This window comes from Lycium barbarum, chromosome 1 (assembly GCF_019175385.1).
Source record: "Lycium barbarum isolate Lr01 chromosome 1, ASM1917538v2, whole genome shotgun sequence".
In the NCBI taxonomy this organism is placed as follows: domain Eukaryota; kingdom Viridiplantae; phylum Streptophyta; class Magnoliopsida; order Solanales; family Solanaceae; genus Lycium; species Lycium barbarum.
Genome location: NC_083337.1, coordinates 148713214 through 148785302, shown reverse-complemented (window position 1 = coordinate 148785302; position 72089 = coordinate 148713214). Strand labels below are relative to the sequence as shown.

At 36.0% G+C, this 72089-nt stretch overlaps 2 protein-coding genes across 2 annotated transcripts; both read right to left on the bottom strand.

Moving 5' to 3' along the window:
- Nucleotides 1-22720: 22720 nt before the first annotated feature.
- LOC132643056 (phosphoenolpyruvate carboxylase kinase 1-like) lies at nucleotides 22721-26652 on the bottom strand. The gene is made up of 3 exons (XM_060359902.1): nucleotides 26155-26652; nucleotides 24219-24657; nucleotides 22721-23033 (listed from the first exon to the last, which is right to left on the bottom strand). Exons 1-3 carry the CDS (start codon nucleotides 26500-26502, stop codon nucleotides 22999-23001), a joined length of 822 nt encoding a protein of 273 aa, XP_060215885.1. The 5' UTR covers nucleotides 26503-26652; the 3' UTR covers nucleotides 22721-22998.
- Nucleotides 26653-54356: 27704 nt separating this feature from the next.
- LOC132643040 (serine/threonine-protein phosphatase PP1 isozyme 2-like) lies at nucleotides 54357-61378 on the bottom strand. Its single transcript, XM_060359901.1, has 4 exons — nucleotides 61029-61378; nucleotides 56306-56865; nucleotides 55627-55848; nucleotides 54357-54692 (listed from the first exon to the last, which is right to left on the bottom strand). Exons 1-4 carry the CDS (start codon nucleotides 61201-61203, stop codon nucleotides 54669-54671), a joined length of 981 nt encoding a protein of 326 aa, XP_060215884.1. The 5' UTR covers nucleotides 61204-61378; the 3' UTR covers nucleotides 54357-54668.
- Nucleotides 61379-72089: the final 10711 nt, after the last annotated feature.

Here is a 72089-nt window from a genome sequence, read left to right as displayed (position 1 = left end):
TCCCCCGGGATGTTCCTTGATGCCTCCCTCTTATATGACTCCACCTGGAATGCATTCCGCTTACCTCGCTGCCATGGAACGATGTCCATCTCCAGAGACTCCTTCGTCAGAGGCCACTCGATCAGCCAGTCCACGCCTTTCTTCCCAACTTAAAATGTTGGATCGAGAAATTCTGAGGCATCTCCTAGCTGTTCTTCTACTCCGTCTTCAGTTGATGGTCCAAATCTTCCATCACCTGGAAAGTTAGATCATCTACGGAGGGTGTGCATCATCGCTGATGGAGAAGGGTAAGTTTATTCTTTATTACATTCTAATTCCTCTATTATTTTCTAATTATTGAGTTAACAATTTTAAATGTTTTAAAATTGTTGCTTTGCAGGTTTTATCCTTCTAGGCCAGCTACAAATGCAATCTCAACAGCAATACAAAAACTTTATAGTGGTGCCTTCGCGACGTGGGGTGAAGTGCCGTGTCATACGCAGCAGGCGATCCTTAATGAGTTTATGGTATGTATTTGGTAGAGTTGATAAAGAAAAATCACAGCAAAAGGGAAATCTTTCATGTTTAAACTGTGATCGAGTTTTCCAAACTAGACACTACTTCTATGTAAACAGATTGCTTATTAGAAAATCTGAACCCAGCAAGTTGCTGATGAACTTAGCAACAAGTATTAAGAGTTTGTTGTAGATTCTCATGTGCTGTGCTATCGACAAAGACTATCGGATTCGTGTCTGAATGAGAATTACACTGAACTTGGGAAAATAGAAAATGAACGTATCAGGTTACTGTGATTTTCATAGTGTTATCTACTCATCAAAATCAGATCAACCTGACAGGATGATCTTTAATACTTAATTACAGAGATCATACAGATTTCATCGTCTAATTTTGTGTTCTTAGTGTATGCACTTCCGGACATCTGTTTCTCTGATGTTTATTACATATTTGTTTGCAAAAAAAGTGTACATGGAACCCTGTCGAGGATAATGTTATTAGAAGTAATTTTACAAAGAAGGCGAGTTCTCGGTTGTCAAACATTTTTTTCGAAGCTCGGAAAAAAGGTCAAAAACCTGGCTGGCTTGGGACAGATTACTGGGAGGAGCTTAATCAATACTGGGCTACGCCGGAGTTTCAAAAGAAGAGCGCCCATACAAAGGCAGCTCGAAAGTATGAGAAGGGTGGCTCATTGCACACTTGTGGTTCAGTGTCCATGGGGACTGCTAGGAGGAAATTGGTAATTGTTTAACCATTTGGATGGTAGCAAATACAATTACAAATAATGACAAAAAACATTAACTTTGTTTATTTCATTTGCAGCAAGTTACTCTTGGTAGACCACCCAATCGTCATGAGGTATGGAAGAAGACACATACGAAAATTGAAGACGGAAAAGAAGTTTGGGTCGAGCCACGGGCAGAGGATACCTATTTAAGCTCTAAACTTATGTGAAATATATTTTACTAGTAATATTGTTTTTATGGTTATTGGTAAGACATAAGGCACCTGATCACTTAAATATTGCAAATAAAACATTTAATGCTTATTCATAATAATTCATAATGTGTTTCATTATGAATTATTATGGATTGTCAATGTCAATGTCAGTATGTAAGTTAAGAAAAACACTTAATGCCTGATATCATCGACAAAGCTTAGTCTTTTGTCAAATACACTAAAATATTCAAGTAATGTAAAATATGGTAGAGCTTTCTATTAGTTGTGTTTGTTGGAAGTATAGTTTAGTTTAGAAAGATAGTCGTAAGCATTTTATGTCTCATTTGTTAGTAGCAGCAGTTTTTGTTTTCCACTTTGGTTTATTCTATGGACACAAAATGGAGATCACTGCATTCAGGCTTATAAAATCAGAACTTCCTTAGAAGTCTGATATATTAGCAGTTAGACACAAGGCAATTTGAGTATTTTCACTGATATCTGTCTACTGCTATAATATTACACAGTAGTATTTTGTTGTTGCTAGACCTGTAACAGAGAAAAGTAGAGGTTAATCTTACCTATCACATTATTATTTATGTACTGGCCAAGGAGAGTTGTAAAACGTTATCTTCGGTAGCTTAACATGTAATATGCAAAACCATTTTCCATTTGATTAACGAGGAAGATTTGGGCAGTTGGTATTGGTGTGAATCTTATCTTGTATTTTTTGTTTTTCCCTTTTTAGAATTTATTTTATATTGTTTATTTTTTTTTTGTAAACGATGGAACCATTTTATTACCAAGAGCAATGAGGCGCAGAAAAAACTAATGCTTGGACAGAGTCCCAAGTTATCAGTGACAGCAACAGCAAACAATATGTCACGACCCGACTAGGGGCCGTGACGAGTACCCGATACTTGTACCGAGCACCCCTTATCTATCATATTACCTTTACCTCATGGCAAGCCGTGTAAACAGAGCCATATTTTTTTTCCTTTATGAACATTAATATTAGCAGCGTCACCATAAACATAAGTAGTAAGCTTTCCGCTATCGCGTTATACCGGGACGCGAACAATTCAAAAAAACAACACATCTAACTGTACATAGCTGACTGTGCATATCTGTCTACGAGCCTCTAGACATAGTACATTTATACATAGAAAGGGCCGAGTACTGTCGTGCCCGAATGTACATACACAAAATAGTACCGCTGGAGTGAGGCTCCGAAACAACTGGAGCGCTGTCAAGTGTGGCTGATAGAGCTTCTAAGGATCACGTCCACCTGTCTGCTGACCTGCGCGGCATGAAACGCAGCGTCCACAAGAAGGGACGTCAGTACGAATAGTGTACCGAGTATGTAAGGCATAAAAGATAATATAAACAGTAACATAGAGTACGATTAACAATATCATGGAGTCATAGGACATATACTGAGATAAGGAAGTAACCTGTACTTAGGGAGGCCCCTTTACTTTTAGAACACGGTGTCCTTTCTTCTCGTGTACGAAAAACAGTACAATTCAGTAAACGGTATCTTTTACTCACATTTACAGACGCTGAATACATCGGCTCTCCCAACCCCCCTCCCCAACGGTGTCCCAACACATCACATCATATATATCATACATCACATATATACAGACGCCGCGTACGGCTCCCCCATATCCCGCGTCCGGGCATCCCGCGTCCAGGATGAAATCCAGCTGAATCAGGTGGTGATATAACAATGGCCCTTCCCCTTTCCCCATATACATATACGTATACATCTACTTCTCTATTATACATATACATGTCTATACACATATCCCTGTATCATATAACCAGCATGCACGGGAGTCCACAGAAAGTTACGTCTATCGGAGTGACATAAAGTCGGTAACCTCCGATTACATTAGAGAATACTCGTGATCGCTTTGTCTCACCTTGAAGGAACGAGTATTTTAAGGTGAGACTATCAACGGAGAATAATATTAAAGTAAACGTAGAATGAAATCGTGGGCATCATAGATGACAGTTCATAGGCTTTGGGGTCTTTAGAAAGTAAAGTCATAGCTGGGAAATATAAATAGGATTCAAAAATTAGTTTATCATTTTCATGTTTACATAAGATACTTAGCTTAGTCATCTTAGTCATAGAGTCGTTCCGGTAGTACGTATCATAGGCATATCCTCTTATCTAACATCATTGTTATCATTATCGTCATGGAAGTGCCCTCGTTAGAGGAGTCATAGTACTTATCATTTGGTAACGAAATCGAGATCAAAAGATTCCCTTGGATTCAACCTCTAGTAAGTTCAACAAGACTATAAGGAAAATCCGAGAGCAACGGGCCCACCTCGGGCCGAATGAGGTAGCGTATACGATTTGCATGTGTTGCATGTCATGGCGTTGCTTGTGAGGGTTTTAGGGTAGTCGGGTCCCATCTATGCAAGTTCTAGGGATTTATAAGGTCTTTCCAACATTTTGCATATTTTCTAGTTCAATTCTACTAAAAGGAAAAAAAGGAAACTTTAGGTGCGGATTCCGGGGAATAGGGTTGTCCCCGAGGCTCGTACCCGACTTATTACATCTAAGACATGCCATAGAAAGAAGGGTGAAGCCTTACATACCTCTTTCTGCTCCTTTGGCTATCCCGAATTCAACTCGCAAATCCGCCAAAATCTACAAATTGGTCAAGTTTACCAAACATGATTAGTGCCTTTAGAATTGAATTCTTAAAATGATACTTGGCTACCGAAATTTCGGCAGCACTTCCTCTGTAAATATACCATCCTCAACCTTCAACTTAGTCAAATTCCAATCAATCACAATCCGGGAATTCAAACCCGGCCAAACTATCAACATAAACTCAACAACCACACTAGCGATTCACATATTCAATTCAAGATATATCCCTACATTTCAAGTAGCATTCTACTTCCTTCAAGACTTTCTAATTCCAATAAAACAACAACAACCTTATAATATATATATTACAACAACATCAATACCAAAATCTTGACCACAAAATCAATAATCCGTCTATATTCATTTCAAGGCAACTCAATTAAATTCATATGATACTCCAACAACTTAAGCAACATACTTCTTACCCAAAACCTTTTAACTTCAATGAAACAACAATAACACATACACTTAGCAATATTATCTCCACAATACAAAGACCATGCTAGCATTACACCAACTCTTCCCATAATCCACAACCAACACAAATTTCACTCCTTAACCATTAGATCCTTATTTTACATCATAGAACTTACCATAACAACAACTACAATGCTAAGTAAAATTAATTTCACCACCCTACACCATTCGGTCAACATAACACATAAAACAAGATTAGAATTCACCTTTCTTCTTCAACTTCTCACTTGGCTACAACTTGGCAACTTGTATGTTTGTGAGTTTTTCTTGCTCCAACAACAACTCCACCTTGTTAAGCACCCTTCACTTGGTAGGAATTGATTTTTGAGAGAATTTTTATCAATTTTTCCTTGGAATTTTACTATGGCCGAAATGCCTTAGGGTTTTCTCCTTCTTTCTTTTGTTCTTGTTTTTCTTGAAATTTCTAGAGCTTGTTGTGATAAAGATGACTTAGTCATCTTTTTATTGATCAAATTTTTATTCAATATGGGCTTGACCCATATGCATGGCCGGTTGGGCCTCAAATTTCCTTAAAAAAATATGTCAAGCCCACTTTATATTCTTAGCTAGTTCTTGTAATTTATGGAAACAATTTTTCCAACTTCCAAATTTGACCTTCGTCGTTCTCCATATTTCCACTTCTAGACTCTTCATAAGCAACTCATGTGCCAAACAAAATAAAATATTGCCTTGCTTGTTGTTTTCCCGCATTTGTCTTGAATTATCCGATTGCATAAAATGGGGATATAACACAATATTTCCTCTCTTGACACTATCTTACGGATAGAAATTTAACTGACTAAATCTAGCAGCTAGTTTCGGTTTCGGCCATCCTCTACACATAGTCTCATGTACTATTAATCTAATCAGCACTTCTGCTCTCCTTTGTTTCTGTTGGAATGCATGATGATTTCTCTCTTGCCAGATGAAATATATGGTCCCAGCCAGAACAATTATGAGCATTTCATCTTTTGCGCCCTTGCCATAAGCATAGCATGTTATCCACAGCTTTTCCTCAGTCCATGGTAAGACATTCCTATGATATCCTTGCCATTCCAGTAGCTTACTCCAAATAACTTTTTGAGTACAGACATTAGAAAAATAAATGGTCCATGATCTCATCAGTTACTTCACATAATGGGCAGGTCATATGATCAATCATACCCCAAATATGAAGCCTATCGCTTGTGTATATTTTTCCCTGTATTGCAATGTAAAGTATAAAGATCCATTTTGGCATACTGTTTATTTATATACTAAAGTTTACTTTTTATGTAGAATCGGTATAATCAAGCGATGGAGGAGCTCACTAGGAGTCAGTCGACCGATGATCAAGGCAATACAATCATGCCATCGGAGGAACAAACTATCTCCTATTGGTTGGACGTGGTCGGCGGCGTGAATAAGGGAAGAGCATACGACCTTTGCTCCGAGAAGAACTTTCACCGCCTCCAGTGTGGATTGCAAGGTATATGAAGTTCTGCCACTGTGTCAAATGAGCAGCTTGAGGAGATGCGACACGAACTTCGGGAACTTGCTAGGAATTATGAGGAGGAACGTAAGAAAAGGTTAGAGGAGGAGCGACGTAGGATAAATCTTGAGTCAGATGTCAAAGAACTCAAGAATCAGTTGTGTAACCTCATCAAGTTTCCTCGCTCTCCGCCCCCGAGCCCCGATCATGATGAAGGCGAGGATGTAGAGGATGAGGAGGATCAGGAGCATGGAGAGGCTGAAATGGAGTATTAGGTGTCCGTTGTTATTTTTGTTCTAACTTATGTTATTTTGGATTGTTTGAAGTCTAGTGGGATGCTTTTGATATATGTTTGGATAACGTTGATGTTGGTTGGATTAGTACATTTTTTGTTGGCTTAATTTTAATGTTTGAATTATTTTGATGTGTTTTTATTATTGTTTTGATGGCTGTTGTTGGATGCATTTCTGATTCTTATTGAATCAGCTACTGAAATGTTTTTTACAACAAGTGCTACAGTGAAAAATAGGCAATGCTTGCCAAAATATTACCAGAAATATTGAGGGACTTACCGATACAGTCCCTCGGTAACATGTGTAATTGTAAAGCTCAGATTTTCAGGTGACTGAGGGACGTCCCTCGTTATTTTTCAAATATCAAAGTGCTTTTCATTTAGCTTACCGATGGACATTCCTCAGTAAAATGAAAAATCTAATTGTTAAATATTTATATTTATCGAGGGTTGTCCCTCGGTGTATTTAAAAATTTAATTTGATTAAAATTAATATACCGATTGTTGTCCCTCAGTAAATGATATATCAATATTATATATATTTTTTAAGTATCGAGAGTCGTCCCTCGGTATATTTAATTTTGCTTGAATATGATGGAAGGGAAGTACCGAGGGATGTGTGAGGGTCTCCATCGGTATTTGCCGAGAGTGTCCCTCGGTATTATTTACCAAGGGTCAAATTCCCTACGAGCCTAGTACCGATGGTGTCCCTCGGTAAATCCTGTTTATCGATGGACGTCCCTCGGTAAATTCCCTAGGTAAATCAGGATTTTTTAGTAGTGATATATGCTATTGAACTTCTTGATTTTCTTATGTTAGATCAACTCTTTTCGATGATGCCAAAAGGGGCAAGAAAGAAAATAAAAAGACAAATGAATTGGGGGGAGAAATGCTGAACAAAGAGGGAAGAGATGCTGAGGGGAGAAATGCTGAACAAAAATTATGTACTGATAATGTGGATATCTGGTTGTCCAGTTGATTTTTTATTTTATTTTGCTAACATATTGCAGGTGCCTTGAAAATGATGGTCTGCTTCGCAGGGGGAACAAGTGGGAAGCTGGTTCTCAGGGGGAATATCGTCTATAAGTTTGTCATCATCAAAAAGGGGAAAACTGATAAGGTATACCCTATGATCCTATGTTTTGATAATTGACAAACTGATGGGGAACCGACAAGAGACCTGGTCTGCGATCTGTTTTAAATATACCACGCGTATTCAGTGGCACAGCTTTAAACAGCTGTAAAGCTGGACCATACAACAGCATGCCTCAGGTCAAACTTTGGATGAGAAGTCTCCATCACATCCCACATGTTCCCCAATATATAAAATATGGCCCAACATATTCGGAAACACTTGGAAAACCTAAAATCACTTTAAAAAGTGTAGCCGTCACAAGATTCTCAAGTGTTCAACTAACAAAGCTGAAAACAAACTGAAGGACCAGATGCTAACTCTAAAGATATCCAACTCTCTTAGTTTGTCTTAAGCTTTGTTTCATTTGTACTTAAATTGTAAACCTACTCCTCTTGTTTGAGAAACTGTTTGTAGGTATTTAAAAGTCTCAAAGTCTGCTTGTTGGAAGTGTGTTTCCACAAGCTCTTGAGCGGTACACTAGGCTAGAGTTAGTCTACGTGTATTAGTGGTCCTTAGCTAGAGTTAGCTAAGTGGAGTGGCTTGGAATCGGAGTATTACAAGTGTGGAGGGACTACAGAGGTTAGTTCCTAGGTTGCATAAGCATTATTGTAAGGGTGAGGGATTATGGGAGTTAGTTCCTAGCTTATGATAGAGTTGTAACCTGAAGTTGCTCGTGTAGTGGAGTTAAAATCCTACTGGGGTAGGTCGTGATTTTTAATCCCTTGAGCAAGGAGTTTTTCACAGTAAAATATTGTGTCCTTTACATACTGGATTGCATAAGGGAACTGTTACACAACCAGGTCCCTCCATACTGTTTGGTGAACGCACAACCTATATCACATATGAAAAATAGAAAGGAATAAAACGCAACTTGAAATATTTCAAAGTGTGGGGGTGTTTAGCAAAAGTACAAGTTCCTATACTAAAAGGGTCAAAATAGGACCAAAAACTATGGATTGTGTTTTCACCGGATATGCTAAAACAGTAAAGCATGTTGATTTTTGGTTCAAAAATCTAAAAATCCGGACATTCATGTTAATACTGTAATTGAATCAGATAATGCTGAATTTTTTTAAAACGTTATCCGCATAAAAATGAATGTAAGTTTTCGAGCCAAAGATCTAAACGACCACGGGAAGAACCAAAGGAAATTACACCAACTAAAGAGGATCCAAGGTGTAGCAAACGTTAAAGGACATCTACTTCCTTTGGACCGAATTTTGTGACGTTTTGCTTGATAATGAGCCTCAAAGATTTAAAGAAGCGATGTCTTCTTCGGATTCACCATTTTGTAAATAGGCATTCAATAGTGAGATTGAATCAATCTTGAACAACCATACATAGGAATTGGTTGATCTTCCTCCCGAAAATAAACCCTTAGCTTCGAATGGATCTTTAAAAGGAAAATGAAAGTTGATGGAACTATTGACATATATAAGGCAAGACTTGTTGTTAAAGGTTATAGAAAAAAGAAGGCCTTGATTATTTTAACATATAATCGTTGTTAACAAGGATAACATCCATTCGAGTGTTAATGGCACTAGTGGCCGTGTATGGTCTTGAAATCCACCATATGGATGTTCAGACAACTTTCTTAAATGGAGACTTAGAGGAAGAAATTTATATGGAACAACATGAGGGTTTCGTGGTTCATGATAAAGAGAGGAAAGTGTGCAAACTTGTTAAGTTGCTTTATGGACTAAAACAGGCACTCAAACAATGGCATGCAAAATTTGACCAAACAATGTTGGCAAATGGATTTAAGATCAATGAGTGTGACAAATGTGTTTACATTAAAATCACTCCAAATCATAAAGTCATTGTTTGTTTATATGTTGATGACATGTTGATAATGAGCAGAGATATTGCTGACATAAATGCTACTAAACGTATGCTGGCTAGTAAATTTGACATGAAAGACTTAGGAGTCGCCGATTTGATCTTAGGAATTAGGATCCATAAAACTCCACAAAGTCTAGCATTATCACAGAGTCATTATATTGAAAGGGTACTTGACAAGTTCAAGTATTTGAATTTCAATGTTGAAAAGACTCCAATTGATGTAAGTTTTGCACTTCAAAAGAATGAAGGTGAAAGTGATTCACAAGTGGACTATGCACGAGTATTGGGAATTTTGATTATATCGTGAATTGTACACGACCAGACATAGCATGTGTGATGTGCCGTGAAATTACGACACATTCGACGCCAACTACTTAGTCTTTTGTAAATCCCTAAGTACTTTTGATGTCGTTTCTCGTGTTTTTGTGTTAATTTGTAGAATAACATGTGCTGGAAGCGACTTGAGGCAAAATGAAGCAAAAATCAGCTGAAATGAACCAGGACATCACCTGCGAATCGCATGTACTGCATGCGAGTCGCAGGTGTTGCAGCATCTATTGACAGAGATGACGAAAGAAAGCAAGACAGTGGTACAACACATGCGAGTCGCATGTGGTACCTGCGAGTCGCATCCTATGCCGCAGATGCTGCACCACAGCTAATTGAAGATGCAGCACCTGCGATGATTTGGTGCAACCTGCGACTCGCAGGTTGCACATGCGACACCAAGTGAGATTCGCACCAGATGCGCAGGGGTATTTTTGTCTGAAAATTGTTCCCGTTTTGGACATTCTATAAATAGATTTTCTAGGGTTTTGGACTCATTATTCTACAGATTTTTAGGCTAGATTTTTGTGGAGCTCATTTATTATTGGTTGGTGAAGTCTTTAAGAGATTCTTTTTGCTTTTGTCATCTTCTCCACTCAATACTTTTGTAAGCTTTATGAATATACTTTATTTTATTGCTTTACCTTTAATGAATATTAGTAGCTAATCTTTTTAGCTAAGGTTGTGGGACCAAATGTGTTAGTTATGTGATTGAGTTTCATACTCATACTTCATTTATATGCTAATGGTGTTTTCTATTAACTCTTCAAGCATTAATGTCTTGTGATGGTGTACAACATCACTTGTGCCTTAATACCATTACTTTGCTTGGAAAAGAAAGTAGAGGTTAGGAAAAGAGTTAATAGCAACAATTTGGGTCATTAAATCCATCTAATAGCTTGAGCTAGGAATAGGAAAGCTAGTTGAGGCTACATGGGTGTTCTCTATAAAACATTCTAGGGCTTGGAAAAGCCTAGGAAGAAATTTGCTAATTTGGTTAGAAAACTTTTGGCAAGATTCGCGTGACTCTTGGTTTAATGCATCTAGGCATATAAATAAGTTGAATTGATACCCAAGCGCATTACTTTCCATTGGAACCACAACCTTGGTCCCATTTACCAATAGTTTACATCTTATAACCATTCTTAGTCTTTAATGAACAAAGAACAATCAAACTACTATTATATTCCCCTCTCCCTTGAAATATAGACTAATAGTCGGGTGTTACACTTAACAAGTATATTTCTTCATTGTATTATCTGTGGAATTCGACCCCAACCTCGTTGGGTTCTATATTTGACAACGACCGCTTACTCCTGATATTAAAGGTGTAATTTGGGCGTATCAATGTGCTATTAGTAAGCTGAGTTGGTTCACAAGTCAAACTCATTCGATGGCAATGAAACGAGTTTTGGGGTATTTAAAACACCCAAAACTATGCTTTGCAATGTAATAAATATCCCATAGTAAATGAGGGATATAGTGATGCAAATTGGATCACCGGATCATATGAAGTTAAATCCACAAGTGGATGTGTTTTCACCGTTGGTAGAGGAGCAATGTCTGGAAATCATCTAAACAGACATGCATCGCTCGCTCTACAATGGAACCTGAATTTATAGCTTTGAACAAGGCAGGTGAAGAAGCTCAATGGCTCCAGAATTTTTTGGAAGATATTCCATTTTGGCCCAAACCCTTAGCATCTATATGCATACATTGTGATAGCCAAGCGGCAATAGGTAAGGCAGGGAGCGTTATGTATAACGAGAAATCTCGTTACATAAGACGGAGACACAATACCGTTAGACAAGTATTATCTAGTAGAGTTATCACTATTGACTACGCAAAGTTGAGAGATAACGTGTTGGATCCACTTACAAAAGGCCTAAATAGAGAGGCAGTTGAAAGATCATCAAGGGGAATAGGTTTAAGGCCTAGGACAAGTCATCATGGCGGTACTCTACCTAGTAGACTGGAGATCCCAAAAACAAGGTTCAAAGAGATCAAATAAAGTTATGAATGACGGTTCAACATTGTCAACTAACTCAACCCATTCTCGTGATGAAGACAATATTTAGCAATATGGATAAAACGTTAAGGCTTTTTAATAAGTTAATAAAGTATTAAAGTTTTTTAATGGTTTCTGAGTTTGGCAGGATATGACCGAATAGTGTATCTATAGGATTACACATTTAGAAATCACCTATGTGAGTGTGAAGTGTAAGCCGTTTCAAGGAGAATGAGAGTAAAGGCCCATTTTCTATGCACTCATGAAACCAGGCGGTGTTCATGGTTGAAACGAACACAACCGTGAGAACCATAGACGATTAATGGTTAATTGTGTAACTTATGTTGTAGAGGTATACACCAAAGCTCAACGGTTCAAAGATATCATAGCTGCCGATTAACTGAGTATATCCGATATAAGTTCACTACGGAAAGTTCAAAGGGAAACCTACTTATCCAGATGTAATTAATCTTTACTTGTAAATCACACACTTGTTCGTGCATTCCTTTATCTTATAGCCATTCCCATTCATGTGGAAGATTGTTGGGTTTAATGAAAGGTGAATGGGAAATGGAGGGAAGAAATATGGAGGAAAAATGAAATTTTTGAATTGTTCCTTTTTGCTTTATGGATGAAGCATTTCTACCACAATGGTGGTGGAAAGGAAAGTTCTTGTGCTTATATAGACAAGAACTTCTTCTAGCTCATAAAGAGTTCAGAAGAAGGTCCTTTCTCGCGCCGTCGTCGCTCAGCTCAGCTTCGGCTTCGGATTTAGATTTGGTCAAATGATCTGACTGATTGATAATATTTTTGGACCAAATACGTTTATTAATTCTTAACTATTTAATCCTTAATAAGTTTCCAAATCTGACCATTAATTTTCGCGGAATTATTTAAACTTTTATTTTCTCGAAATTAATTAATCTTCCATTTCTGAAAGGTTGCAACTTTTGAGTTGCACCTGTTCACTAAATTCAACCAATGACTATATAAACCTGGCTAGTCCATCAGATTTTCCTTACGAATTTTCTGATTTTCTCTCTTCTTTTTCTTGCACATAAAATTCTAGTGTGATCTACTGCCGTCAAGTGAGTTCGCCGTCACCGGAATTTGTTGTACCGCTACAACGGTGAGTAAATCGTTCTATCCTAGGAGGATATATTCCACAACCTTGGGTACATTGAGGGGAATAATTTTCTTAAGAACACACTGTGTATTCTGTGGACTCGATTTAATTCCTACATATATTTTCGGATATTGTTCTTCTGATATTTTTCCAGATTCTATTTTTCGTTTCTATTTTTTTTTTCTAATTTTTTTGATTCTATTTAAGTATATTTTCGGATACAGATTAATAACAATAACTAATCCGGCTAGTCAAATTATAATTCACCGACTAACTATTGAGTTCTCTTTTATTATCGACGCCATGGAACTGCATAAATTAAAGCGCAAATGATGAACATTAAAAAATTAGTTTGACATCCCAAGTGACGTTAGTAACAAGTAATTTAGATAATCTTAGCTTTACAATTTGGAAATATTTACTCTTTATTCACACGACAATCTAGAATTAAGTTCACCAGTCGAAAAGACTTGTAATGTAATGTATGATGTATCATTGAAATAATTGTTCATACGAAATGATAATGTTGAAATAAATTATTATATAAATCCTCCTATGACAGACCGGCGTCTTAACGTGCCTTCATTGTCTTGGACTTTTAAGTCCACAGTCCCTCTTTTTCCTTGGTCCAAGTCATATTCCACTAAGAACAGACTTTAATTTTCTTAAATTCAATTAGTCGTCATCAATCATTGTTAATGACTTATAAAATTAAACACTAATTTTCTTCGTAGCAATCATAAAAGAAACAGTAGTTAATCATCTCACTGGGGTAGCTTAAGTAGCACTAGTTTCTTTTTTTCTTTCTTTTTTATTTTATTTAAAGATGGCTACCATTCAATTGTATTGTTCACACTTCACGACAAACGGATAGAATTTATGAGTTTAATCCAATAATCCATCCCAACTTTATGAATCTTGCTAGGAATAATCAATTAAGGTAGTGTTAGATTTATCCTTCATGTGTCTTAGCGTATTCGTGTTTAGCGAGTGTGACGCTACAGATTGCGTACACATAGAGGGAAAAACTTGTTCTGACTCCATGCATACGCTAAGAAAATGTATATTGCAGATTATAAATTTCGTCGTTGAATTTTAAAGCTAGATAATGTGCATAACCTCTAGATATAAACGTAGGGATCTAGTAGCTCAGTTGGTTGGTTACCTCACGTAGGAATTTTTTGTACGAAGTGTCGACATTTAAAGAAGAGAACAGATGAACAAATTAGAGGGAAGAATGATAGTTAGAGTTTTAAGTTTAGCTTGGCTAATCCAGTTCAAATTATTGAATGTCAAAGACAATTAAGGAAAAGCTAACCTTGGTTGATCGGTTGATTTGATCCTTAGGGCCTAGGGGTAAGATTTCGGGAGATTCGAGATATACTAAGAGCATGATATATTTTAACAATTACAAAAAGTTTTTAAAAAAGAACCTAATTCCCTGCTTCGAGATTCGAACTCCGGGTGATCTTTACATTAGAGACACGACTAACCAATAGGCCACGGTGCAGTTTGTGCTAAGCAACGTCACTTTAAATAAATATAAGGGTGTTCTGTTTTTTCAGACTCTATATATACATAAATATTAATTAAAATTTCCAATGAAGCAGGATGACAACCCCTTGCTATAAGATGCGTCCGCCACTGATTTTATCCTGGGAGGTGGGATAAAATAATCCCAAGTTTGATGGGATAAGGCGGGATATACAGGATTAAGTCTCTTCTTGCCTAATCTTTAGTCCAGTTCACAAATCGTCTAGTTAAGTATGAAAAAAAAAAAAAAAAAAACAAGCAAACAAGCTATCTATCATCCACTAAAAGGATAAAATGCATATAATTTGTGATATTCCAAAATAGAATATGCCTGATCCATATACACTCCACTCAAACGAATTCATTTGATTATTTGTAATCACAAAAATCTACTCGAACAATCAAGGAATCTCATGGACCAATGTTTTGCGGATCAAAATTTAGTTAAATGGTTTTCCACCTCGGCCCACCCCTCGATCCTATACTTTCATCAAAGTCCAATGTGGCATAACACACCCAAAAGACACAACTAGCCTAAAAGCCCCTATTTCTTTCAGTTTAATAGTAGGCCCAATTAATTTGACCTAAACCCAAATGTATTCGAGACCCGATTACACGTCTTAACACAATTCTACTTTGGTGACTTAAAAACGAAACAGTTCATTTCATTTCTTGAGACAATTTCTCATATATTTATATGTTTAATTGTGGCGTGTCTTATCTTGATGACTAATTACTTTTGCTCATTGAGACCCTTCTCTTTTTTGGTGTTCACCCTTTATTTCTCGGCCAAAGATCCGTTTATGTTTTCTCATATATACTATATAATAGTCTCTACGAACGTTTTTTTGACGTTATTCTCTGAAAATTGTTATCAAGTAAAATTGGATTATAAGAATATCTTTAAATTTTAATGATAGTTAGTTATTTATTAAATAAATTTAAGTTGATCATAAAAGTAAAATAATATATATATATATATATATCATGTCCTCTCGTCGTCATAAAGTTTTCTAACTTTATGGTAATTTCACGATGAAATATTTATACGAAGAAACAATTTTAACTATTTTATTTTCTTTAACCATAAAATTTATATCTTCCGACTTGGAAGATAATCAATTAATTTTATGATGATAGCTATTCATGTTCTCCCCGTCCTCCTATTTTATTTAAGTATATCTGTATTGATTCCCACAAAGATATCCTAACCGATCGTCATTCAACTTTGAGTTTATCACACAAAAGTCACTATTTATTTTTTGTTACATAAGAGTCATCCAATTTAAAGTTTTTCACACAAAAGCATTTTTTGTATTTTTTTGTTACGTAAAAGTCATCCAACTTAAAGTGCCATATCATATTTTTAGTAGAAAATATAATGGTTCAAGTGAGATTACCTTTTTGTTAGCTTGGCCAAAATTGGGTGATTTTTATGTAACAAAAAAATAGAAAAAATGACTTTTATGTGTAAAAGTTTTCAAGACTGTAATTTTATCCAACATTTATTATGCTCATTATCTTAAAATAAATACGGCACTTTACTTTAATGAACTCTTATTCTAGCTTTTAAGACCAAACATATGAGGTAATCTAAAGATACCTAGACCTATTAAAATATGATCTAATAAAAACCTAATCATTGTCTGATTATATATTAATTAATCTATTGATTTCCCAAACAATTTATTAAATCTAAAGAATCAATTATTATATAGAATAAAGATAATTATTGTTTACAAAGCAGATGGGTGTTCCAAGGAAACATACCACAAAATTTTAAAAGAAAACATTAACGGCAAACATAAAACAAAAATCAAGAAATATTACCAATTTGATTCCTTATTGCTCACCACTTTTTCTGATATAAATGATAAACACACAGTCTTCTCCAAAACCAATTCCTTTTTCATTCTTAACTCTTCTTCTTCCACAGTTAAATTTCTATGCTAATACAACTCTTTATTTTAACGTGTTAAATTTCCACTTGAGTCCCTTTCTTATGACTTCTTGTAAAAGTAAATAATTAAGGGTATAAAAGTCGTTCAATATTTAAAGCATATTTTAGTCAACCAACATTTATATTCATGCTTTTAAAATAACTAGTTTCCATAAACGTGTAGTTGCACGTTATTCTCAAACAATCTCAATCATAGTGAAAAATATTGGATAATATTATTTGTAAATATATATATATATATATATACATATATATTTTAGGATAAAGGTGAAAATATACTCCTCAACTTTGTGATTTCTAGCAGATATACCTCTCGTTAAAAAAGTTGTGCATAATACACGCCCGGCGTTATACAAATGGGGCAAATATACCCGTTTCGCCGACGGATTTTTTAAAAAAATCATTTAGCTTAATTTTTTAATTAAAAAATGTCATGTGGCTTTAAAAAAGAAGTCTACCCATTTTTTTAATAGACTTATTCTTTTAAAACCACATGACAATTTTTTCCTAGTGGGTTGTGTGGTTCGTTTAAAAAGATATCTACGTGGCTTTAAAAAATAATTCTACCCATTTTTTTAAACGAACCAGACCCGACCAACCAGGAAAAAGTTACCACATGGTAGAAAATCACGTGGCATTTTTTTAGTGTCCGCTTCTAAGTATATACAAAATCATCTACATTGCATAAACATTGGTGAGGACACTATTAAAATTAAATTTACTATGGCAGGTACTTCGCGTTATCTTAGGATTTACTCCACAATAATATAAGTAATTTTTACACCATTAGATCATTTTTATCTGTTGTAATACCTAACATATTTATTTTTCAAAATTAATCTCACATTTTAAAGATATTTACTTGTAAATATCTTTTAAATGACCCGGTAATGTAAAGAATTATTCACTGATGTTGCATAAAATTTACACTATTTTAAAAAATATGAATGTAGCCTAATTTAATTTGTACAAGTATTTAGGAAAAGTCACACAAATACAACTTTTAAAAATGGTAATTAATAAGATTACAACTACTTTCTAAAAATTACATAAATACAATTTATTCAAAATTTTAAATTTTTAATTACAAGAATACAACTTTTACCTTCCTAAAATATCTATAATACTTAATTTTAGGAGTTACTACCATTAATGCATATTCACTTTTTTCTTTCAAAATCATCCAATGTAATTACCCAAATAAACAAAACAAAATCAACTTCACATCCCATATTCCATATTCCATCTACCGTTTTAAAAAGATTTTTTTTTTCTTTCGTTTCCTCCTCTTTATTCTTCTTTTTTATTTTCGCTTGGCGACTGATGCAATTTTTTTCTTGTGACTAAAAGAAATTATTTGAATTTATTAATATTAAGAAAACTACATCAAAAGATATGGTCTAAGAGAAGTACATGAAATATACCTAAAAAGTATAAAGTATAGAACAAATCATATTATATGTATATATAGTATATAACAGCGCAATATACATAAAATATAAGTACAATAATATATATACTTATTCAAAGAATTGTAGTATAATATATATCATATATAAATAATATACTTGTTTATTGATTAGAATTAGAATGCTAGTTGAGTATGTTGAAGATTTTTAGAAAAGTATTTAATGTGTTTTGATATATATTTAATTTCGCTATCATTAATTCTTGAACTCCTCAGTTTTAGCCTTTTATTAATAGCAATATTTTTTTATTTATGGTATAATATCATAGGGTTTGAGATAATGTTTCCTTAATAATAGGTAGGTAAGGAGAACTTGAAGGGACAAATTAAGGGGAAAAAATAACCTATATAATTTATTATCATATTTATACGAAATTGATCACATCTAAAGATTTTTCCTTTCACCATTTATAGAGTAGATTTTGTAGATTTTGTAAATTAAAAAATATTTATAGGTTCTGTAAATAGTTCTATATTTACTAGTATTTGTGTAAATTCCCGAAGTATTTATATGTTCGAATCACAGGAAAGATCTAAAATTATAGTTGGAAGTCATTCCAATTATTCCTTCGTCCAAGTGAGACTACTATTTAAATAAGCCGAATGAGGCCACTGGTGATATTTCCTTATTTAAACGTGATAGCATAATTAGATTGGTTATCAAATTTCAGAAGTATTATTCGTTTAAGATTCTATTTTCAAACGTGTATTTTTTTTTTAATTTATTACAGTAGCAAATAGAAATATGATAAAGTTAGACTAAAAGGGTATAAAAGTCGATTAATATTTGAAGGATATTTTGGTCAACCAACATTTATATACATGCTTTAAAATAATATAGACTGATGGAAAATATTTTATTTATAAACACTTTGAATCTCTGAATGCTCTCTATAATCTCCACAATATAAAATAAATAGCAGCAACCCTATTTATAATAATATAAAACCTATTTTAACTCAAAACAGGAAAACATATTCTTATACTAATTTGACTATAAATACATGAATTAAAATATCAAATTCTTAACCGGCAAAATACATCAAAACACCCCTAAACTATACCCAAAATGTCGATATCACACCTAAACTATACGAGCGACCTATTACACACCTTAACATCTTAAAAGTGATATTTTTTACCCCTCCAGAGCTGATGTGGCATAAATAAAATTTATAATTCAAAAATAGGCAAATGAAGTCAAAATTAAAATAATTTTTTTAAAAAAATTATTCCTCCACCACCACTGCCCCCCCCCCCCCCCAACCCCACCCCACGCCAGCCCCATCTCTTCCAGCTTCGAATCACTGCCACCGCCACTGCCACCCCGCCCTCCCTTCTCCTCCGCCTTCATGCCACCCTATACCCCCAAACCCTTTTTCTTCATTTCACCAACACCACCCTCCCCCTACCTCCCCACCGTCGTTCTCCTCCCCCTCCCCGGTCAAACTCCACCACCAAAGCAACAATCCTCCATTGGTATACTTGTGAAATTTCGATTGATGTAACGTTGATAGCAAATTTGTTTCCATCTAACGTTGATAGCAGCAATAGCAGTAACGTTGATAGCAGCAGTAGCACCAATTTATTACTCCTTGCCATTCTCTTTCCGGTCACCAAATTTGCATCTAATCTACCTATAAAATAAAATGGGAAATATTGAAGAAATTTGCATCAAATGGGAAATTTTCTTCATTGTTGTTAAACAACAATGAAGAAATTGCACGAACTGCCCTTCAAATGGGCAATGAAGAAATTGCACGCACTGCCCTTCAAATGGGAAACAATGAAGAAATTGCACGAACTGCCCTTTGGGGGTGGTGGGAAGGTGGAGGAGAAGGGGGTGGGGTTGGGGTGGCGGGAATGTGGAGGAGAAGGGGAGGGGTTGTGGGGATGGTTGAATAAAGAAGAGGAAGTTGCAAAAAAAAAAAAATTGTCATAAAATAAATTATCTCACTTTTAATGGTAAAGTGTATTCTAGAGGGGGTAAATTGCACATTACTTGCTTGAATCTTGGTGTTCCATTTTGTAAGGGGATACTGACGCAGAAGAAATAAAATCAATAAAGGTCATGTAATGGTAAGGGGGGATGGAGGAGAGGGGGGATGGGGGAGGAGGGGAAAGGAAAAAAATATAAAATTAAAAATTAGATGATTTTTTGTCGTGGCGCTGATGTGGATTGACGTGGAGCTGATGTGGGGAGAGAGTGTGTACACTCTCCCCTAGTGCAACTGGTCATATTATATGAGCGAGTAAAAAATATCACTTTTTCATATATTAGGTGTGTAATGGGTCGCCAAGATAGTTTAAGTGTGATATCGACATTTTGGGTATAGTTTAGGGGTGTTTTGATGTATTTTGCCAATTCTAACCAATTTTGATTTCCTACCATTTTGAATTATTATTTCCAACATTCTTCTGTAATTCAAAATTGTATATCTAATTCTTGATCCACTTGTCACAATCTTCAAATTGTTGAAGCACGTGTTTCCAACCCATCAATTGTTGAAGCACTTTCTCTTCAACCGTCACTCCCCATCTTCCCATTTGTTGAAGCACTTTCTCTTCAACGGTCACAATCGTTGGAGCACTCTCTCCAACATTCTAGTTTGTTGATGCACTTTCTCACAGAGGCGGATGGAGCACTACAACTTGGGGTTCAATTGAACCCCAAACTTTCAATGCGTGATATAAATTTATGTGTAAAAATTTACTAAAATTACAATAAATAGTAGATGTGAACCCATAACTTTAGAAATATAATGGTTTAGTGCTAAAAATTTAAAATGTTGAATCCCTAGAATTTAAATCCTAGATCCGCTTCTGCTTTCTCACCAACCTTCAATTGTTCAAGCACTTTCTCTTCAACCTTCACAATCGTTGGAGCACTTTCTCTCCAACATTCCAATTTGTTGATGCACTTTCTCACCAACCTTCAATTGTTGAAGCACTTGCTCTTCAACCTTCATAATCGTAGGAGCACTTTCTCTCCAACATTCCAATTTTGTTGATGCACTTTCTCATCAATTCACAATCGTTGGAGCACTTTCTCTCCAACATTTCAATTTGTTGATGCACTTTCTCATCAACCTTCGATTGTTGAAGCACTTTCTCTTCAACCTTCACTCGTTGGAGCACTTTATCTCCAACATTCCAATTTGTTTATGCACTTTCTCACTGACCTTTTTTTTTTTTTTTAATTCACTTCTCCAATTTTTAGAGAAGATCGTTCCTTCCTCTTGTGCAAATTTGTTTGCACCTTTTGAAACCTGCAATGTTTTTTTTTTTCCAATCATTCTCAACAGGACTGTTTTTCACATGCATACTATTGGCCCCGCGTGTGCTAACAAAATCATTGGCCTAACAGGCGGCATATATGGATTATAGCCGCCCGCCGGCAGCGGAAGCTCTTTAATTCTTTACCAGGATTGTAGAAGCTCTGATACCAATTTGATGGAAAATATTTTATTTATAAACTCTTTGAAACTCTGAATGCTCTCTACAATCTCCACAAAATAAAATAAATAACAGCAGCCCTATTTATAATAGTATAAATCCTATTTTAACTCAAAACAAAAAAACCTATTCCTATACTAATTTGACTATAAATCCTAATTAGACAAGAATTAAAATATCAAATCCTAACCAATTTTGATTTCCTACAATTTTGAATTATTATTTCCAACATAGACTAGTCTCTACCACGTTATTCCCTTCAATTATCGCCAAAAATAAATTAGATAATATTACTTGTAATTATATTATAGTTGTTTTATGAGGTACAAAAATGTTATTATTTTAATAGCTAGATAAAAGATGTTTGAAAATTTAACATTCCCAATTTTATAACTACCAAAATCATTTGTCTCCAAGTAGCAAAATCAATGTTGAATTCAAAGTTTCATATATTAGTTCATCCATTAATGCTTTTATGATCTTATGCAACAAAATCCGTAGTCTAATTTTAGGCCTCAATATCTCATTGGTGTTAATCTTATAGGTATATTCTAACTCGGGAGTCCGTTGGCCGTAATTGAGTAGTATTAGTATTCGAGTTTCATGCAAAATTCATATTAGGAAGAGGTTTTAAAAGTTACCATATTGTCCAATCGATAATTATTTTTAAGAATATTTTAGCTTTGAAAGGGTATCAAAAGTCGATTAATATTTTATATCTGGCTATTTTGGTCAACCAACATTTATATTCATGCTTTTATAATAATGTAGATAGATGTAGATATCGATATAGATACATCCCAAATTATTTTTGGAAAACATTTAAAAAACCTGCTCCATTTATACGGGAAAAGCATTTGAGTTTTTTTTTTTCTTTTCAAAAACTGAAATTACTGTTGTTGTTGCAAAAGAAAGGTTGAGTTTTCACAAAATATAAAAGGCTAGTTTCCCGAAAGCTCAATCAAAACAAAAGTTGAGCATCCAAATTATGATTTGTTTTGGAAAATTGAATTTGAGATGGCTTCCATATTTCGAAACAAAAACAATTAGATACCCCGAAATAATTTAGTTTTCAGTTGGTTTCTGTTTTTCGAGAATGTTCTCCAATTTTCTAAAGCCAAACACAATAAGGTACTTATTTGTTTTGAAAATATTTTCCAAAAAATAATTAAAATGAAACATCACCAAATTTAAGAAAATGACATAGTTCATTATGATGTTTGCTTAGTACCTACCAAATTTGGATAAGATCACAAAAAGACAATCATTGCTTGAAAAAAAAAAAAGAGGATTTCTTCAGCTAGTTTATCCAAAATATTAGCTAATGGTACTTGTTTATAAACATTGTCCCCATGCATCTTGCCCCATTTAGGTACATAAAAAATGTGATAAAAAGGAAGATCAGAAAAGGATATAAATTGGCTATCTTCCTGAAAAAAGAGAAGGAAAAATCTTCATTCCACGTTAACTTTTAGATGAGCATACTAAAGTCTTGATCAAAAAGAAAAAAATAAGGTAGGTGGAACATAATAGAAGATTGCATTAAAACATCGCAAAACAATGGGAAATTAATGCAGCTGCCATTAGTACCTCTACACACCAAATTGTGCTTCAGCAAATCAATTTAGGTCTGGGTATGTTGGTGCCTATACAGTATCTGACTAACATACTATATCTACTTCTAGAAGAACATATTGCTAACATATGCAATCGCTGATCATTTCGTACCAAAAATCTGATAATTTGATTTTTTCTCGGCAGACGCAAATATCCTCGAAACTAAAATAGCGCAACAGTTCTAGTTTCTCCCTTTGCTAGTCATCCATGGGTACCCTGTTTATCAAGACCGCATTAATTAACACAATATAGTAACCAGTAACTACAATAAAATGATCAATCGATATCTTAAAACAAAGAAAATAGTTTAACCACAAAATATAAATTCACTCGATATAAGGTGATTAAATTATATTGCCTCCATATCAAAATAAGTGGTGTTTTACCTTTTTCATTTTATTTAACAAAAGGTGGCGTTTCACATAATCAAAAAGGCATTAAAAATAAATTAGTAAAAATACATACTTCCTCTGTCCCAGTTTATGTGATGTATTTTTCTTTATAATCTGTCTAAAAAAAATGATACATTTATATATTTAAAATAATTTAACTTAAAACTTTCAATTTTACCTTAATGAAATATAAAATGATTTACTTATTTTAGACCACACAAATATATATACTTATTTTAGAGCACAAGTTTTAAAAGTCTTCCTTTCTTTCTTAACTCTGTGTCCAGTCAAACTATATCATATAAATTGAGACGGAGTAGTATTCATAGGAATGAGTAGCTTCTTTAAGTGGTGTGCGGCTAAAGTCACCACTTATTTTGAAATGGAGGAAGCACTAATCTAAAAAATAATACTTCCTCCGTCTTAAAATAAGTATCACCTTAGACTCACGATTATAAGGAATCATTAAATACAATGTGAAGTTTACTAAACTATCCCTATTTATTAGATTTTTTTTTTAAAATTGAGCATAATTGGTACTTATCAATTTTGTCTTGAATTCCTAAGATGACGCTTATTCTGTGATAATTTTCTCTTTTTTGCTAACATAACCCTTATTTTGGACAGGAGTAGTACTAATAAATATTCCCTCCGGATAAAAAAAGAGTGTCCACTTAATCTTTTTTTATTGATTAAAAAAAAGTATTCACTTATCAAATCAAGAAAAAATTAACCTTATTTTTCATATTTGCCCTATTAAGTGTTATGTGATCAAATTTTAATACCTATTTAATCAGGGACAGTTTACTCAAATTCTCTTTTTTTGTCTAGAAATTGATATTTTCTGGAAAGAGGTATGAAAATGGCTAAGCGGCCACTCTTTTTTATCCGCACGAGCTAATTTTTTTTTTTTTTTTTTTTTTTTTGAGAATTTGGTCAGTAGTCAAACTGACAGTCAAGTGAAAGAGGAAAAAACATCATAAAAGACAGATGAGATGATGCTACTTACTAAGGACTTGTTGAGCAGAGTATCTTGTAGAAACGTCTTTACACAGCATTCTCCTCAGCAAATCCTTAGCCGCCGGCGACACTGAATGAAACATCCTAGTCGGAAACCTAAGATTCCCTCTCATCACAGCCTCAAAGATCTCCGTAGCTGAATCACCATAAAAAGGCGGAACCCCAGCAAGCATTATATACAAAATAACACCAGCACTCCAAATATCAACCTTCTCACTGTAGTTTCTTCCAGCTAACACTTCCGGTGCCACGTAATACGGTGTTCCAACAACACCGCTCATTAGCTGGCCCTCATGGAAACACTCAGCTGAGCCGAAGTCGGCTAGTTTGAGCTCGTTTGAGTCGTTGAATAATATGTTGTCTGGTTTGATGTCCCTGTGGGATATGCCGTGACGGTGACAGTGTGCTATTGCCTTCATTAGTGGCACCTAGACATACATTATGCAGAAAAATCACCACACATGATGAAAAATCTAAAATAAAAACCCATTATAAATTCTACTCCCTGTGACCCAATTTACGTAGCACAGTTATGATTTCAAGAGTCAAGTTACTTAATTTTGACCACAAATTCGGATGTAGAACTTTTACCCCCTATTTGGATGGTGATTTCTCGTGTTTCATTAACGTTTGATTTTCTATGAAAACATGTTTATTTTCATTGTTTTTTAAATTATGTGGTATAGTGTTGTAAATCCGTGGTTCATTCCATGGTATTATAACTATGAAAAGTCCTCATTTTTTAAACCACGAATTTAATAATTTTTCTGTGGTTACGTATTTCATTTCTCCATTATACCCACCCTCTATCATCCACCCCACCCCCACCCTACCACTCACCCCCACCCCATCTCTGCCCCACCCTCCACCATCCACCCCACCCCTACCCTACCCTACCACTCACCCCTGCCTCACCCTACCACCCACCCCTACCTCCACCCCCAACTACCCCACTCCTCTACCACCCACCCCCACCACCCTAACAACCACCCACTACCTCTCACCACCGCCCAACCCCACCCCACAACAACTCACCCCCACTCTCATCCCACACCACCCACCTCACACCATCCACCCCTTCATCACCCCCACCACTACCCCTCACCACCACCTAACCCCACCCTCACAACCACTCACCCCACCCTACCACCCACCACCCATCCCTCCACCACCCCCGCTCACTACCTACTTATTTTTTAAAGTTCCTATTTTATTCTTTACCTGAGTTTTATTAATATATATAAATTAATTTCTAATTAAGAGTTAAGGGTATTTTAGAAAACTTAAAAGTTATTATACAGTACCATACAGTCAAACCAAACAATACAAATGTTATTAAACCACAACAAATGATACAGTCTATCCAAACATTGTGTTCATTAATACAGTACAATACAATACAATACAACACCATACTGTACCATATCATAATGTACATTAATGAACCACGGGAAACAACCATCCAAACAGAGGGTTAAGGTTTTTTAAAATAAAATTTACATAGGTACCAGCAAATTTCATAAACTACCTTCGAAAAGATGGATGTAGATTTTCTTGGATAAGACGTAATAAACAAGGAAAAATTTGTTTCACAAGCACGCGTATAAATTATATAAAATCTTAAAACTAAGATAAGCTATTAGCTGATAACTAAATGAAAAGTAAGTCTGAAACTGATAAATGATACTGATGCTAAAACATATGAAAAACTCATTTGACTCTTGAAATTCGAAATGTGACATGTAAATCGGGACGGAAGGAGTAGTTCGCTTAGCTTTACAATTTACGTTGTCCTCCAATTTTCGTAAATTCAACAATGTGCTGCTTCGTAGATCGTTCCTGATTCAAGCCATTTATAGGAAGCAAAACTAAAATTTCCCCAATTTTGATCAGTCTCGGGAGATTTTGGTAATCTGGAAGAGTACCATGACATCAACAGCTTCAGACTCGGAGAAAACCGATTGGCTGCTACTGATACGTTGAAACAAATCACCGTTGTTGCAAAGCTCAAGAACCATATCAAGATGAACATCATCCTCGTAAACATCGAATATACGAACAACGTACGGGTTCGGTGAAAGCAATTGCATGATTTTCGCTTCGTTGTACAGGCAATGTCGATCGATGACGTCATCGACGATGAGGCGTTTGTTGATAGATTTGACGGCAAATTGGTCACCGGTTAACGGTGAGTAACACTTGTAAACGGTGCCGAATTGTCCCTTTCCTAACTCCTCGCATACACGGTAGTTTTGTTTGAGTGATTCGCTCATGTTCAGTTTGTTTTGTTATTCTTGGAGTGGTGTTTTTTGGTTCCCAAGGGTTGGTTTTACAGAGGGGAGTAGTAGAAGTAGAGAGGGAGTAGGAATTTTATGGAAGAATATTCGGTGGAGGGGGTTGGCCAATGGTGTATAGCCATTTGGAGATATTAAAGGTTTTGGTAGACGGCGTTACCTATCAAGGAAAAGATTATAATCTTGTAACGGAAGATTATAGTATATCATTGATTTCCACCTTTTTTCGGCAAATTGTTAACAACTTGCTACTCTTCATTATCAATTGATACTTGATAATGTATCATAATGTATTAGCACTTTGGTTAATCTCAAACATTTATTTACAATAATTTCTAGGACAAACTCATAAGCCCCCCCTAAACTTGTCCTGAGATTCCTCATGGCCACCTAATTAAACTGACGCTTATTTCAATTTGGCACCTAAACCATTTCGAAATTAAACCACTTTAACACTTTTTGCTGAGGTGGCAAAAATGTATGTAATGCGTGTAGTACACTCGTCGGTGACATGGCAAAGTGACGAATTAAATAATGACACGTGGCATTTGAATCCATTTTTTTTAAAGTAACTTTATTTAGCTAAATAAAAAAATACATTTAAAAATCTTTTTTTTTTAATTAACCCAAACACCACCCCCAAAACTCTTCTTCCCCACCGAACCCCACTCCCCACTCCCCCTCCACCGACTGCCACCCCCCCCCCCCCCCATTTACCTTCTTCCCAACTAGTAACCATTTTCCCCATCCCATTTCCCACAATTACGAGGAGCAAGAACGGACTTTCACCCGAAAAAAATAATTAATTCGTGTCAATCTTGCCAGAAAAAATGGAGCTTCGCCGAAATATTTTGAGACCTAAATCTGATACGATTTCTAATGAACAAAATACAAAGAAACTACAAAAAAAAAAAAAAAAAAAAAAAAAAAGATAGAAGAAGGCGAATTGCAGAGAGAGATGCGGGAATTGGGGGGGGGGGGGGGGGTGGGAGAAATTAGTTGGATGGAAGAATTGAGGAGGAAGACCAATCCAGTCGTCTTCCTCCTTTTTTATTAGTTAATTGATATTTTTATATAATTATTTAGATTATATTATTAGGTGTATAAGCTGGAAAAAATAATATTATTTGGATTCGTTCCACGCGCTTAAAGAGGGTAAAGAACACGTTTTTGGCCATGTCAGCAAAAAGTGTTAAAGTGGTTCAAATTCGGAATGGTTTAGGTGTCAAATTGAAACAAGCTTTAGTTTAGGTGGCCACGAGGAATCTCAAGACAAGTTTAGGGGGCCGCTTATGACTTTCGCCTAATTTCTATGATAATGATTTTACAGATCTGATGCATTAGAGATGAACAATTGTGATGAACTCTAGAGAGAGAAATTGGGGCAACGATATTTTCATATTCAGTTGACTTGAAATGAAATGATTAAAGCTCACACCGATATATTCGCATAGCACCAACCTATTCAATTAACTAACCACCACAACCTATCAATGACTGACACCTGTCCTAACTAAAATTTATTCAGTTAGCTAACCACCACAACCTATCAATGATTGACACATGTCCTAACTAACTTAAGTTGTTACAATAAGCTTTACATTAGCTGGATCCAACTAAGCATGCTACTCTAACTGAATTAAGTAACTAAGTAACTAAGTGACTCAATTATTCTCAATACTTCTCCTCAAACTAGGTGCACTGAAGACATTCAGTACTCCAAGTTTGGAAAGCAAAAACTCATGCTGAATCCTGCCCAATGCTTTGGTTAATAAATCTGCCATCTGATCCTTTGTGGAAATGTAAATGGTTTGAATCAGGCCTTTTTGAACTTTTTCTCGGATGAAGTGGCAATCAATCTTGATATGTTTTGTTCTCTCATGGAACACGGGGTTAGCAACAATTTGTATTGCTGTTTTACTGTCACAAAAGATGGAAACTGGCCACTCCACCTGAATTTCTAATTCCTTAAACAGTTTTGTCACCCACAAAACCTCAGCAGTCAAGCATGCTAAGCTCATGTACTCAACCTCTGCAGAGCTCCTAGAAACTGTGGCCTGCTTTTTTGACTTCCAACCAATCAGTTAATCTCCCAGCTTCAAAAGATATCCAGTCACAGATCTTCTTGTATTTGGACATGCAGCCTAGCCTGCACCACAAAAACCTGTCAACTTCATATTCTTTTAAGAAGACATCAGTAACCCTAATACTGGGTGGTTCTTGATGTATTTGAACGCCTTAATGCTCCATTCCAATGCTGCATCCTAGGTTTTTGCAGGAATTGGCTTAGAGACTGGACAATGCAATATCCGGCCTAGTGTTGGTCAAGTATAATATATTCCCAATTAACCTCCGATATTGATGAATGTTTGCAAACTACTCCTCCTTACGGTCACCAATAGCAGTAGCATGATCAACTGTAGTGAGTTTCATGTTGCATTCTAAAGGTGTCCAAGTTGTTTTTCCACTAGTCATACAAGTTTCTGAGAGCAATTCCAGTGCATACTTCCTCTGATTCATGAGGATTCCCTTATTGGATCTACTAAACTCAATTCCAACAAAGAATTTTAGTTCTCCTAAATCTTTGATCTTGAAACAACTATGCAGCACTTCTTTGGTTTCCTGAATCAGTCCAGCATTATTATCGGTGATGAGTAAATCATCCACATACACTAGGATGATCACCAAACTGCAACCTTGTCTCTTGGTGAAGAGAGAATAGTCTAGATGACTTTGTTTATAGCCTGAACTCAACAATGCTTCAGTCAGCTTATAATTCCACTGTCTAGAAGCTTGTTTGAATCCATAAAGGGACTTAACAAGATTGCAAACCATGTGTTGTTTGCCCTGAACTTGTAAACCCTTAGGCAAGTCCATAAACACCTCTTCAAATAGGTCTCATTGCAAAAAAGCATTATAGACATCCATTTGATAAATCTTCTTGTTCTCTGCTGTAGCTAATGCAATAATGGTTCTTGCTGTCACCATTTTCACAATAGGTGACAATGTTTCTTGATAATCAATACCTACTGTTTGATTGTATCTTTTGGCAACCAATCTTGCCTTGTATCTTTCAACTTCTCCATTGGCTTTGTATTTAATCTTGAACACCCATTTGCATCTTATGGCAGATTTGCCATTAAGTAATTCCACTAACTTCCAGGTTCCAATATCTTCCAGTGCTTGAAGTTCTTGCTGCATTGCTGTTATCCACTTCTCATTCTAGATTGCCTCTTCATAGGACTGAGGTTCTAGTTCAGCTGCAATTTTCCCCAAGTAGGCTCTATAAGATGGTGAAACATCCTGGTAGTTAATATAGTTGGCCATAGAATAAGGTTGTTTGGTTCTGCTTGAAGTGATCACATAGTGCTGATGCCAAGCTGGAGTAATCATTGCCCTACTTGATTTTCTTATTGCACCAGATGGCACTGGTGGATGTAATGGGGTTGTATCCATGACACCAACATCAACAATAGCAGGAGGTATTTGATCATGACCATCTGGAGCATCTGGAACAATTATGGGACTAGTGCCATTTTGATCATGTGAAACATCTGAGGCGTCAGGTGGCATATGTGCAGGCTCTGCTTCCTTCATAGGTACAAGAGCTAGTGATGCAAGTGGTACTGGGATCTGAAGAGGTGATTTCAAGGTGGAAGGAATCAGATCATCTTCATAAGTAAGAGGGGAATCTAGAAAAACTGGCATATTTATTTCCTGTGCCCTTTGGAAAGGGAATACCTCTTCTTTGAAAACCACATCCCTACCAACTAATAATTTCTTGTCAATGAGATCAAACACCAAATATACCTTTTTTGTCATAGAGTATCCCATCAAGACACAAGTAGACGCCCTTGGCGAAAACTTGTCACCTTTGACCACCTTGGTTGCATAACGTAACATAGACAACCAATAGTTCTTAGATGATCCAGTTTAGGCTTATGCTTATAAAACATTATTTACACCTAATTTTTGACCTCCCGTAATTTTATTTAATTGCCCAAAATTTTTTAAGTTCAAATAGAGTGGAATATGCACTTAAAAATCAAAATGAATTTACAAATTAATTCTATAATATTTTGACATTTTACTGGTCAAGATAACCATCAAATATATATATGGTAAATCATTTTAAATTTATTGCCATATTTTGTTAAAATATTCGTCAAGATTAAATCTGAAAATGAATCAAAAACAATTATTAAATTAATTGTTTAAATTATCAAGTGTCCAACTGACCAGTACTTTTTCTTCGTTTAATTTGAGAAATTTGATTAATTAAAATAATTATTTTTACCCCTCAACCTTTAAGTTTTTGCATAATCAACTTGCATTTGGAATTTTTAAATTAATCATGATTAATTAGATGTTTAATTGTGGCTATATTTTGGAAATTACTTATTATGTGTTTAATTATGGATACAATTGAAATAATCAATTGATTCGTCAATTAAGGCCATAATTGAAATAGCCAATTTCATGATTTATTCCAATTGAGGCCATATTTGCAAATTTAGTCTCTTTATGCAGTTAGTCTTGTCTTTAATTTGATTGATTAGTTAATTTTGGCCATAATTGAAATGTTTAATTGAATAGGCACTATCAATTTTGGATATTTATTAAATGGTTACATTTTTTTCCCCATCCGTATACACGTGTATACATGAATATACACAAGTATACGAATATACTCATGTATATCATGTATATAAATGAAAGGCAGGCCATTTCCTTTTATTTTTAAACCGGCCGAGCCCAGTCCATTAGGACTTGACCCGGCCCAATAACGAAGAACATATATACATATGACCAAGCAACCAAACAGACCTTTGGTCTTTTAGCTTCAGCAAACAAGGGTTCTATGGAAACCCTAGGCGCCACCAAGGGGCGATTTGCCTCTCTCATGCATCACCACGCCATTTTTGGCAAAAAGGCAGATGTGTGATGCTTTTCTCAGTCCTTGCATAGCCAGATCGAGCAAATCATTAATGCTCTGTTCTCTTTCATTCAAAACTACAACCAAACAAGGTATTATTTGCTTTTTTCTTTCACTTTTCTACAAATAAACTATCGAACTAGTACGTTTTCTTAATAGTTTTTGTCTTGAGGTGATTTTGAATCCTCAAACCTCATTGGTTCGATTGTAACTGTGAGGATCTGTTGGGGTTGATTGAGATCAGGTCTTTTATTTGTTGTTTGCTCTTAATCTGAGCCACACAATGTTGGATTGTGAGGAACAAGTTTGAATTTTTGACTTGTCCCACATTGAATTTAATTAGGGTTTCTCTGATTTTTGGGGTTCTATAAATGGAACTCCTAATCCTTCACAAGACACATAAAATATCACCATATTCACAAACACACTCGAATTATCTAAGTTTTGACACTTTTGCTTTGAAACTTTAATTATTCGGGTCAAGTCTAGAATTTTAAGTATTTTCTTTGATTTTGTGGCTGAGTTTGAGGCTTGAGGAGCAAAGAAATCTCCAAGTTCTATTCTCGACCAAGGTTGCACTCAAAAGAGGTAATAATTCTCCCTTTTAGTTTAATTTTTTAGCTTATGTGTGTTAGGTTGATTAGCCCTTTGAGCATGTTTAGTATTAGGTGTTTGTCCTGGTTTTAGTTTAAAGTAATGTTATGTTAGTTTGTAGTCATTGTATGGTTATTTGATGTAGTTCAAATGTTGAGTGTAGTTTTAAATTAGTTAAATGTTAGATAATCTTGTTATCAGCCTATTAAGTATGATTAGTCCAATAGTTTCATGTATGTTTCAGATTAGTCCTCATGTTTAGCCTAATCACTTGTTATACAAATACATCATCTTCTACTGTAGAATAGCATCATATAGCCTGATTATCTGTTCAAACAATTTAATTACTTATTTGTGGGTTGTCTGTTTTGTTTAGTTTGCTTATCTTAGCCCTCTGAATAGGTGTTCACCATAATGTATTAATCATGTTTAATTCATATAAACATTTTGTATATGTTAGGTGCAAAAATGATAGTTTGAATGATTGGTGTTAGGTCAAATGACATCATATTAGCTATATGTTGCTGCTTTCACTGAGAATAAGGTCCAATTATTAGTATAAGCACTCCTATTTATTTATTCAGCTCAAGTTAGTTGTGATAGCCTGTACACCTGTTAGATATACATGAAGTAGAACATCTTGTTTCCCTTCAAATGTTAATGACATTAGTTAATTAGTCTAATAAACATGGATTTCAAGATGTTAATAGTTACTTGTTCAAATAGGGCTCAGATTTAGCTTTTTCCCTTTTTGTGCTTTGTTTATATTTATTGGAATGTGCCTAAGTTGATTAAGAAGGAACTCTACGTTGAAAAATGAATTTGGACTCTGTATGTATCAATCCCTTCATCAATTATTTTTTCTCTTGTTCTGTGTTGACATGTATGTTCAGTATATTTTAGATATACGAGGTATACATTACTTGTATACACTCTGATGTATACAAGAAAGGTATATCGCGTATATCAGTGAAATTAAGTTGTGTATTTAGCCTTGCACTTTCTGTAGCTTAAACTATGGGCCCAAATCTCCCTATGTGACCACTTGTTGGGCCTGCTCCCATTGTTCATGATCTGAATGCTTTGTTTCTTCATCTGATTTGGGCAATTGGCATGAATGCCCTTACTTTGGGGTGGTCTTTAATTTTTACCCCTCAAATTTGAAATCTTTAACTTTTGACCTTCGCTAAAAATTTCTTGGTTTCGGGTTCGAATCGCCGCTCAGTAAAAAAAAATTGCAAGGTAGAGTTTGGATTCGTAAGACAGAATTTTGCCTTCAAAACTCTGCCTTATATGCAAAACTCTGTCTGCAGGTAGAGTTTTGCATGCAAAATCCTGCCTTGCGAAATTCCTTTTTTTTTTTTACTTAGCTGGGGTTCGGACCCAGAATCTTAGGGTATTAGGCAAAGGGAAAAAGTTAAAGACCAGTGCTTTTGAAGGGCAATCCATGTAAAAAGAAAAATTTGTTTTCATACATGGGCCTTCCCCTTTATTTCTTATTACTGAACTAGGTTGCTCTTTCATGTTTGTTGCCTCTGGGCTTGTGTATTTTGAATTTCCTGTCTTTGGGTCTTCAGTTCTAGTTCGCTTTTTTTGGTTGAAAGTCTAAGTATACTATTCCACACTTATACGCATGCATATATGTGTTTGCAATGTGATTATATTTCTTCCTTAAGTACTTGTTAATTATTTTATTAAGTATAGATACCCTGTAACCGTATTTCCTTCTTACCTCTTTGTTGCATGAGACTTCTTTACGAGCCACTTGGGCCATCTTCTATTGAACAAAATTGTTGGGCCATTCTTTCTTGATCGAGTCCGAGGAAAATATGAAAGGGAAGCTAATATATTGAAGGCCCAAGCATGGGTGAAAATTGTCAATGAAGAACTAACAATTGGTGAAAATTGTCAATAGTTATGTAGATGGGTTTGGTAAACCCATCAACCATTTCCTCTCTTCTTTTTTCATATGCTATATGTATGTGTAAAACATACTTGTGAAATATCGAAACTCTTATGAATGCTTAGAACTTAGGAAAACGTTAGTATTATTAGGAAGTCGCTCAAATGATTTTCCAAATTCGGCTAATTCTTAAATACAAGCATGAAATTGGTATCTATTTTTTCAAAATGTTTTCCTTAAGTTTAAAATCGATTTTTGACAAGTATGGACTAAGATTGATTTGAAACTAAGTTATAAAGTTTTGGGCTTCCCCCTTTTGCAAAATCTGGAAACAAACGGATAAGAAAGAAAAATCAGCTTTTGGGCCTTTGGCCTATTTATGGACTCTCTTCAAAATTGCATAAGGGAATTGCCCTTTTTTTGGGGTGGTATTTAAATTTTGCCCCTCATATTTGTGGTCTTTAAATTTTTCCCTTCGGCTAAAACCCATAGGTTCGGGGTTCGAACCCCTGCTCGGTGAATTTTTTTAAAAAAAATTGCAAAGCAGAGTTTAAATTTCGCTATGCCCCCTCCGGCAGACTTTTAGTCATGTTTAACTAAAAGTCTGCCGGAGGGGGCAGACTTTGCCTTGAAGCATATATATGTATTTTTTTTAACTTTTCAAGGTAAACTTTTAGTAATGCCTTAACTAAAAGTGTGCCCCATAAAACATAACTAAAAGTATGCCCCATAAGGCGTAAGTTTTCCTTAAGGCATAACTAAAAGTTTGTCTTATAAGGTAAAGTTTAAATTTTGTTATGCCCCCTCCGGCAGACTTTTAGTTGTGTTTAACTAGAAGTCTGCCGGAGGGGGCAGACTTTTAGTTGTGTTTAACTAGAAGTCTGCCGGAGGGGGAAGACTTTTAGTTGTGTTTAACTAAAAGTCTGCCCCCTCCGGCAGACTTTGCCTTGAAGCATATACATATATATATATATATATATTATTATTATTATTTTTTTACTTTTCAAGGTAAACTTTTAGTTATGCCTTAACTAAAAAGTGTGCCCCAAAGACATAACTAAAAGTATGCCCATAAGGTGGAACTTTTCCTTAAGGCATAACTTAAACTTTGCCTTATAAGGCAAAGTTTATGCCTTAAGAAAAGTTCTTGCCTTATGGGGCATAATTTTGTTATGCCTTAACTAAAATTCTGCCCCATAAGGCATAACTAAACTATGTCTTAGGAAAAATTTTGCCTTATTGGGCAGACTTTTAGTTATGCCGGATCCGGCATAACTTTAGCTTTTCCTTAAAGATTTTATGCTGGATCCGGCATACACTCCCCCAGTCCTGCCTTGCGAAATTATTTTTTTATTTTATGCCTGAGCGGGGGTTCGAACCCAGAACTTCATGTATTCGCCCACCTTTCCAAGCAAAGGGCAAAACTTAAAGACCACAAATATGAGGGGCAAAATTTAAAGACCACAAATTTGAAGGGCAAAATTTAAAGACCACCCCAAAAGAAGGGCAATCCGCGCAAAAAATGATTGCATAATTGGTTTTGCCCTTTAGGCTTTAATATTAAATTGGACCGAAAATTGGACTGAAAAGATGATTTGGGCCTAGGACTTATTTATAAAAAGGGAACAATTTGGAGTATGATTTAGAAACTAAGTTTCAGATTTTAGCCAACTTCAAGGAATCTTGTAACAATGTTTGTTTGGACTTAAAGAATAACTTTAAAAAAAAAAGGTTTTGGGGCCAAAATCCCAACATAAGGGACGGAAATAAGAGGAATTATACTTGGACCAAATTTTGAATAAGATGGGTTTGGCACGAATGTGACTTGACCTATTTGAGCCTCAATAAAATAAAAATGGACTTAATAAACTTTATACTTTCCTACTACATAATTATACTAAAAAATAGGAGATATACTCCATATTTTCTTATATATGTTTAACTAAAACCTATAAGAACTAAATTCATTTTATTAGGACCAAAATAGTAGTGAATCTACTTAGGAGAAATCCCGAGTGTATCTTGGTCCGACAATAAAGTGAGTTGAACACTTATACAGACTTTGAAACCAAAAACCCCTTTTTGGGGGGACATTTTGTCGAAATTTTGAATTTATGATAAAGAATGACATTTTTTGCGATAAAGTATGCTTCCTTAAGCAAATAATTGCACTAATTACACATTGAAGCTAGTAGGTCAACTGTATTCTACGGATCCTTAATACTAGGGTGCTTAAAACCTTTCCTAGGGGATCACTAGAACCCTTACCTCGAACTCTGGTCTAAAAAGATTTTTTCTCTTGTTTGAATAAACCTTTTAACCTGATTTTCCTAATTTCCCTTAAATAAATTAGGTGGCGACTCTAAAAATACTAAAATCCAATTAGAGCGCCAACAACCTCTTAGTAGCTTCAATGCACCCACATAAAAGTGACCCGTAACAAATATTTCATAGGGTGATTTCCCCTTAAGCACTGGTGTAGGTAGTATGTTTATTAAGTAACTGCTAAGATAACACACTCCCCCCAAAATCTAATTGGTATGCTTCCTTGAAATCTAATTGCTCTAGCTACCTCTTAAATATGCCTATGCTTCCTTTCCACCACTCCATTTTATTATGGAGTGTGCAGACAACTACTTTGGTGTATGATACCCAGTGACTCAAACAATTCATTATGTTCTCTGTTAAAAAACTCACTACCGTTGTCAGATCTAATAGTTTTAACACAGCAATAAAATTGAGTTTTCACCATTGAGAGAAATTTCTTCAACACAATAGTGACATCTCTTTTCAATCTGATCAAGTACAACCAGGTCATCCTTGTACAATCATCAACTAGTGGTAAAAAATACTTAAGACTATTGTGTGTGCTTATTCTGTAAAGGGCCCCACACATCTATGTAGGGGTGTTCAAATGAGACCGAAAAACTGATCCGAACTGTTAAACCGAGTCAAACCGACTTAATAAACCGAAAACCAGTTTGGTTTGACTTGATTTGATTTTAAATTTTAAAAAACCGATAACATTTGGTTTGGTTTGGTTTGGTGTTAAACAAAAAAAAAGCCCGAACCAAAATCGAACCAAATTGATAGATACATACATATATATATATATATATATATATATATATATATATATATATATATATATATATATATATATATATATATATATATATGTATCTTCTTCAAAATTTTAGCTCGGACCAAGTCCAATATAAATTCAAATAATTAGAAAGAAAAGTGTAGCCCATTTAAGTTTAAGGTAAAATAATTTTTCCCCCTTATCCAGTTTTACGGTTCCCTCTTTTACATGCCATCTGAATTACTACTAATAAACTAGTATTTTATCCGTAACAAATTAAAGGGAAGAAAATGGCAATTGGAATTTAAAAAGATTTGGTAGATAACTTTGTCTTTTTGTTTATCATTTTTCGTTTTAACTTCTGTGCTTTCTTCTCAATGCTTCATAAACACAATGAGTCTAGTCTCTAGATAACAAAAATTTCGGAGGACTGCGTAATATCAAAAGGCTATATGTAGGAAGGTAACTAGAATTATGAAAAGTAGATGTTATGTTTCTGTAATTCCTATACCATAGCCATAGGCCTATACCAAAATAAAGTTAATGAATTAATAAAGAAGATTCTTAGATTTGAATGGATCACGTCAAAGTCGTATTTAGTTACCATTTAATTCAAAGGTTCTTTGTATTAATACATTCTTAAAATTCGAAAAAACCGCAAAAACCGAACCAACCCGATAAAACCAACAAAACCGAAAAAATCGAAACCGATAGAATTTATACTATAATGGTTTGGTTTGAATATTAAAAAATACCGACTTAATTGGTTTGGTTTAGTTTTAACAAAAAATCGAGTCAAACCGGACCATGAACACCCCTACATCTATGTGAACTAGGTCAAACATATGAATACTCCTACTAGAACTCAAAGTAAAAGACAATCTTGTCTGGTTTTCTAGGGGGCAAACAGTACATTTATTAGTTACACAATTAGACTGTCTATCATTTTGCCAAAGACATTTTCCTGAGAACAGTGATTGAAGGGTGCCCAAGTCTCCTGTGCCACATCAGTTCCTCCACTCTATCTGTCTCTACTGTCATCAGTTGTGTTGCTTCAGTAGTGTGTCCAGCTTTACCAGGTGTTGATGAATGATTCAATAACAAATAGAGTCCTCCATTTTCTCTACCAATCCCCCTCATTCTCCCAGTAATGAGGTCCTAAAATTTACAAAAAACGTTTATTGAGCACCTTAACTGCTTAGTCACTTGTGATACTGACATTAAATCATACTTAAATCAGGTACCACTGAGACATCTTTCAACATATCCTTACTATTGAACTTATAGTTGCCAATGTGTGTGATAAATGTAGTTTGCCCATTAGGTAAGTGTACTTGCCTCCTACTTTCATCTTGTACTTTTGCTAGATCAAATAATGCACCTAAATCTGATGTTATATGCTGTGTTGTGCCTGAGTCAACTATCCATCTTTTTAATTTTTTATAACAATCACTGTTAATGAAACAAGCCTTGTCAATACATGTCATGTTTGCTACTGGCTCATCAGATTGTTCCTTGCTTAGCATTCTGAGAATCTGGCCATATTGTTCTTGTGTGAAAGGTGGTTGTGCATGGATCTGTAGGTCCTGGTTCCTCACTATTGCTGCAAAAAGATCATCCATTTCAATTGCATTAGCCATCCTTGCACCATTGTTGTGACCATTGTTTTGACCTAACTTCTTTTTGAACTTAAAGTTTGGTGGATACCCAACAACTCTATAACAAGTCTCCTTAGTATGCCCCTTCAATTTACAGACTGTAGTTCTTTTTCTGCTTGTGAAATGGTGGTCCTTTTCCTGTATACAATGCTGAGGATACACCAACCTCAGCCCCAGAGTAGTTACTAGTCTGCTTGTAGAATGAAGAACCTTTTCCTGCATATGATGCAGTTGACTCACCAAATGAGGGTCCTTTTCCGGCATACAATGCAGATGACTCACCAATATTCCCACCAGAGTAATTACCAACAGTCATTTTTTGGCTTTCATCAGAAATTATTATTGAGTATGCTTTGTTAACCGGCGACAGGGGAATCATCATCAATATCTAGCTACGTGGCTGATTATATGATTCATTCAGTCCCATCAAAAAGGTAACAATTTCATATATTGCAAGGGGCTCATATATTTCTTGTATTTTGGAAAACCACAGGATGGAGAAGCCACAAGAGCATCAAACTCATCCCACAATAGGCGTAATTTAGTGAAATAAGCTGATATAGATGAAGTACCTTGCGAAATTGTGCAAATCTCTCTATGTAACTGATATCCCCTAGATCTATCAACCTTATCGAATATTTCCTTTAGATCTGCCCAGACTACTGAGGAGTCTATTGCGTAAGAAATTCCACTCATTAACTCCTTTGAAACTAAACCCATAATCCGTGATAAGACAACCGCATTGCATTTGTCCCATTGTTCTTCTAAATCGGAACTATAACCATTCTTTTTACAAGTGTATGTACAAAACCTGCTTTACTCTTAACTCGGAGTGTTAGAAGCATAGATCGACTCCATAACGAGTAATTCTCCATGCCTGTGAGTTGGATTGTAGTCAACACTGATCTCGGAACGTCCGATTGATGAAGATGAAGGGGATGCATTTTTTCTACATCATCGATAGTGTCGGTGCTCACCATTGTTCTTTAATTGATTTGAACAATCGAGCAAAATTTCTTCAATTAAAGGAGATCGAATACTGGTTCTTCAATTAATTTCGAACAGTCGAACAGAATAGAACCGAACAATTGTTCTTCAATTGATTTTGAACATTCGAAAAAAAACGCAACACAAAAACAGAGATCAAATTGAGAGAAATAAGGATCGAATTGAAACGAACTTGAATCAATTATCGATTGATAGCTCTGATACCATAGTGATTTTACAGATCTGATGCATTAGAGATGATCAATTGTGATGAACTCTAGAGAGAGAGAGAGAGAGAGATTAGGGAAAAGATATTTTCATATTCAATTGACTTGAAATGAAATGATTATAGCACATACAGATATATACACATAACACCGACCTATTCAATTAACTAACCATCACAACCTATTAATGTATGGCACCTGTCCTAACTAACTTAAGTTTTTACAATAAGCTTTACATTAGCTGGATCCAACTAAGCATGCTACTCTAACTGAATTAAGTAACTAAGTAACTAATTGACTCCATTATTCTCAATATATGATTTTTAAATATTTCTTGAAACAAAATTTTATTAGCCACAAATGGCAATTTAACTTAATTCAAAAGTCCACACTGAAATTTTTTATTAATTCACTTTGTTTTATTTGCTCATAAATTTTTATAATCTGGCCATACACGATAAGAGAATTACATAGAAAAATAGGTTAACGGTCGGTAGTGGTCGTTAGCTGAATTGCAACAAATTATAGAGGGAAAGTAGGAAAAAATCAGGTGAAAAAGAAAAGCCCTACGAATTTGGCGATAATCACGGAATTGCCACATTTGAAATTCCGTACAAATTGGGGTTGGACTTCTATTACGGTCCATTAGTCCCATCGTAAGGATTAATACAATTAAGGTAAATCAAAAGGACTATTGTGTCAACCTCCTTGTGCTTACTTGTTTATTGAGGAAATGATTCAATATAACTTTTTATAATTTGAATGGGAGAAGACGAACATAAAAATTTATTGAACTTCCTTTTAATTTATTACGTACGTATTAAGAAATTGAGATATTTGATATACAATCAAAAAAGATTATAATGATTTGCAAAATCAATTAACTCCTATTTTACGTGGCATTATTATTATTTAAAACACAAAATAAATTTTTTGTTATTGTGATTTTAGAAATAAGTTTTAAATATTTTAATTTGCTATTGTTGGGACTTATAACATTGCTTGTATTAATTTAGATGTATATAAAGTTCACAAGGTGGTACCTTTTTAGAAAAATATACTTCAATTTTCTTAAACACCATCAGTGATTCTTCCCTTTTTTTTTACATGATATTAGGGGTGTCAAATGGGCGGGTTGGGCTGAAATTGGCCCAATCAAAATGGGCTGAGGTAATAAATGGGTTGGGCTAACATTGGCCCAAAAGTTACTTGGGCTGAAATGGGTTGGACTGAATTGGGCTAAAAATGGGCTGGGTCATGACCCGCCCAACTTGACCCAGTTGTTTTGAAGGGTCTATTTTCTAGAAAAATATTTTTCTTGAAAATTATTTTTCGCGAAAAATATTTTTCTTGAAAATTATTTTCGCGGATTTTTTTGGTGAAAAATATTTTTGAGGAAATCATTTTCCGTGATAAATATTTTCGAGAAAAACATTTTTCGTAAAAAATATTTCCCATCATATTAAACATATTTTCGTGAAAATATTTCCCTTCATATTAAATATACCACAAACTTGTAAGATACATGATACAAGAAAAGTGTATACATGAAAAAAAAAAAAAAAAAGTAAATCTCAAGCAATAAACCCAAATTTAAGTAAATCTTAAAAATGAGCTAGAATTGGGCTAGTATTGGACTAAGATGGAGATCACTTTAAAATGGGTTATGTTGGGTTGGGCTAAAATCAGCCCAATATGAAATTATCTTGAGCCCAACCCATAAAATTTTGGGCGGGTTGGGCGGGCCATCACCTTTTGGGTCAAATTTGACACCCCTACATGATATCATTGATTCTTGTATTTCAAATCTTGCACGGAAAACCTTGCCTTACGTTTTCACCTTTTTTTGAGCTGAGGGTCTATACTTTATCGGAAACAGTCTTGTATGAGTAAGGTCTGCATACGCTCTCCCCTCCCCAAATTCCGATCACTTTGGATTGTTGTTGTTATTATTGTTAATTAAGTTGGTCAAAATATTTTGAGATAATTGCACTCATTGTCAGTTGCAACTGCAACTTTTTGAAGTGGGCTCATTAAGGCCTGCTTGTGGTCCACGTGAAGTGTGATGGACTGTCTTATGTGGCCCACTTGTCCGAACCCTTTGAGTAGTTATAAAGCCAAAATCTGATTCTCGTTAGCCTTTGATTGCTCTCAACGGTTAGCAAAATGAGGTGTTTTGGATGCTATTGGGGAATAGAGTTGCTTTTTCTCTTCAATATGTTTTGGTAGTGAAATGTGATTTGGTTCCCCACAAACCTAAAGTGACAACAATTATTAATTTAGTTTATTTCTTATTGAGTAACTAATTCAAATTTATACTGTGTGCGTAGCTCAATAAAAATAGAAAAGCTCTTTACTAAAGATTTTTCATTCTCAAAGCTCAAAATAAGACCTAAGAATTGAAGGATCTCATTCATATTGCATACTTCTTGGTGATTTAATTTAGTTAATTGAAATTATTTGACTGGAGATGAAGTCTAATAGTATTAATTTTGATATTTGAAGGTATTATCATAATAGTTAAAAAGTCAGTTTGATAAAGAAATATGAAAAAGTTGAAACTGTAAACAATTAGATGAGTGTGAATTACTGATAGATATGATAATTATACAAAAAGAAAATTACTAGTGGAATAGTGTAAAGCATTTTGAGCGTTTCTAAATGGAAAGAATATCACATAAATTATGGCCACATTAATCAACTTTTAAGAGTTATATAATAACTTTAAATTAAAGAGTCTTGATAAATTTTACCAAGCTATTAATGGAAAAACTAACAAGTATTACAATATTACCCATCACACACACAAAGGTAAAGATATCAAATATGCTAAACTATCTGCATATCGCTAAAATCTAAAATTATATTCAGAATATATATGTAAGAATTTACTCGCACCTAATGTTTTCGATAAGGGGAGTATCATCACGTATTATTCCTATCCTACACGATTGGGTTTGTTGTGGGGGGAGAGGGGGGGAGGGGATCAAAAGAAGCATTGTTGAAAGCGAAAGTTCCCCTTTTTTCTTCTTCGTGCTTCCTTTTGTTCATTGTGACTAGTTGAAAGAGCACTTATCACCTTCTTGTGTATATGGACAAGTGCATATGGAATGTTTCCAACTTACAAAACCAAGGCCATAATGTTTTTCTGAGAATAATATGAAGAAAAAAAACCTTCTTCTACTAGTCCATCATTTAACTGCTCGTTTTATATGGTATGTTACGATGGTCATTACTTAAAAGAAAAGGAATTAGCGACACAAAATCTATAGCTAAATAGAAAAATCCGTCGCTAATCCTATGAAGAGACGCATTAATAGCAACAGATTACTGATGAAGAATGTAGCTAATTATAGTTTTGGCTAATGAAATGTTAAACTATAAACCCAAATATTGAATTTGTTCATTAGTGTCGTTCCTATTTAGGAGATACAAGGATAAAATATTTTGACTCAAAATTATTAAAATACAGATTATAAATTTTTGTTTCACGGAAACATAATACGAAAAGAAAATATGGAATAGCCATGAAAATACTTAAATATTTGATTAGTTGTCGAATACTAATGAAGGGGTTAGACTATTTTCGACCTCATAATCAGTGATAGATCCAAGATTTTCACTCAAGGGGGTTCGGAAAAAACAACAAAAGCTAAACATAAAAAATTATGTCTAGAACGCAAGAGACAATTTTGAACACCCTGGACCACTTGAGCTAATCATATACATTTGTTCAGGGTATTCAAAAGTTAATATATGTACATAAACACAGAAAATCTACCCTATATATACACTGTAATTTTTTGTTGAGGGTGTTTGGGTGAACACTCTCGGCACCCTCTAAATACGCCCCCGCTCATAACATATACTCAGGGGCGGATCTACTTGGGGGCCAGGGTGTTCAGCCGAACACCCTCGGCAAAAAATTACAATGTATATATAGGGTAAATTTTCTGTGTTTATATGCATATATTGACTTTTGAACACCCTCGGCAAAAAATTACAATGTACATTTAGCTTTTTTTTTTTTTTCCGAACACCCTGAATGAACCTGGATCTGCCACTGCATACTAGTAAGAAATTGGCTATATATGTGTGTGTGTATGTATATATACACACCAGAGGCAACTGATAAGTTATTGTACTAATATTTGTATGGCTCCTTGACTCTACAACATGAAATCTCTTCAAATGGAAAAAAAGGGGACCATTTCAGGAAGTGTAAAAAGTGTCATCCAAAAAACTTTTGTTTTCATTGGATATTTACATATGGGGAAAGTTCTTTTGAGTGCCTTTTGGGGTAAGCAAAGAGTAGCAAATGTTTGGCTAATTTTCACCTTAAAAAAAATCAAAAAATATAAAAAGGTTGAAAGACGAAGTGAGGTACAAAGCAAGGACAATGACGCAGATATTGACAAATTTTGGCTGAGCAAAGAAAATATTGTCTTGATACCCACCTTGAACACTTATGCAAAGAAAATATTGTCTTGATACCCACCTTGAACACTTATGCAAAGAAAATATTGTCTTGATACCCACCTTGAACACTTAAAGGAATCGCTTGGTAGCCCGATAGGAGATAAGTCATTCATGTATTAATTTTTAAGAAGTATATAATATTTATTAATTTTTAATATAACAAACCAACATTCAAAGAAATAATTTTTGCATAACTAAACCTTGCATAACTAAACCCTGCATAACTAATAACTACATTATTAATACCTGCATAACTAATACCTGCATAACCCTAACCATATTTTCTTGTTGTATATTCTATTCTTTTCATTTTAAACTGTGATATTTGACTGTGCAAAGAAAGAAATTTTAGCTAGTCAGCTAAAGATAATTTTACCTGTCTAATCATAGTAGTTTATAGTCGTCGTGATTGTAACACTCCGTACCTTTAACCTAAGCTTTGACCATAATCCTAGACTTAGAAAACCAGATAAAGAATGTGGGAATTTGAAATTTCCTCTTCAGTTGTAAGATGGGGGTTTACGCCCATGAACAGTGACCGTATTTTAGTATACGGCCTGTATTTCAAGTCGTAAATTGGTATCAAGGATTTCTGAGCATTCTAGAATTTGGCATTTGGATGTTACATTGTTAAATACGGACCGTATTTCAAAATACGGCCCTTATTTCAAAACACATTTGGAATTTGGGAAAACTTCCTTGATGAAAGTTGTAGAGCTTTGAAAAACCTTTCCAACGGTATATTATGGGGGTCAAACGGACATCTGTGCAAAGAGTTATGACCATTTTACTGAAAAGACGCAGTGTAGTCCACACGGAATACGAACCGTATTTCAAAATACGGCCAGTATTTTGCTGGACGTAAAATTCAATTTTCCAGAACAGTATATATTCGTCCATATCAGTTCAAATCATTATTTTTCATTCCTTCAAGCCCTAGAACGACCTCCTACCCTCTCCCATCATCAAGAACACCAAGGTAAGCCTACTCTAATTATTCCAAGTCAATTCAAATACATATCCTTGTAATCTAAACAAGAAATCATCATTCCTAAACTAGGGTTTTCAAGAAAACCCATCTCAAGGTTCAAGATTCAAGATTTTGGAAATCTTCTTCAAAGTTCAAGTCTTTAATTCAAGTTTGAAGCATTACCAGGTATGTAGGGTTGCTATCTACGTGTGGGAACATCATTGTTCTTCTCCATGCCTCTAAATCCATAAAGTATGAATCCTTATGAAAACTAGGGTTTCTATACCATGCTATGACAACCCTAGGTCCATGTCCATGATTATATTATGTATGAATTGCTATTATTCTATCATTGTGTTCTTAATAACTCCATATGATTATTGAGAATTAGTCTGTAATCTATGAAAACCCATATCTCGTATTTCATGGGTTCTTGCATGCATGTTTTTACCTAAAAATGATTATTTCATGAATATTCTACATGTCTGCAAGTTTTCATGCAACTATATTACATAATTAATTTCATACCATGATACAAGATACATACATGCTAAATATAAGCTATTTCATGAAACCATATTTACAAGTTATTTCGTGAAATCATGATTGCAAGTCAAGTACAAGTTAATTCACAAAATTCATGGGCTTCTTAGCCAATTATATCATGTTCATGTTTTTGGGAGTTGCACGAATTACCGAGAAGGCTCAAATAGCCTGAAACTACGTAGCCACCGTAGGACAAGGATCGCTCCGCCCAGTTAGGATGATTCCTTAATTTTACACTGAATGGATCCATCAGGCATGTTATCACCTTATACCCTGGCAAGGTATGGGGGCTCTGCTGGTCCGGTGAGGTACCAGACTCCACGTACCCACGTGGTGATATCACATGATCGGTTTATGAAATGCTCTCCCTACATATCATGTTTTACTTATGTTATATATGTTAGGATTTGAATCCCAAATCCGACCTTTGTAAGCAGGTTCCCAGGAAATATTGGAGGGTCACAGCTGGACCACTTAAATACCAACCTCCTTAGACAGAACCTACTTACGCCGTGATGTAAACGAAGAATAAATAGCACACACAGATTTATAGTGGTTCACCCTCAATGTGAGAGCTACGTCCACGTTGCTACTGCAGATCTTATTAAAGAAGAAATATTACAAGTGTTTACAACACTCAACCTCACAACCCCAATCCCAATTACACTCAAGAATTTTACCACAGAAAATTCTCTCAAAGACCTTCTCTTACTTAGGCCTTTCACTAAGAGTATTTCTCTTAGATTTTTTCTCTCTTTGGGATGTGTTGTCTTCTTCAATTTGGTGTCTTACAAATGAACCATAAGCTACCTATTTATAGGAATGAATTTCCTATGATGAGGTAAGCGCTTACATCACGACTATTATGAGGTAAGCGCTTACATCACGACTATGTGAACAAAAGAATTGACTTGTTTGGCCAATTCCACACCCAACAAATCTCCCACTTGAAGACTAATTTTAATTTGTCTTCACACTTTGATCGATGCAGCAGCTCTTTCCTAGTTTCATACTTCGTGCAGGCCAACTGAAGCTGAGCATAGCTTCAGTTTGTCTATCGTCACTACCTTTGTCAGCATGTCTGCTGGATTCTGACTCCCTGCGATCTTCTCAAGCACTAGCGCTCCATCTTCCAAAGCTGATCTAATGAAATGGTACCGGAGTTGTATGTGCTTCGTTCGAGCATGGTAGACCGGGTTCTTTGCCAAATGAATAGCACTTTGGCTATCACAATATAGCACACTTCCCTCGTGGTCCTGATCCAATTCCCGCAGAAAAGATTGTAGCCACATCATTTCCTTTGTGGCCTCCGTCACAGCAACGTACTCAGCCTCACAACTAGAGAGAGCTACTATCTTTTGTAACTTGGAAACCCAAGAGATTGCAGTACCTCCGAAGGTGTAAACATACCCGGATGTGCTCTTTCTACTATCAATATCACCACCGTTGTCAGCATCAACATACCCTTGCAATCTTGTTTTTGATTTTCGGAAATACAGAGTTGAACTCGAGCTGCCTTTCAAATATCTGAATATCCACTTCACAGCCTCCAGTGTTGCTTTCCCGGATTGCTCATAAATCGGCTGACAACTCCCACTGCATGTGCAATGTCTGGCCTTGTACATATCATTGCATACATAAGACTACCGATTGCAGATGCATAAGGTATCTTGTCCATCTGCTTCTTCTCATCCTCGGTTGTCGGCGACTGATCCTTTGACAACCGAAAGTGTCCAGCCAAGGGAGTGCTGACTGGCTTGGCATCATGCATGTTGAACCTTTTGATAACTTTCCTCACATATTCTTCTTGTGAGAGTTTGATGCCCTCATTGCTTCGGTCGATTCTCATCCCAAGGATTTGCTTTGCAGCTCCCAAATCCTTCATTGCAAACTCTTCCGATAGCCCTTTTTTCAACCGATCAATCTCCTGTAGGTTTGCTCCTACGATTAGCATGTCGTCGACATAGAGTAGCAGTATCATGTACTAGTCTTCAAATTTTTTAAAGTAACAGCAGTGATCTGCCTCGCACCTTGAAAAATCAGCTTTCTTCATAAAGCTGTCAAACTTTAAATACCACTGTCTTGGAGCCTGTTTTAGTCCGTACAGACTCTTTTGAAGTTTGCACACCAGATTCTCCTTTCCTTTGACTTTGAATCCCTCCGGCTGTCGCATGTAGATTTCCTCGTCTAGATCACCGTGAAGAAATGCAGTTTTCACGTCCATCTGTTGCAGATGTAGATTTTCCTTTGCTACCAGTCCAAGAACAGTTCTGATAGTCACCATCTTGACTACGGGAGAGAAGATCTCCGTATAGTCAATGCCTTCTTTCTGTTGAAATCCCTTTGCAACCAGCCTTGCTTTATAACGCTTGCTTCCATTGGGTTCTTCCTTTATCCGATAAGCCCATTTGTTTTGCAATGCCTTCTTATCCTTTGGCAACTCGGTTAACTCCCATGTATGATTTGCCGATAGTGAATCCATCTCATCTTTCATTGCCAGCTCCCACTTGGTCGATTCATCGACTTGCATTGCTTCTTCATAACATTCCGGCTCCCCTCTATCAGTGAGTAGAATGTAGTTGAGGGATGGAGAGTACCTGTGAATCGGCTTCCTGATCCTGGATGATCTACGCAGTTCTGTGATTGGCGTCTGCTTATTTATTTCATAATCGGCACTTTCATCAGCACCTTCTCGGATTGTTTGTTCCTCTTCCTCGGTTGTACCTGGCTGCGGCTCAGGTGTCGGGAAGTCTCTCAAATCGACTATTTCCGATTCCTTGTCTTGACATTCTGATTTTTTTTGCAACTTGTCTTTGTACAGTACCTCTTCGTTGAAGACAACATTCCTGCTTCGGATGATCTTCCGATTTTGTTCATCCCAAAATCGGTAACCAAGCTCGGTGTCACCATAGCCAATAAAGTAACACTTCTTTGATTTTGGATCAAGCTTGCTTCTAGCCGTATCATCATTATGAACATATGATAAGCAGCCGAACACTTTCAGAAATGAAAGATTTACCTTCTTGCCACTCCAGGCTTCTTCTGGAATTCTGAAATCCAAGGGAACTGACGGTCCTCGGTTAATTAAGAAGGCCGCGGTATTGACTGCATCTGCCCAGAATATCTTGGGCAGTCCAGAGTGTATTCTCATACTCCGAGCACGCTCGTTCAATGTTCGGTTCATTCTTTCAGCTATTCCATTTTGTTGCGGCGTTCCAGGAATAGTCTTCATCATCTTGATCCCATTATCGGCACAGTACCGTTTGAAATCACCATTAGTGTATTCTCCGTCGTTGTCGGACCTCAAACACTTCAACTTGAGGTTTGTTTCATTCTCAACCATGGCTTTCCATCTTTTGAATACACTAAACACATCGGATTTATTTTTCATAAAGTAAACCCACACCTTCCTAGTTGAATCATCAATGAAGGTCACGTAGTAGTGTGATCCTCCAAGAGAGGGGACAGTGGTAGGTCCCCACACGTCTATGTGCACCAATTCAAGCTTCTCGACCTTCAACTCCCTGCCTGCATTTGAGGAGCTTACTCGCTTTTGTTTTCCGAGAATGCAGCTCTCACACGTATGAAGGTCCACCGTCTTTAGCTCCGGAATTAAGCCATTTGTCACCAACAGCTTCATCCCCTTCTGGCTGATATGTCCCAGCCGACAATGCCACAAATCTGTCTTCTTTGTGTTGTCAACCACAGCAACAGTATCACGACAGCTAGTCATCATGTAGAGAGTGCCAATCTTCTTTCCTCGGCCAACTACCATAGCACCTTTCGCCACCTTCCAAGACCCATTACCAAAATTGAGATCATATCCCTCATCATCAAGCTGACCTACTGAGATCAGGTTTCGCATCAGCTTTGGAACATGTCTAACTTTTGTAATCTTCCACGAGGATCCATTTGACATCTTCAAATTAATGTCTCCCGTGCCAACAACGTCTAGCGGCTCTCCATCGGCTAAATAAACTTTGCCGAGATTCCCAGCCACGTAGTTTGTCATTATATCATGATATGGGGTGGTATGAAAGGACGCTCCTGAGTCAAGCACCCAAGAGTCTATCGGGCTGTCAATCGATAGCAACAACGCATCACCAATGTCTTCCGTAGCAGCGTTAATTCCAGCCCTCTTGTTGTCCTCCTTCTTTGGCGCCCTGCAGTTCTTCTTGAAGTGACCTGGTTTTCCACAGTTCCAACACTCGTGTGTTCGTCCTGGTCTGGATTGACCCCTGCCATTCCTTGACTTCGATCTGCCCCTATTTCGGTTGTAGTTTCTGTCAAAATTTCTGCTTCTGTTTTCAACATTAAAAGCAGAACTCGTCGATGCCTCTCCAGAATCTGTCCTGCGCACCTCCTCAGCAAGGATACGATCCCTAACATTGTTGAACTTTAGTTTGTTACTGCCGACAGAATTACTAACCGCTGCTCTCATTGGCTCCCAGCTATTTGGTAGGGATGCCAACAAAATTAGAGCTTGTACTTCATCATCGAAATCAATTTTTACCGATGACAATTGATTTACAATGGTATTGAATTCATTTATGTGTGCAGCAACATGAGCATTTTCCATCATCTTTAGATGAAATAGTTTCTTCATGAGAAATACCTTATTATTTGCCGAAGGTTTCATACATATCAGACAATACCTTCATCACATCTGCAGTGGTCTTCTCCTTTGCCACGTTGTGAGCAACGTTCTTCGACAGCGTTAGCCGAATGACTCCCAGAACTTGTCTGTCGAGGAGATCCCAATCTGCTTGCTTCATCTCCTCTGGTTTCGGACTCAGAGGTTCATGAAGCTTTCTGCCATATAAATAATCTTCAATTTGCATTCTCCAGAACGCAAAGTCTGTACCATCGAATTTACCGATGCCGTGCGTCGTACCTTCTTCGCCTCCCATCGTTTCTAAATCACAACACAACCTGTTGCTCTGATACCAGTTGTTAGGATTTGAATCCCAAATCCGACCTTTGTAAGCAGGTTCCCAGGAAATATTGGAGGGTCACAGCTAGACCACTTAAATACCAACCTCCTTAGACAGAACCTACTTACGCCGTGATGTAAACGAAGAATAAATAGCACACACAGATTTATAGTGGTTCACCCTCAATGAGAGAGCTACGTCCACGTTGCTACTGCAGATCTTATTAAAGAAGAAATATTACAAGTGTTTACAACACTCAACCTCACAACCCCAATCCCAATTACACTCAAGAATTTTACCACAGAAAATTCTCTCAAAGACCTTCTCTTACTTAGGCCTTTCACTAAGAGTATTTCTCTTAGATTTTTTCTCTCTTTGGGATGTGTTGTCTTCTTCAATTTGGTGTCTTACAAATGAACCATAAGCTACCTATTTATAGGAATGAATTTCCTATGATGAGGTAAGCGCTTACATCACGACTATTATGAGGTAAGCGCTTACATCACGACTATGTGAACAAAAGAATTGACTTGTTTGGCCAATTCCACACCCAACAATATATATATATGTACCCATGCTCATGCTCATGCTCATGTTCATGTCCAGGTTTCAGTTTCAGTTCTTATCATATTATTCCATGTCTCATGTTATTTCTTTCAGTTGCTTTACATTCCAGTACATTCAATGTGCTGACATCCCCTTTTATTGCCCGGGGGCCTGCATTTCACGATGCAGGTACTGATTTACAGGACGACGCATCTGCTCAGTAGGACAACATTCTTATCAGCTTATTGGTGAGCCCCATCTCATTCGGGGTTTAGTCAACTCTTTATTTTATGATTAGCTATGCATCTGAGGTATGCCGAGGGCCTTGTCCCAGCGAGTATGTTTTCCATGTTCAGACTTATGTTAGAGGTTTCATAGACTAGACAAGTCAGTTATGTCATGTCATACTTTCGGGGTCGTATAGCCATTTTGGCTCATTCATGTTATTTTCGCACTCATGTTTAAACAAGTATTTTGATTAAGTATTATGACTTATTGCATTTTATAAAGGCTCGTCATGCAATCACGTTATATTTCGCTCATGTTATGCCTCATGATGATTCAGCAAGCCATGTGGTTCGCTCGGTCACATGCAGTAAGGCACCGAGTGCCGTTTTATGCCCAGGCCATGGTTTAGGGCGTGACAGTGATGTCTATTTACTAGGCGTTTGGACATGAATTGAGTATTATTTGAAAAAAAAAAAAAGAAGTAATACTTAAAGTTGAAAATAATATTTGGAAGCTGAAGTCATGTTTGGACATACATTTTAGTTGAAAAAAAATTGGAAGTTTTATGCTGGAAACAAATATACTTAAATACTGGTTTTGCTAGTTTTTAAGATTGGAAAACTCATCTTCAAAAATCAAAACAAACCATTAAATCTTTCCAATGTGTAATAAAAAATCATTTTAATTTTTTTTTTTAAATCATTTCCTCAACGGACCCTTAGATTATAACAAACGTATACCAAGAATAATCAGTGCATAACAAATTATACCACCTCATATTGTACATTACATACTAGCCAAAATTTGTAAAAGAAAAAGACTAGGGTTATTTTTTGTCTTTGTTGAACTATTGTATAGTACAAAAATAGCTTTTCGTTATGCACTTGGGGTTTTACTTGCAATCACATTTTAATAGCTATAAAATTTCTTTTCTACTCTATAGAAACATGAGTTTCTATAGAGTTTCGTGGTCAGTCACCACTCAATTTAAAATAAAAAATAAAAAAGTGGACCCCTTACTAAAAAAATAAAGCAATATAAAAAATTAAAAAAAATAAAAAGGAAAAAAAGTGAACCCCACCACCTCCAAACTCATGTAAAAAAAAAAGATGGATCCCATATTAAAAATATCAAGCGATATCAAAAAAAAAAAAAAAAGTGGACCCCATATTAAAAAAAAAAGCAATGTCAAAAGAAAAAAAACGTGCACCCCATATTAAAAAATCAAACAATATTCATGTTATTTTCAAAGTATCCCATTAAGTCAATAATAGTGGATTCATTGTCACATACGTATCAACCCATTAGTGGGAGCAAATAAAATTATTGTACAGCAAAAAATGTGGACCCAATATTATTGCTTTTCTTCAAAATGTTAAGTAGCCAAACCATACAATTTCCTTTCTTTTCTTATATTAGCCTAACATCTAATCAAGATATTTAACTGTTGTATTTGCTATTCCGTTATGTCATTTATTTGTTATGTTTACTAAATAAATATACTTAAAATATTTATATTTTAAAATAAGATAGAATTTAATTACTTTTTCATTTTTATTCTTACTCTAATAAATGTGAAAAGAGATTAATGTCGAAAAAGAAAACATAATATTAAATGGAGGTCAAATAATAAATAAGGTAAATTAGTCAAATTATAATTCTAATTGACGTTTCCTTAAAAAACCGTGCAGAAGACAACATGATAAGTAAAATGAGTTAAACCAAGAATATTCACCAAAAATTAAAAAATAGTAGTTCTTCGTTCAAATAAAAAATCAAATTTCTACTTTGTTTCGTTTTAAACATGTAAAATTAATTTAATGATTTGAATTACAATTATCCAAATCAAAATTTGATAAAAAGATAATAATTATTGTTTAGGTCCAATCTACATACATTAGCAATAGAATATTTTACACCTTTAAATTAATCGAATTAAAATTCAAAGTATCAACTGATGCTTAAATATTGCTATTGTTTTGTCTCAAAGAGAGGAAAATAATTTCCTTTTAAACAAATCTTCTCTTTTAAAAAATATTAATAAATTTTTGTAAATTTTGTATTCGTAGCAAACACTAATATAATAAAATTTTGAATACGGAGCACAAACTACAATATTATATTAATCGTGTTTTGAACATAATATATATATATATATATATATATATATATATATATAAACAGTGCAAACTAATGTATGTTTATTAGCAATATAAAATATACATATTATCAGTACCTAAACATAACTACATACACATGTATACACTATAATCCAAAATGTTGGGCGCACGAGCATACGCCATCTGGTCATAATATTAAAGATGAGATGTTTAGAGCTAAATAGTAGTCAAATACAAGAAGGTATCATCCCGTTTTAAGTAGGCTAAAATAAAAAGGGTGTCATAAAATTTTGGAGTTGATGAAAGAGTGATATAAAATGGAATAGGAGTACACGTTTTTTACCTCTAACCTTCAAACAACAGGAGGATATTTGCGCAATCCTTGTCAGAGCATGATTAGCCATAATTAAGATTGAAAAAGGCAGAATAAGATGATTAAAGACCATTGCACACTTTGGGGACTGAAATTATGATATTTGACTTTCTCATAATTATGATATTTGACTTTCAAATGTTTGTGGGTTGCATTTTGTAGTTCTTCAGTTTGAGACAAAAATTAAATCCAAGGGACAGCTAAACTCTACAAAAGCGTGAAACATTACAAGAGAAACATACGCATCTAAGAAAACAGACATCCAGCACTTTTTAACACAAAGGGTAACATTTGTTCCCTGGATCAAACTGCACCAAAAAAGTTTCCTGAATAAAAGACCAAAAGAGGGTTAGAAAATCTATTTGCTGGTGAATCATACAGCTTGCCTCACTGGATTGGTTTATATCATACATGACAAATCAAAATTACTACAGATTTCCCGATTCGAATCTTGGGAAGGTATCTTCTTCACTTCTGCAATGCTTCCAAACCCGAGCCTCCATCTGCATATACTGGAGCTAAGAGGGGTAGTTGACAATGAAACTGGATTTGGTTCGTCTCATCCAATTTTACCAAGAAATGACTGTAACGAAATTTGGATATCAGTGTTAAAGTGGCACAAAGAGGGAGAACCACATCAGTGACCATCAATGCGTATGAATAAACATCCGTAAGTACTGTTAAAAGAAGCAAAATATAGCCAAGCAGCACAAGGATTCATCTAAAAGAGAATGATACCATCAGACTGACTCAACTATGAGACATGCAATGAGGAGAAAAAAAACTTAATATACTGATTATACTCCGAAAGTAGCCTATATTGATTATAATCCGAAAGTAGCCTGGACCATGATCTTCGATGCCTAAATACATTGACTAAATGTGATGTGGAAAGAGTCCTTTACCCCAGAATAAGGAAACAGGGAAACGGAAGATAAAGGGAGGTTCTTGCAGAATGAACTCAAGGGACATTAATTAGATTTATATGTCAACAAATTAAGCAGCTCCTGGATCCAACTGCTGACACTATCTTAAATGCTGATCATAATTTGATATTGGTGCAAACAAATAACAACAACACCTCTTACTTTTTGATGGTTCTTGTATCAGATATCAAAAAATGGCCAGAAGCAGGATATAAGTTCACCTTCGAAATTTCACCTAATAAAGAAACTTAAAATAATTGGAATTAGTGCGAATGGACATTGATAGTTTTGTCTAATGAGATTTTAACCACTATTTTTATTTCTTCCTAACAATAAGGCTACGGAAGGATAGTTTTGTCTTATGAGATTCTCACCGCTCTTTTCATTTCTTCCTAAAGGACTACAGAAGGAACAGAGAGAAAAGGGATTCGGCAAAGGTTATCGAGTGCTTGAAGATAGAAGGCTGGAATTTTCCGATGCATTTTTACTAAGGCACTTGCAATAGATGGTAGGTTGTTTAAGTAACTACTAAATAAAACATGCATACCACTTGGATCAAAAGTAAAAGTTGCCGCTTGCATATAGGTTTACCTTCGATTTTGCTGGAGTTGCATTTTTAACCGTAGTAGTGCTCCCAAATCCTCCAAACTTTGGCTTCTTCTCTGCAGGCTTTAATATCTGAAAAGAACACATCAGAGTCTCATCCACACTCATCATAGCACCAGCATTGTCAAACTCTCCACAATAATTAGGGGCTGAAAAAATCGTCACAAGTTGTCTATCAGCAAAAAATTCATATCCATCTTCCACAACCTGCAGTTACACACATAGCCAGTAAGATTTAAGAAACAAAACTCCCCAAAAAAGAACATTATAAGTAGGTATAATAGCACTTGTAGTCCCCCTAGGTTATTGGTAAATTTTGTTTTTGGTCCTTATGATAAACTCAGCATATTTAACCTTCAATAATTTAAAATGTGTTTTTAGTTCCTTCAAATAGAAAATGTTATATTTGAGCACTTAAAACTACATTACCGTCAAACATGAAGTAACAATACAAATTTAGCGTAACGTTTGAGTAATTAAGTGATAAAATGGTTAATAATTAAGGTTAACTTGTGAATATTCAAAAGGATCAAAAGTGCAAAATTCAGTTAATCGAAGGTGTAATATGTGCTAGTCAGATATCATAGGGACTAAACTTCGAATTTACCAATAACTAAAGGACCAAAAATGCTATTAAACCTTATAAGAAATATCCAGTTCGAACCTGGTGGGCACGACAAATAAGATCAAGATCGAGCTTCTGAAGAAACTCTGTGACCTTATCAGGGCCAAAGGTGTAAGAAACTCCCCGGTCATTCATTCCCCACTCTTTAACATCTTTACTAGGATCTGACCAGAGAAGATCACAGAGCAACCCGCTGTCTGGAACATCGGTAGGTCGTTGAAGGTTCCTTATCTCATCCAAATGATGAAGATCGGGAGAGAGTCCACCGTGCATACACAATATCTTTTCATCAATCAGAGCTGCCACTGGGAGGCAGTTAAAACAATCTGTGAATATTTTCCAAAGTCGAACATTGAACCTTCGTTTGCACTCATCATAGAATCCGTATATACGATTCACAGAAGCACATTCATGGTTTCCCCTCAAAAGAAAAAAGTTCTCAGGATACTTTATTTTATATGCAAGAAGAAGGCATATTGTTTCCAAACTTTGCTTCCCCCGATCAACATAGTCACCCAAGAATAGGTAATTGGATGTTGGAGGTAATCCACCATACTCAAACAGCCTAAGTAGATCTGAATACTGACCATGGATATCCCCTGAACCATGTATTGCAAAGAAAAAAAATTAGCTAAAAACACTGTTCAGTAAGAAAGATGAGAAGCAGCGGAAGGACGCAGGATAGAAATCTATGAACAAGAATATTAGCAAATAAAATGCATAAGGGAGTGAAGTCACGATGCATGCACAACATGAAGCACACCATACAACAGCAGTCTTTGCTCTTTGAGCAAAGTTCTTTCGGTCAGAAACAACGATGACCACACTGATTGATCTAACTGGATGGCGTCATTACTAGTATGTTAGTGGTAGACTGGTAGTAGAAATTGATTGACAATATTCGCTAAATTATTCCCAGCAGGTCCAATTACCCGAAGAACATCAAAGCTAGACCTCTTCAGTTGAATCTCACATATATAAATGCAATATTCACGCTCTTCTGTGCAGCAGAAAAGTTTCATATATTGTCTGTGAAAATAGATGATCAGGATGGTAGCATTACTGGTTGCAGCCAAAATAAAATAGATTTTAATGTAAAATGGATGAATCAACTACTGAGAGATGTTCAACAGTTTTTCTATTGCTCTTGGTGTGAATTGAACTTGTGTAAAGACAAGTTCATAATCTCAAATGAAGAATGATGAAAAGAGAAATGGAAAAAATACTCTTATATCTTGTCCTTTGAGAACCCACTTCCATCTGGTTTAGCAAATTACCAGCTCATTCAGTTTTATAAACTACTTGAAGGGGCTAAAAAACAGGTGTCTACCAAAGCAGTGTTGTCCCTCTATAGGTGCTCCAAGTTTGTACATATTTCCAGATAATATTCACATTATGGATTAAGGTGCTACTAACATAATGATTACTGGAGCATACATCATTAGCCACTCAAACCAGCTTTGACTCAATGCGTTTTTTTTTTTTTTTTTTAATGAAGTTGTTATATTCAAAAGCATCAAGCAGATGCAAAAGACTCAATGAGTTTACCCAACTAACTCAAAGTGTAAATAGATCGTGTATTTCTAACCATCACTAACCACCATTTTACTCGCTTTTACTTGCTTTCTCATTTTAGGAAAACAAATAATCAGTTGGCTTTTGAAAAAAAAATCAATCGGGTAAATCAAATTGAATGATAAAATTCAAAGAAAGGAAATTACATAAAGATAAAGTAGCATTTCTACTCTAGGTTTAGTTTCATTTCTTAAAATCGTTACTTATACTTTCAACAGGAAGACAGAGCTAAAAGCTTATTAGTCATCAGTATGGGTACATCTCCCAAACATTGAAGAGAAAAGAGAGTAAGAAAACCTAGGGATACAGCTAGTTCATGCCTTGACTGAATAATCTAGACATCCAAGTTTAGTTGGAAAACAAAAACATGATAAAAGTTACATATATCATGTCACACAGTTGTTTAGACACAACACATCACCCACGATCCACGGAAATTTTCATGTTGACCAAGCGACTCCATGGTATCTATACTCTGGAAACTCTGGCAATTTGGTTAGTTTAGGAACTCATAATTAGCAGATGGGTAATATCAAATGGCTGAAAAGAGAGAAATTTGAAATGGAAAGTAAAGGACAATAAAAGCTGAGAGGATATGTAAGAGGACCAATTTTTTAAACAAGATTATGTGTGACAGAAGGCAAAGCCACAAGTCAATTGACCTGAATGACAGTGTAAGATCCATTCTTTTAAGCTTGAGGAGAAACCTTAGGGAAGATTTAGTGCCTGAAAGACCGGTAGCGATAACTAGGATAACTAATTACATCAGCTTTCCCACTGATGTCTATTTTAGAAGTTATAGATTTCTCTTTCCTTCTAGCTGGCCCAAAGATAGAAACTAACTGGAATCATGGGTCACTTCCAAAAAATTGTATCTGATACCAAAAACTTACTATAGCAACAACTGTCAGGAACTGAAAATATTATATAACTTCATTCATTTCATGGCCACACACTGATGTTTCTCTCTCTCTCTCTCTCTCCCCGACTCTCCTCCAAAGTTAGTTCCTACAAACTGAAATGGTGATAATCTTAAAGGAGTTAGCAAGTACAGAAATCATAGGTATCACCTCAAAGTCTCAGTTTATAAGCAAAGATTAACTGGTCACGAATACCATAGATGACTTCATGCTCCTGCATTGCCTTCATGGACTTCATCTATCAGCTTCATATTTAATAATGCTGTGGAATCCATACACAAACTTTTTACGCCCAAAATAGATTCCAGACTCTAATATGTTCATCAGTCAAAGGTGTTTAATCACATAATGGAGGATAGGAAATGGTAAAGGTACTTTGCTTACAATTCACCTAATACTATTCATCTATCTCAGAAAAAATTCACCTAATACTATCCATAACCTTTACTACATTCTGCACAAACCTCTCTGTTTTTGTGGGTAGGGGGTGGGCCAGGGGGGGGGGTCCCACGGGGGTAGTGAGAAGGAATTTAAAAAACGAGAAGCTAATGCAAATACAACAATAGGTAACCTAACTTTATTTTCTGTAAAGCTGCCTAACATCAATTGCAATCAAATCTTATGTATGAATAAGAGGCCCTTCAGGAGAGCAATTAATGCTACTTCAGTGGAGGACCTCTAAAAGATATCATCCTACTTCTTAAAAAAAATTGAGGAGAGAAAACAGGTGTGAACGAGGAGAGGCAGAAAATAATGAGACGTGGGGGTTATTTTCCTAGTTCCATTAGGAAGTAAAAGAGGGAAATAGTAAGGCAAGTAATTCAAATATTCCCCTTCCAAGTCACGCCTCATCCGTTGGACCAGAAATAACATTAATGAGAGACCTTTTCACTGGCATATGTAGATAAAGAGGAAATAGGATTATTCAAGAGAAGAATGATGGATTATAAAGCGGGAAGAGAACTATGAATGAGATCATTAGCAAAGGTTAATCTCATTATTTATGCCAGGTACTTGTTAACTAGCGACACATGTCAAACTGTCCCAGTAGAAATATAGAATACAAAATAAAAAGATGAACAACTTAAAAGTAAGAGTGTTTTTTTTTTTTTGAAACTAAATAAATGATTAGCAAAAGTAAGAGTTATTATTTACAGAAAAGGGTTTAATCCTACTGTTTTACCCTAAGCAATAAATACTAGTACGGCTTCCAGAATACAAAATATCTTAAAGCAAGTCCATTCGTTCCTATCCATACTGTTTGTAACTGAATCTACTGGTGGCCTCATTAAGTTGAATGCAAAAACTCTATCCAGACTACGCTGCTAGTAACAGCCTTCAAACTAATTAAAAGCAAAAATCAACAAATTCATGCAATTTGGACGCATTGGACATGAAGGGAGATGTTTTTCAAAAATATTGTTTCACCTTACAAATTTATCTTATGGATCACCCTCCAGTGTTTAGTTGAGTACAAAGTGAGTTATATACAAGGTGGAGGGTAGGATATCACGATAAACTTTTTGATAACCGAGAAATCTCTTAATGGCAAGTGACACATGGTTTGAAACTCAGGGGATTTACCTTCTGGGTCGAGCTCGTCACAGGGGGCTTGCCTAGTGCGGGTTATCTCTTCTGTGTGGTTTGCGGGCATTGCACAAGAGCGGGGTTTACCCCATGCGCACCCGAAGGGTAGTGGCTGCGGGTTCCCTTGTCATCAAAAATGGGTGCTCTCTACTTAAATACCAGGTTTTTGTCTGTAGCAGGGTTCAAACTAGTGATCTGCGCCTAACCCACACATCGCGTGTTATGCTCTTAACACTAGAACAAAGCCCCGGGTGGCGTGTATGAGGATAATGTTTTAATAATATATATCTAGATATTAAAAATTGAAAATTAGTTTCTATGTTAGGTTGAAGCAAGAGATATGTAGCATGAGTCTGGACATTTCTGAAAAAGAAAAAATGACTGCCACACCCCTTAGGTGGAAAATAATCAAACACTAAACCAAACAAACAGCAATTAGGAAAAGTCAATTTCCAATAATAAAACCAGTTGTTCACCAGAACTAGCCAAAGTAACAGAACGTAACCCTAAGAAAGACCACATCAGTACTTATCCACTGCAACAAATTAATTTCAGTAATAACTAACTATCATATAAAATTGCAGCATCAAGAAAGCCCGCTTTCAAGGAACCCCAAGATGTAATTAAGGCTAAAAATTGAAAAACAACAACTATACAACTTAAATGAAAAAAACCCTTACCACAGATCTTGATGGGTGCATCAAGTTCAAGAAGATTAGGCTGTTGCAAGAATATTTCTTTGGACTTTAGACAAAGTTGTCTAATTTCTGCCTCAGAAAGTTGCACTTGTTTTCCAGGTCTGCCACGAACTTGAAGCAACCGATTGATTATATCATCAATTGCTAATAAATCCATATTTCTTGCTCTGCTTAACTTTGCATATAACACAACTATATGTCAAGAACAAGTAGGAGAATAAAGTGTAGTGGACAAGTGGTGACTAGTCTTCGTCTCTCTTTTTTTGTTTTAAACTAAAGTTAAAGAGTTGTGTATTTTAGGGGTGGTGACTTTGGATTTTGAAAATGGCTTTTTGTGTGGGGGAACATTCGTGTCTATCTTTGAGAGTAGGGCAACGTCTCTACAAAGAAAATAATTGGTCCCACGCGGTGTACAAATAAAACAAAGAGAAACATGGTATTCCTTTAACTAAAAAAGCAAAGTGTTAATTATATTAAACACACTTTTAATATGATTAATGATCTGTTATGAATATATCTTTTGTATTTTAAAATTAAATACTTACACCTTGGATGATGTTATTTCTTTTCTAAAAAAATTTAAACCTTTTATATAATAGAAATTCTACACAAATGAAATTTCATTTACTTATATACATTTAAGATATTTTGAGGTGAATGAATTAATAAGAAAAGTGTCACGACTCAACTAGGGGCCGCGACAGGTACCCGATACTTGTACCGAGCATTCCTGATCTCGTATCGTACTTTTACTACTAGGTGGGCCGTATAGACTATACCGTATCTTTTTTTTTTCTGTTGCTTAACGCTAACATTAATGGCATAATTGTAGACATGGACTTATAAATTTTGCTAGCACATTATACAACGACGAGGACCACAAAAGTACAAAACATCTGACTGTACATATCTGTCTACGAGCCTCTAAACAAAGTACATCTACATATACAAGAAGGACCGGTTCTACCGTGCCCGAATATGTACACAAAAGTAGTACCAAGAAACTGAGGCTCCGGAACAACTGGAGCGCTGTCACAGTACTGCTGATGGAGCTTCTAAGAGTCAAACCTGTCTACCTGTTGACCTGCGCGGCATGAAACGCAGCGTCCACAAGAAGGGACGTCAGTACGAGTAATGTACCGAGTATGTAAGGCATGAATAATAACATAAAAGAGATATAGCGCATGTCATGAAGTAGAAACATAACATGTACTTATAAGTGCACGTTGGCGGATACCATGCATGCTTAGCGCTGCGGAACGTGCAGCCCGATCCATATGTGCATATACTATAACGTATTGCTGCGGCACGTGCAGCCCGATCCATATACATATAATACTTTGCTTTCTTGGAAAACATTTCTTTTCATATATATATAACATAGAACATATCATATTGTCGAGGCGTCGGCTCCGATCCATTTAACCATATATCCCGCGTCCGGGCATCCCGCGTCCGGGACGATATCATGTACCATACTCCAACTGATCAGGTGGCTATGCGTCTATAGCGCCTTCTCTTTCCCAATCTTCCCCATATACATGTACATATACTTATAACATATAAGCAGCATGCATTAGAGCCCAAAGGAAATCATGTCCGTATCGGAGTGACATAAGGTCGGTAGTCCCCGATTATCTTATGGAATAACCATGGTCACTTTGTCTCGCCTTGGAGGAACTAGTAATATAAGGCAAGACTATAAATAAAGAGTAGTATTAAGAGAAGACATATAATAAGATCACAAACCTTATAAGGTGTCAACTTTTATTCTTGAAGTCTTTAGAAAGTAGAATCATGTTCAAAGAAATAAGATTGAGGATTAGGAACTAACTCTATTTTCTCATGTTCATATCGAGTCCATAATTCGAGATTTTCAACTATGAAATCATGTTCGTCATAATCATCACAAAAATATTCTCATTAGAATAGTTACAATACTTATCGTTCGACAAACGAAACAATTAAGAAAATCCGGGAATAACGGGCCCACCTCGGGTCAAATGAGGTGGCGTACACGATTTACATACGTTACATTTCATGACGTCACTTGTGAGAGTTTTAAGGTAGTCGGGTCCTATTTGTGCAAGTTCTAGATGTTTAGGCAATTTTTCAACATTTCATACAATATTTAATTCAATTCTACTGAATGAAAAAGAGGAAATTTTGGGTGCGGATTTCGGAGAATAGAGTTGTCCCCGAGGCTCGTATCCAACTTATTACGTTTAAGACATGCCATAGAAGGAAGGGTGAATCCTTACATACCTTTTCCGATTCATACACGTCTCCAAAATCAAGTTTCAAGTTCGCCAAAATCTACAATTTGGTCACAATTACCAAATGTTAATTGTAAGGCTTTAAGATTTCAATCGTAACCAATACTTGTCTATAAAAATTTGGGCAACATCTCCCCTATAAATACACCATCCCCAAAATTCAACTTAGCCAATTTTTTAATCAACAACAATCCGGGAATTCAACCCGGCCAAACTATCAACACAATGACAACAACCATGACTACAAAACACAATATAACACAACTAGTCTTCTTTCCAACATAATGCAATAGCTTTCGTTCCAACTTCACATTTCCAAACCAATCTCAATGTTTTTACATTCATTACTAATCAAGATCATTACAATCTAATTCGGAAGCATTTCATATCATTTCTACCAAATATTCACAAGATATACAAAATATACAAACTTTCCACCAAAACCATAATCCATCCAAAACTTCAAATCTTCAATCTACATATTCATAACATATTTCCATCTTCCAATTTCATCAACCATAATCATAATTTGCACCTTAATAATTTCATTTTCATAATTACATAAATCTACCATAAAATCACAAAACTTCTCATAACCACTTAACAACCAATCTTTCATGCCAATATGGACTATTATCCTTCCAAATTCACCAACTAACATAATAATTCACATTTAAAACTCCACTTCTATAATTACATAAAAACTTCATTAAAATCATATAATTTCCTATAACTATTCCCAATAATTTTCCATGCCAACTTGAACCATTTTCTTCCATTTCCAATATAAATTTCACCATAACCACAACTAGAATACAACATAAAATTCAACTCATATTATTTATACAACAATATACATATATGTCCACTTACATATATGCACACCCACTTTGTAAACTTCCATATTTCCATAAATTCTACTCATTTCTACATACTACAACATAAACCAACCTTCATAACATAATAAAAAGGGATTAATTCTTACCTTTTTCTACAATCTTCTTCACTTGACCAAGTTGTCAACTTGAAGAAACAAGTGTTCTTTCTTCCAAAATAATTACACCAAGTTGTAAAGGACCCTTTAATTAGTAGGAATACCACAAGAAAATATTTTTTGGAACAATATTTCAAAGGGGCAAAAATCCAAGAGCTTGGCCGTATGGCCTTATCTCTTTTGCTCTTGTTTCTTTTGTTTCTCTCTTTCTCAATTGTCTTGAAACTTCTAAATGTTTCAAGACAATTTAATGATCCTTTATATTAATTATCACATGGGAAATTTATTAATTTTGTGGGCTTGGGCCATAAGATGGCCGGCCACCCCTCTCCTTTGGGCCTTAATTCGTTTTTTATTTTTTTGGGCCAACTCGGTTGATCCCGAGTTGGGCCTAGCCCACTGACCTTTCGACCTTAAACCGTCCATATCTCCTTGTACCGATGTCACCTGGGAACCCACGACCTATGGTTGGAAAGCTAATTCAATTATCTACAACTTCCATTTCTTGGTATTTTTCCAAATTCCAAACTTATAATACCGTTTTTGCCCCTAGAAGTCAGATCACCCGAAAACGTTTTCTTAAAAATATTCGTTTGGAGGACTTCCACTTTGATTTGGCCCAAGGGTCCTTCTTGAGTTGTGTTTAACTTCACATATGTGATTCATATGAATTTTCAGATGTCCCAAAAAAAATCTCGATGTGTGGGCCCCACCTCAGCAAATAATCTGACGTTAAAAAATACGGGATATACAAAAAGAGAAAGTTATATATAATAAATATTTACTCCAATTAAATAAGATTACAAATAACTTACATATTTACAAGTGCAAGAAACTTAATAATTTGGTATATCTAATTATATAATTTCTGTATATTTTTTTATTTATGAATTTCGAAAGATAAATATTTTAAAAACTATTTATTATGTACTATCTAATAGAGACCTATACTTTTACCATCCGATCTTTTCAAACGTTTTCCCAAGTCGTGGTTTTGTTATTTAACTGTTGACTTTTCTATTAGTTTATAATTTCGCTCTCTTAGGAGCTTGAAATTACAAATATAACCACAAGTTTTTTGTGGATTTCATGACGTCAGGATTTTGAGCATTTATTTTATTACTTTTAATATTTTCAAAAGAAAAGAAATGATAACCGTTGTAATTAACTATTATTATGTACAGCTAGAATATCTCCTAGAATCTAGAATATCTCCTAGAATAAGGTAATTATATTATTCATAGCCTAGTATTACGCTAAAGGCAATAGCCTAGCTTTTGTATATATTCATTGCTGTACATTATGATTAATCAAGGAATTGATTTCCAACATGGTATCAGACTAGGGTTTAATCCTCCAACCAACCTAGCAGCCACCACTCTTCTCCTCCATTCGTTCACCTTCTCCCTGCTTTCTTCTTCTTCTCTTCTTCGAAGCCACCATGTCTGACACAAGCGCAAAGTTTCACTCTGCCCTCTCAATAACCAATGTCAAGTCTCAAGTTCCCTTCACATTGGACATTGAAAATGGTCCATATCATTCATGGGTGGCGTTGTTTAAGGTGCAAGCCCGAGTGCACAACCTAATGCATCATATTATCCCTCCTACGGAGGCCGTGGCTAAGGCCAAAATTGATGCCTTATGGGTAGCTGATCCGGAACTCTACGACCGTCTTGATGCGGCAGTCCTACAGTAGATATATGGTACGATCTATCCTGAATTACTTCAAGCCATATTGGTCAAGGATGACACCGCGGCGAAAGCTTAGTAGTGGTTAGAGGCCATCTTTCAAGATAACAAGGGTTCTAGGGCAACCCATCTCGAGGAGGAACTTGCTGCTGTCTCTCTAAAAAAAAATTCAAGTGCGGATGCGTATTGCAACCACGTGAAAACCTTGGCGGACAGGCTGGCTGATGTAGATGCTCCGGTGGCAAATAGTCGCCTTGTCTTGCGGCTCATTGGTGGTCTTCCAGAAGCCTATTCTGGTACAGTGGATTATATCCAAAATCAAGACCCATTACTGTTACACCTCGGAAATTTTTGATCTCGTACAGTGAATAGACTAACGAAGAATACGGGTATACGATGTTCTAATAAGAAGGGAATGATGTTTGACGACCCTAATTTAGATTTCAAAGGCAATGGGAATAAGAGGCAGGTTATGAGCCTAATGACTATTTATAGGTTCTGAAAATGTGGAAAGTTGCAGATTTACACTTTGGCCCAGTTGATCGTAAAATGAAATACGGACCGTAAAGTATTTTACGGGCCGTAAACTGCCATGTCGTATTTCAACTTCCAAAACTTCAACTTTCTGTCAAATGCTTGAATGGTTAAAGACGACTTGAAATACGGACCATAAACTGAAATTCGGCCCGTAAATTGAGTTCGTAAATCACCATGTCCTCAGCCTACCTTTCTGGTTCTGTTATGCTTAAATACGCCCACAGAATACGGACCGTAAACTGGAATACGGACCGTAAACCGAGTTTACGACCACTGTGCACTTTCAACTACTGTTCGTTTCAAATCAGATTTTAAGTCATTAAAAAGGAGACCCAAGCTCATTAATTCATTTCATTTCCACACCACTTCTCTCTAGAAACCTCTAGAATATTCTCCACTCTTCATCTACAAGAAAACAAGAGAAATCAAAGATCAATATCAAGAATTCAAGTGAATCAAGTGTATGAAACTCATCAAAGTTCATCCAAGTTAAGAAATTTCAAGAGAAGTGAACTAGGGTTTTGGTGCAAGAAGAGTAATACCACTCAAGGCTTGTTCCTACAACATCTAAGGTAAGTTTTATGGCATTTACATGTTATTTAGGATATGGAAGAGTTGAAACACTTGGATTATAGAAGGATGTAAAAAATGGGTCATGAAAGTGTGAATAATAGCATTGTTGAGTAAAGGTTTGAATTGAGCCATGATCATTGATAATTTGTGATTATAAAAATGTTATGAATGGCATTTAGAACATGGAATAAGTCTCCTATGTGAGAAAAATGTAACAATGAACCATGGCCATGATTGTGGAGAAATTGAAGACAAAGTGTGAAATACGGATATTGTAAACGAATGATGAGTGTTGTCTATCATATTGAGAATGTTGTTATGAACGTTTGAGAGTTGATATAGAATATGGGAAAAGTAGTATAAACGAAGGAAATGATGTCCAATTTTCTCTAGCGTTAATAAGCCGTTCTTATAATTGTTAGCTAATGTCGATACGAATTCTCTTGAAGGTAGAACGTGTGCATTAAGGAGAACAAGCAAGCAATAGATTAGTTAAACGAAAAAGGTATGTGAGGCTAGTCCTTTCTTTCTAATGGCATGAATCCTATAGCATGACTCTCTTTCCCCTTCATAAGTTCCTATATTCCAGAAAGCTACAAGCCTATGTCTATGAATAGCTTATATAAGATAAGAGACATGTTATGAGCCCTATAATGCTGGTGACGAGTTAAAGTATAAAGATTCTAGCGTTCACGATATGATGTTCCTATAAAGTTGATGATGTTATTCGTTGTGTATACTCACCTTATATACTATTTCCTTCAAGGTGAGGCAGAATACTTATAAATGTCCATAATGGAATTGGGGGTTCACGACCTTATGTCACCTCGATAAAGTATAATTAATTTTGAGTTATTGTGCATGCATTATGATGAGTACATGTTGATGACAATACACCGCGCCTGTAAGGCCGGGCAGCACCGCTAAGGCGGGCGGCTTATAGATGATTACACCGTGTCTATATGGCACGGGCAGCACCACTAGTGGGCGGCATGAGATGATACCCCGGACGCGGGAGGCCTGGACGCAGGCTAATGTTATGATTATCACACCGATCTGATATGGACGGGCAGTTTATACATTATCACACCGTACCTATATGAGCGGGCAGCTTATACATTTATGCATATATGATATGACGATGAGTATGAGTAAGACAGGATGCATTACTTCTTTTATATTTGACAGTCAACTACAGATGTTTCATATTGATATTTCCTTTGTATCATTATCCTATTTCATTGTTTATGCCTCTCATGCTCAGTACAATGTTCGTACTGACGTCCGTTTTCTTTGGATGTTATGTTCATGCCCACAGGTAGACAGGGAGGTGAGCTTGATCCGGATTCATAGCAGCTAGTAGTTGATTGAGAGCACTCCATTGTTCGGAGGTGCTTATGATGATTCTTTGTGCATATTCGTGTATACGTATTTTGGGGCATGACGGGGCCTTGTCCGCTTCCTTATGTTTAGCACTCCAGTAGAGGCTCGTAGATACGCAGTGTGGGTTAGATGGTCTCACGAGGTGCTATTATGTGTATATATTATTTTGATGATCGAGAGGCATATGTATATAAAAGTATTTATGTTTCCATATGAAATATGATTTTCCTATGATTTGAGTATAAATGTGATAAAAGAGCATTAAATGAGCATGATGAGAAATAGAACGAGCGGTGCTCGGTGGTTAGCCCCGGGTACCCGTCGCGGCCCCTAGTCGGGTCGTGACAATTACCACTATTTGAAAGCGTTCTATCCCGAATAAAATTGGCGGAACGTACTCTCAAAATCCGTCTCTCCAAAGAAGCCGGCGGGAACGCTGCTTTTGTTGCCTGTACTGGCGGTGCCCAACCAGGTAATATGGACAATGCTAACTCCACTCATCAGCATAATTATTCTTCAAATTCTAATCATGGCAGAAATAATAACACCAAGAATAAGAAGAAAAATAATTATGGGAAGAACAATGGGCACAACTGCAACACCAGTCGCGGTGGGGGAGGCCAGAACAGCGGCCGCGGCACCAACCAGTGGCAGACTGGCGGCAACAGCCAGTGGCAGCCGCGTCACGTCATCGTCACACAACCATATCCATACCCCCGTATGGACAGTGGCTGCAACAATGGGCTGCCTCACCATGCTCCTATCCGTCTTCTCAAATGCAACAGCAACGTCCAGCAATGCAGCCCGGTATTCTTGGGCCTAAACCTCAACAGGCCTACTCAACCTCTGTAGCCCAACCCCAAATTGGCTACACTCCAACGGATATTGAGGCGGCAATGCATACATTTTCTATTGCTCCACCAGATGGAAATTGGTATATGGATACTGGTGCAACGTCTCATATGACCTCGGACCAAGGTACACTCTCATCTTATTTTAATTCGAGTAATAGTAATCATCGCATTGTTCTTGGTAATGGGCATGTAATTCTAATTCATAGTTACGGGAACACTACTTTCTCACCTCCAAACCCCCCTCTCACCTTCAATAATGTGTTGTATGCACCTAAGCTCATTAAAAACCTTATCTCTATTCGAAAATTTACCACTGACAACTTGGTTTCTGTTGAATTTGACCCGTTTGGTTTTTGTGTGAAGGATTTACAGACGGGGAACAAAATAATGAGATGTAACAGTAGCGGGGAACTCTATCCAGTCTCCACCGCCATCCAGGCTCCACCTTCAAAATCTCATTCCGTCTTTACTGCTTTATCTCCTGATTTATGGCATAGTCGTTTAGGACATCCGGGAGCCAATACTTTACGCTCTCTTCATAGCAAGAATTTTATTGAATGTAATAAGAACAAACAGTTTTTTTGTTCATCTTGTACTTTGGGAAAACAAATTAAATTACCTTTTTATGAATCGATGTCATTCACTGCTTTTTCGTTTGATATAGTTCATAGTGATCTTTGGACGTCGCCCGTAGCTAGCTCTAATGGGCATCGTTACTATGTGCTATTTCTTAATGATTTTAGTAAATTTTTGTAGACTTTTCCCATCTCTAAAAAGTCTCAAGTTTACTCTCTTTTCACCACATTCCATGCTCTTGTCAAAACACAATTTGAAAGGCCCATTAAAAATTTACAATGGGACAATGGGAAAGAATTTGATAACGGGTCACTTCAATTATTTGCTCAAAAACATGGGATGCAATTCCGACTCTCTTGCCCTCACAAATCTCCTCAAAATGGAAAAGTCGAACGTCACATCCGATCCATCAATAATGTAATTCGGACCTTGCTTGCTCATACCTCGATGCGCCCCTCATTTTGGCATCATGCACTTTCTATGGCCACATATCTTTTGAACATTCTCCCAACTAAAGTTCTCGGATCCTCTTCCCCTACTCAACTCCTCTACCAAAAAGATCCTAACTATTCTCATCTTCTGGTTTTTGGGTGTCTATGTTTTCCTTTGTTTCCATCTACCACCATTAATAAGTTACAATAACGGTCCACCCCTTGTGTCTTTCTTGGGTACCTTTCCGATCATAGGGGATATAAGTGTTATGACATGTCAAGCCGAAAAATTTTCGTTGCCCGTCATGTGGTATTTGATGAGCACACATTCCCATTCTAAAAAATTCATACTCCTGACTCTCACACGTATGAATTCTTGGACCATAATGTTAATCCATATATCACTTATCATATGCAACAAAATTCTGGAAATACATCTCAAAACAATCTAAATTCCCTAAATGATACAAGCCACGCCACATCTTCAGGAGCCCCACCTCCAACCGCGGCCCATCCCAATCCCTAGCAGCAGACTACCCCGCAGCGGGTCAGTCCGTCTGCTACTCCTGGCCAGTGCTTCCCCTAAGCCCAATCTAGCGACATATCTCCTCCCTCTCCTGGACCGATGAGTTCAGGCCCAGCTCCATCACCTATGGCCCAATACCCGCAGCAGCATACTGGTAGATCCAGTCCGAACAACCCTATGCTCCACCGCATGACAACTCGGTCCCGTAATGGCATTTTCAAACCCAATTTGAAATATTCCTCCAGCCTTAACACCGAGACCACTACCTCCATCTCTCCATTACCAAAAAATCCCGTAAGTGCTCTCCGTGACTTAAATTGGAAGAATGCTATGATGGATGAATTTAATGCTCTAATTGAAAATAAGACATGGGAGTTAGTTCCTCGACCTGCTAATGTTAATGTGATTCGGTCAATGTGGATTTTTCGTCATAAAAAGAAATCTAATGGTTCTTTTGAGAGGCATAAAGCCCGTCTTGTAGGTGATGGCAGGTCCCAACAGAAGGGTGTTGACTGTGAGGAGACTTTCAGTCCGGTGGTCAAGCCGACATCTATTCGCACTGTGCTAAGTATTGCATTGTCTCATTCTTGGCCCATACACCAGCTCGATGTCAAGAATGCTTTTCTTCATGCAATCTCTCTGACACTGTGTATATGCATCAACCATTGGGTTTTTGAGACCCGAATTTTCCTGATCATGTCTGCCTATTGAAGAAGTCTCTCTATGGCCTGAAACAAGCCCCTCGGGCTTGGTACCAGCAGTTTGCGGATTTTGTCGCCAACATTGGCTTCTCACACAGCAAGTCTGATCACTCATTATTCATTTATCGCAGGGGTTCTAATATTGCATATATACTGCTTTATGTCGACGACATCATTCTTACAGCCTTTTTAGACAATCTCCGTAAGTCTATTATGGCACTTTTGAGTGCCGAATTTGCTATGAAAGACCTTGGTCCACTGAGTTATTTCTTGGGTATTGTTGTTACTCGTAATGCAGATGGCTTATTTTTGTCACAGAAACAGTATATCGAAGAAATCCTAGAACGGGCAGGTATGTCACATTGTAGCCCGTCTCCTACACCTGTTGATACGAAGCCAAAGCTAAGTGCTTAGAAAGATGCACCATTTGATGATCCGACTAAGTAACGTCAGCTCGCTGGGGCTTTGCAGTACCTTACATTCACTAGACCAGATATCTCATA

Bases quoted from the DNA above. Each gene is read 5' to 3' on its own strand.
- LOC132643056 (XM_060359902.1), bottom strand. From the start codon at position 26,502: ATGAGCGAATCACTCAAACAAAACTACCGTGTATGCGAGGAGTTAGGA. The intron at 24,658-26,154 runs GTACTCTTCCAG...ATGTATGTCTAG, and splicing joins CTGAAGCTGTTGATGTCATG to GTGCCACTAATGAAGGCAAT. The intron at 23,034-24,218 runs GTAAGTAGCATC...CTTGATAAACAG, and splicing joins CTCTGCTCAACAAGTCCTTA to GGTACCCATGGATGACTAGC.
- LOC132643040 (XM_060359901.1), bottom strand. From the start codon at position 61,203: ATGGATTTATTAGCAATTGATGATATAATCAATCGGTTGCTTCAAGTT. The intron at 56,866-61,028 runs GTAAGGGTTTTT...TACATGGTTCAG, and splicing joins TGCACCCATCAAGATCTGTG to GGGATATCCATGGTCAGTAT. The intron at 54,693-55,626 runs GTAAACCTATAT...ATTTCGTTACAG, and splicing joins CAACTCCAGCAAAATCGAAG to TCATTTCTTGGTAAAATTGG.